Source organism: Brassica rapa, chromosome A07 (assembly GCF_000309985.2).
Source record: "Brassica rapa cultivar Chiifu-401-42 chromosome A07, CAAS_Brap_v3.01, whole genome shotgun sequence".
NCBI classification, from domain to species: Eukaryota; Viridiplantae; Streptophyta; class Magnoliopsida; order Brassicales; family Brassicaceae; genus Brassica; species Brassica rapa.
In genome coordinates, this window is record NC_024801.2 from 5,337,364 (window position 1) to 5,409,452 (window position 72,089).

Below are 72,089 nucleotides of genomic sequence, written 5' to 3' on the forward strand. Positions count from 1 at the left end.
GTGGTGGTCTGAGTGAATTGATGTAATCATCATCGATTGAGGGTAACCGCACTCGGTATGTCAGAGGTGCCTGTCGATCGATTGGAGGTGTGTTGTGACGATCGACGTCGGACTCACTCTGTCGATCGATGGTTGAGTTAACCGATCGATCGATTTTATCATAGAAAGGGGAGGGTGGGTGAGGATGCTTAGCTGCGAATTCTTCATGAGTTAGAATTCGAACCGCATTGCATTCAGTCGAATTGGCAGACGACGTCGATTGATGACTGGAGTAATCCGTCCATCGATCTTCATCATGGTCTGTCGATCGATGCGAGTTCATCGACATCGGTCAACACCATTGGGATCCGCTGAGACTCATGGAGCTTTCGATTTTGAAATCTCCTTCCTCAAGGTTTTCATTTCTCACCACTTGCCAAAATTCATCATCTATGATGGCATTTACGTGGTGTTTCCCTTTGTCGGCTCCTGCCTCTCTAGCGAAAGCTTCTTGCCTCTTAATAGTCTTGCCTGTCTGAATTACTTGGGTTTCAAGTTTTCTCACCTGAGTCCCTAAGGTCTCGATTTTGGTGTTCAAATTGTTGTAGGCAGAGTCTATCTTACCGTTGAAATCCACAGTGATTTGTTGTTGTCCCAACAGTACTCGATCAAGCATTTCTTCGATCTTGCTTTCCTGAGTCTGGGCTGGTGGATTTTGATAGTAAGAGTTCGAGTAGCATTTACTGTTGTTGAAGAGTTTTTGAAATTGTGAACTTTGGTTACTTCTTTGGCCATTTCCAAAGATGTATCTGTTTCCGCCCTGGTTTCCAAATTTCTGGAATCCGGTACCTCCGTTGTAGTTCACATCTTCTTCTCTTTCTGTATCTGCTACTTCTCCTTCAGCTGAACAGACTTGCTTCCTAAGAAGCTCGTGCACCACATCTAACTTAGCTCTTGCTTCGTCCATCTGTTCCTTCCCGATAGAGGCTATAGACTTCTTCCGTTCAGAGTCAGTGTTTTTGGTGCTGCTGCTGTTAGCAAGGTTTTCGATAAATCTCACAGCTTCCAACGGATTTCGAGTAGTGAAGTTTCCTTCACTCGCCGTATCAAGAGCCATTTGATACTGTAAGGCGAGCCCTCGGAAGAAAGTGCTTAGCAGCTGCACTTCATTAAATCCGTGGTGTGGACAGTCTCGCTGGAAAAACCTAAATCTAATCCACGCATGTTTGAAGGACTCTCCAGCCTTCTGCGAGAATGTGGAAATTTTGTTCAGAAGTTCTTCAGCGCGCGCCTCATCGAAGAAGTTTCGTAAGAAAGCATTCTTGATGTCGCTCCAGGATGTTAAAGATCCTGTGGGTTGCTGCCTAAGCCAGTGCATCGCTTCTCCATTCAGCGTGTATCTGAAGAGTTTGCACAGCAGGTAATATTCGGGACTCCTTCCATCCGAATGGTAGCGATTAGATCCTCGAACCATTCCAAATGGTCCATAGGATGCTCGTGCAGTAACCCAGAGTAGGGTATCTGCGACACGAGAGTGTAGTATTGAGGCTTCAGCTCGAAATTCTGCTTCTGGATCTCTGGAAGTCGAATCGCTGATCTGTTGGAATAGTACTCATCTGGGCGATTGTAGTCGGCCAGTGGGTTCGATCGAGCGTCCTCATCTACAGGTTGAGCAGCTCCTGTAGGATCAGCATCAGGGATTACAGTTCCCTGAGCATCTATTTTCTGACATGTTGCATTACGCAGATGACCGGCCTGGTCATACAGGTTTCCGTTCTCATCCTGAGTTAGAATAATAATGTTTACCATTTTTGACGACATGGTATCGATCGACGTACGCGGTGTAGTATCGATCGTTGTCGAACGATTGGGATCGATCGACGATGACGGTCTGGTGTCGGTCGACGGTTGGTTGTGCGTATCGATCGACGACGAAGTGGTTGCGTCGAGCGATGTGGAACGTTGACCTCTACGGATGGTGTGTTCCAAATGAGCAAGATCGTCTGAGAACAGCATGTCTTTCTCCTTGTTGCTTCTGGTACCGCTGGGCATGCACATGAAAAGACAAGAAAAAGAAAGATTATTACAAAAGGGGGTAAAGAAAAGAATAAGAATTAATAAAACTAAATCTAATGGCGATCAAAGCTTCCCGGCAACGGTACCAAATTTGATACCACTCAAATTACCCTAAGGAGTGTTACTCTCATCAAAAGAGGTTCAGATGTAGTACTTAGGGATCGAATCCACAAGGAGCTAGGGAACAATTAAATCTAGTGTTTATTAATTCTAAAGGTTGTAATGTTTTAAATAAAATAGCAATAGTAACTAGCGAGTAAATGATAAATGTAACTTAGGTTGGAAATGATATTAGATGCATAGCCACTATTCAGGTGTTGGAGATTATAATTCCTATAGATGCCTAACTGTTGCATGCATGATATATTAGAGCTCATTCGCTTAACTCAGTGATCAGCTGTCGCATGTACCACTGGTTAACAGACTAGATCTTGTGTCTCACCCGTTAGATGCAGACACAAGAGAGTGTCGATCAATAGTCTAACAGTTGAACTACTCAGACATAGCAAAGTAATTCATATCAATAGATAAATAGAAACTCATAGAATAGATGATAATAAAATGAAACAAGGAGTTCCAATCACAAGTGATCTTCTCTCCAAATGAAACTTGTAACAAAACTAGGTCTAGAAAAGAAAAAGTTCTCTCTGCCGTCAAACACTTAGGCAGTATATATTCTACTAGGTTAAAAACTCGTCAGGGCATTTTGGTAATTTGGCTTGGCCTTGGTCTGGTGTCTCGACATCGATCGACGGTACTTGTGTACATCAATCGATATTAATCTTCATCTGTCGAGGCATTTCCTGATATCGATCGTCAGCACTAATGTGCATCGATCGATTATTCTTCCTCTCGTCGACCTCAAAGTGGTCAGCTCGAATGAAATGTCTTTTATGCTCCAAAGTCATAGCTTTACTCCGAAATGCACCTGAACCTGAAAACATACCTAGAAGAGTAGAAATCATAGATATATATATATAGTAAAATAATAATATACCATGGTTAAAAATGGGTCAAATCCAAGGTATATCAATTACGTCGAGTGACGTGTTGTTGTGGTCATCCGTCACCATTGACACATTGGAATCGATCGATGGAAAGGTTGGGGTGTCGATCGATTCCGAGTACTCTGTTTCGTACTCCGATTCATACTCTGCTGCACAATAGCATGCGCCAATGAAGCCAAGTTCTTTCCCATAATCCACCGAATTAATGACCTTTCTCTTAGGTCGGATGGCGTCGTAGTGGATGTTTGGGTCTATTAGCGTTAGACACAATTTTTTTTTGTTCATGTCACATACAGCTCCTACTGTAGCTAGGAAAGATCTTCCAAGCAGAAATGAAGAGTTCCAGTTAAGCTCGATGTCTAAGACATGAAAATCTACAGGGACAAGGGCATTACCAATCTGTACCTCCAGATCTCTTATGATGCCTCCTGATCGTTTCTCTGAAAGATCCACGAAGGTGAAGGATTCTGTTGAGGGTTCGATGGTCAAACCAAGCTGGTCTGCCATGATCCTTGGGAGGATACTAACTGATGCTCCTGTGTCTCACATTGAATGGGGAAATTCAACACCCTTGACTACGCATGGTATTGCGAACTTCCCAGGATCACTCTTCTTCGTCAATGTGATCCTGTGTTTCATCTTTCCTCTGACTTGATGAAACATTCTCCTAATGTCCTCCTCAGTTACCTTTGTTTCTCTGAAGAACATCCACAACCAGTGTGTGAAGTAAGCTTCATCAAAAGGTTTTTCGATTGGGATTCTGAGGACTCGTTTAGTGAAACCATTCATCTCTTTATCGTTAGCTTCCCTCTTAAGGTTTTTAGGAATCTTCTCCTTTATTTTCCTCAACCTTCTCCCTTCAGATTCTTGTTCTTCTTGAACAGATTCTGGTGAACTATTTAAAGGGTTGGGTTTTGGTTTGGGTAGGTTTGCTAATCGTTTAGGTGGTGGTCTGAGTGCATTGATGTAATCATTATTGATTGAAGGTAACCGCACTCGGTATGTCAGAGGTGCCTGTCGATTGATGGGAGGTGTGTTGTGACGATCGACGTCGGGCTCACTCTGTCGATCGATGGTTGGCTCAACCGATCGATCGATTTTATCATAGAAAGGGGAGGGTGGGTGAGGATGCTTAGCTGCGAATTCTTCATGAGTTAGAATTCGGACCGCATTGCATTTAGTCGAATTGGCAGACGTCGTCGATCAATGACTGGAGCAATCCGTCCATCGATCTTCATCATGGTCTGTCGATCGATGCGAGTTCATTGACATCGGTCGACACCATTGGGATCCGCCGAGACTCATGGAGCTTTCGATTTCGAAATCTCCTTCTTCAAGCTTTTCATTTCTCACCACTTGCCAAAAATCATCATCTATGATGGCATTTACATGGTGTTTTCCTTTGTCGGCTCCTGCCTCTTTAGCGAAAGCTTCTTGCCTCTTTATAGTCTCGCCCGTCTGAATTATTTGAGTTTCAAGTTTTCTCACCTGAGTCCCTAAGGTCTCGATTTTGGTGTTCAGATTGTTGTAGGCAGAGTCTATCTTACTGTTGAAATCCACGGTGATTTGTTGTTGTCCCAACAGTACTCGATCAAGCATCTCTTCGATCTTGCTTTCCTGAGTCTAGGGTGGTGGTTTTTGGTAGTAAGAGTTCGAGTAGCTATTGTTGTTGTTGAAGGGTTTTTGAAATTGTTAATTTTGATTACTTCTGTTTCCGCCCTGGTTTCCAAATTTCTCGAATCCGGTACATCCGATGTAGTTCACATCTTCTTCTCCTTCTGTATCTGCTACTTCTCCTTCAGCTGAACAGACTTGCTTCTTAAGAAGCTCGTGCACCACATCTAACTTAGCTCTTACTTCGTCCATCTGTTCCTTCCCGATAGAGGCTACAGACTTCTTCCGTTCAGAGTCAGTGTTTTTGGTGGTGCTGCTGCTAGCAAGGTTTTCGATAAGTCTCACAGCTTCCAACGGATTCCGAGTAGTGAAGTTTCCTTCACTCGTCGTATCAAGAGCCATCTGATACTGTAAGTCAAGACCTCTGAAGAAAGTGCTTAGCAGCTGCATTTCATTAAATCCGTGTTGTGGACAGTTTACCTGGAAAAACCTAAATCTAATCCACGCATCTTTGAAGGACTCTCCAGCCTTCTGCGAGAATGTGGAAATTTTGTTCCGAAGTTCTTCAGCGCGCGCCTCATCGAAGAAGTTTCATAAGAAAGCATTCTTGATGTCGCTCCAGGATGTTAAAGATCTTATGGGTTGCTGTCTAAGCCAGTGCATCACTTCTCCATTCATCGTGTATCTGAAGAGCTTGCACAGCAGGTAATCTTCGGGGACTCCTTCCATCCGAATGGCAGCGATTAGATCCTCGAACCGTTCCAAATGGACCATAGGATGCTCGTGCGGTAACCCAGAGTAGGGTATCTGCGACACGAAAGTGTAGTATTGAGGCTTCAGCTCGAAATTCTGCTTCTGGATCTCCGGAAGTCGAATCGCTGATCTGTTGGAATAGTACTCATCTGGGCGATTGTAGTCGGCCAGTGGGTTCGATCGAGCGTCCTCATCTACAGGTTGAGCAGCTTCTGTAGGATCAGCATCAGGGATTACAGTTCCCTGAGCATCTATTTTCTGACCTGTTGCATTACGCAGATGACCGGCCTGGTCATACAGGTTTCCGTTCTCATCCTGAGTTAGAATAATAATGTTTACCATTTTTGACGACATGGTATCGATCGACGTACGCGGTGTAGTATCGATCGTTGTCGAACAATTGGGATCAATCGACGATGACGGTCTGGTGTCGGTCGACGGTTGGTTGTGCGTATCGATCGACGACGAAGTGGTTGCGTCGAGCGATGTGGAACGTTGACCTCTACGGATGGTGCGTTCCAAATGAGCAAGATCGTCTGAGAACAGCATGTCTTTCTCCTTGTTGCTTCTGGTACCGCTGGGCATGCACATGAAAAGACAAGAAAAAGGAAGATTATTACAAAAGGGGGTAAAGAAAAGAATAAGAATTAATAAAACTAAATCTAATGGCGATCAAAGCTTCCCGGCAACGGTACCAAATTTGATACCACTCAAATTACCCTAAGGAGTGTTACTCTCATCAAAAGAGGTTCAGATGTAGTACTTAGGGATCGAATCCACAAGGAGCTAGGGAACAATTAAATCTAGTGTTTATTAATTCTAAAGGTTGTAATGTTTTAAATAAAATAGCAATAGTAACTAGCGAGTAAATGATAAATGTAACTTAGGTTGGAAATGATATTAGATGCATGGCCACTATTCAGGTGTTGGAGATTATAATTCCTATAGATGCCTAACTGTTGCATGCATGATATATTAGAGCTCATTCGCTTAACTCAGTGATCAGCTGTCGCATGTACCACTGGTTAACAGACTAGATCTTGCGTCTCACCCGTTAGATGCAGACACAAGAGAGTGTCGATCAATAGTCTAACAGTTGAACTACTCAGACATAGCAAAGTAATTCATATCAATAGATAAATAGAAACTCATAGAATATATGATAAGAAAATGAAACAAGGAGTTCCAATCACAAGTGATCTTCTCTCCAAATGAAACTTGTAACAAAACTAGGTCTAGAAAAGAAAAAGCTCTCTCTGCCGTCAAACACTAAGGCAGTATATATTCTACTAGGTTAAAAACTCGTCAGGGCATTTTGGTAATTTGGCTTGGCCTTGGTCTGGTGTCTCGACATCGATCGACGGTACTTGTGTACATCAATCGATATTAATCTTCATCTGTCGAGGCATTTCCTGATATCGATCGTCAGCACTGATGCGCATCGATCGATTATTCTTCCTCTCGTCGACCTCAAAGTGGTCAGCTCGGGTGAAATGTCTTTTATGCTCCAAAGTCATAGCTTTACTCCGAAATGCACCTGAACCTGAAAACATACCTAGAAGAGTAGAAAACATAGATATATATATAGTAAAATAATAATATACCATGGTTAAAAATGGGTCAAATCCAAGGTATATCAATTACGTCGAGTGACGTGTTGTTGTGGTCATCCGTCACCATTGACACATTGGAATCGATCGATGGAAAGGTTGGGGTGTCGATCGATTCCGAGTACTCTGTTTCGTACTCCGATTCATACTCTGCTGCACAATAGCATGCGCCAATGAAGCCAAGTTCTTTCCCATAATCCACCGAATTAATGACCTTTCTCTTAGGTCGGATGGCGTCATAGTGGATGTTTGGGTCTATGAGCGTTAGACACAATTTTTTTTTGTTCATGTCACATACAGCTCCTACTGTAGCTAGGAAAGATCTTCCAAGCAGAAGTGAAGAGTTCCAGTTAAGCTCGATGTCTAAGACATGAAAATCTACAGGGACAAGGGCATTACCAATCTGTACCTCCAGATCTCTTATGATGCCTCCTGATCGTTTCTCTGAAAGATCCACGAAGGTGAAGGATTCTGTTGAGGGTTCAATGGTCAAACCAAGCTGGTCTGCCATGATCCTTGGGAGGATACTAACTGATGCTCATGTGTCTCACATTGAATGGGGAAATTCAACACCCTTGACTACGCATGGTATTGCGAACTTCCCAGGATCACTCTTCTTCGTCAATGTGATCCTGTGTTTCATCTTTCCTCTGACTTGATGAAACATTCTCCTAATGTCCTCCTCAGTTACCTTTGTTTCTCTGAAGAACATCCACAACCGGTGTGTGAAGTAAGCTTCATCAAAAGGTTTTTCGATTGGGATTCTGAGGACTCGTTTAGTGAAACCATTCATCTCTTTATCGTTAGCTTCCCTCTTAAGGTTTTTAGGAATCTTCTCCTTTATTTTCCTCAACCTTCTCCCTTCAGATACTTGTTCTTCTTGAACAGATTCTGGTGAACTATTTAAAGGGTTGGGTTTTGGTTTGGGTAGGTTTGCTAATGGTTTAGGTGGTGGTCTGAGTGCATTGATGTAATCATTATTGATTGAAGGTAACCGCACTCGGTATGTCAGAGGTGCCTGTCGATTGATGGGAGGTGTGTTGTGACGATCGACGTCGGGCTCACTCTGTCGATCGATGGTTGGCTCAACCGATCGATCGATATTATCATAGAAAGGGGAGGATGGGTGAGGATGCTTAGCTGCGAATTCTTCATGAGTTAGAATTCGGACCGCATTGCATTTAGTCGAATTGGCAGACGTCGTCGATCAATGACTGGAGCAATCCGTCCATCGATCTTCATCATGGTCTGTCGATCGATGCGAGTTCATCGACATCGGTCGACACCATTGGGATCCGCCGAGACTCATGGAGCTTTCGATTTCGAAATCTCCTTCCTCAAGCTTTTCATTTCTCACCACTTGCCAAAAATCATCATCTATGATGGCATTTACATGGTGTTTTCCTTTGTCGGCTCCTGCCTCTCTAGCGAAAGCTTCTTGCCTCTTTATAGTCTCGCCCGTCTGAATTATTTGAGTTTCAAGTTTTCTCACCTGAGTCCCTAAGGTCTCGATTTTGGTGTTCAGATTGTTGTAGGCAGAGTCTATCTTACCGTTGAAATCCACGGTGATTTGTTGTTGTCCCAACAGTACTCGATCAAGCATCTCTTCGATCTTGCTTTCCTGAGTCTAGGGTGGTGGTTTTTGGTATTAAGAGTTCGAGTAGCTATTGTTGTTGTTGAAGGGTTTTTGAAATTGTTAATTTTGATTACTTCTGTTTCCGCCCTGGTTTCCAAATTTCTCGAATCCGGTACATCCGATGTAGTTCACATCTTCTTCTCCTTCTGTATCTGCTACTTCTCCTTCAGCTGAACAGACTTGCTTCTTAAGAAGCTCGTGCACCACATCTAACTTAGCTCTTACTTCGTCCATCTGTTCCTTCCCGATGGAAGCTACTGACTTCTTCCGTTCAGAGCTGCTGCTGCTAGCAAGGTTTTCGATAAGTCTCACAGCTTCCAACGGATTCCGAGTAGTGAAGTTTCCTTCACTCGTCGTATCAAGAGCCATCTGATATTGTAAGGCAAGACCTCGGAAGAAAGTGCTTAGCAGCTGCATTTCATTAAATCCGTGGTGTGGACAGTTTACCTGGAAAAACCTAAATCTAATCCACGCATTTTTGAAGGACTCTCCATCCTTCTGCGAGAATGTGGAAATTTTGTTCCGAAGTTCTTCAGCGCGCGCCTCATCGAAGAAGTTTCGTAAGAAAGCATTCTTGATGTCGCTCCAGGATGTTAAAGATCTTGTGGGTTGCTGCCTAGGCCAGTGCATCGCTTCTCCATTCAGCGTGTATCTGAAGAGCTTGCACAACAGGTAATCTTCGGGGACTCCTTCCATCCGAATGGCAGCGATTAGATCCTCGAACCGTTCCAAATGGTCCATAGGATGCTCGTGCGGTAACCCAGAGTAGGGTATCTGCGACACGAAAGTGTAGTATTGAGGCTTCAGCTCGAAATTCTGCTTCTGGATCTCCGGAAGTCGAATCGCTGATCTATTGGAATAGTACTCATCTGGGCGATTGTAGTCGGCCAGTGGTTTCGATCGAGCGTCCTCATCTACAGGTTGAGCAGCTCCTGTAGCATCAGCAACAGGGATTACAGTTCCCTGAGCATCTATTTTCTGACCTGTTGCATTACGCAGATGACCGGCCTGGTCATACAGGTTTCCGTTCTCATCCTGAGTTAGAATAATAATGTTTACCATTTTTGACGACATGGTATCGATCGACGTACGCGGTGCAGTATCGATCGTTATCGAACGATTGGGATCGATCGACGATGACGGTCTGGTGTCGGTCGACGGTTGATTGTGCGTATCAATCGACGACGAAGTGGTTGCGTCGAGCGATGTGGAATGTTGACCTCTACGGATGGTGCGTTCCAAATGAGCAGGATCGTCTGAGAACAGCAAGTCTTTCTCCTTATTGCTTCTGGTACCGCTGGGCATGCACCTGAAAAGACAAGAAAAAGAAAAATTATTAGAAAAAGAGGGTAAAGAAAAGTAAAAGAATTAATAAAACTAAATCTAATGGCGATCAAAGCTCCCCGGCAACGGCGCCAAATTTGATACCACTCAAATTACCCTAAAGAGTGTTACTCTCATCAAAAGAGGTTCAGATGTAGTACTTAGGGATCGAATCCACAAGGAGCTAGGGAACAATTAAATCTAGTGTTTATTAATTTTAAAGGTTGTAATGTTTTAAATGAAATAGCAATAGTAACTAGCGAGTAAATGATAAATGTAACTTAGGTTGGAAATGATATTAGATGCAGGGCCACTATTCAAGTGTTGGATATTATAATTCCTATAGATGCCTAATTGTTGCATGCATGATATATTAGAGCTCATTCGCTTAACTCAGTGATCAGCTGTCGCATGTACCACTGGTTAACAGACTAGATCTTGTGTCTCACCTAGATGCAGACGCAAGAGAGTGTCGATCGATAGTCTATTAAGATGTCGACCGATACACCTTTGCCAACATCGATCGATTGTCAGTTGAGGGTATCGATCGACGGGTTCTAGCCAGACCTGTGCGCGAGTATGAAAAAGCTCTACTAAGATTCTAAATTGGCGGTTAGCCCTCTCTAGCAATCCTAATATGATAGATAGATGTCAGGATGGGATAACAAGGGTGCTTGAATATGCAATCCTATGATCAAGTTCTAGTTAGCTAGGCTAAAACAAGCAATGAATACAAATCTATCATGAATATCACAACAAGGCAGATCTATAGTTTGGGGCTAATCCCACAAACCTATCTGAACCCTAGATCTAACAGTTGAACTACTCAGACATAGCAAAGCAATTCATATCAATAGATAAATAGAATCTCATAGAATAGATGATAAGAAAATGAAACAAGGAGTTCCAATCACAAGTGATCTTCTCTCCAAATAAAACTTGTAACAAAACTAGGTCTAGAAAAGAAAGCTCTCTCTGCTGTTAAAACACTTGAAGTATATATTCTACTAGGTTAAAAACTCGTCAAGGCATTTTGGTAATTTGGCTTGGCCTTGGTTTTTAAGTCTGCTGAATCCAAAATGTCGCGTCTGGTGTCTTGACATCGATCGATGGTACTTGTGTACATCGATCGATATTAATCTTCATCTGTCGAGGTATTTCCTGATATCGATCGTCAGCACTGATGTGCATCGATCGATTATTCTTCCTCTCGTCGACCTCTAAGTGGTCAGCTCGGATGAAATGTCTTTTAAGCTCCAAAATGCTCTAAAGTCATAGCTTTACTCCGAAATGCATCTGAACCTGAAAACATACCTAGAAGAGTAGAAAACATAGATATATATATAGTAAAATACTAATATACCGTGGATAAAAATGGGTCAAATCCAAGGTACATCACTAACCGTTGAGACACGAGATCTAGTCTGTTAACCAGTGAAACATGCGACAGCTGATCACTGAGTTAAGCGATTGAGCTCTAATATATCATGCATGCAACAATTAGGCATCTATAGATATTATAATCTCCAACACCTGAATAGTGGCCCTGCATGTAATATCATTTCCAACCAAGTTACATTTATTATTTATTCGCTTGTTACTATTGCTATTTCATTTAAACATTTACAACCTTTAGAATTAATAAACACTAGATTTAATTGTTCCCTAGCTCCTTGTGGATTCGATCCCTAAGCACTACATCTGAACCTCTTTTGATGAGAGTAACACTCATTAGGGTAATTTGAGTGGTATCACCCACCCACCTCTCTTGGAAAACATAATTTTTTTCCATTTCTCCCAGTGTATTCATCTTTTTGGTGGATTTGAAGTCCACCAGAATTGAGCAATGGCACTTGCTAGGTATTCACATATCTCCAAAGGAAGCATGAAAGTAGACATAACGTAAGTCGGAAAAGCTAACAAAATGTATTTAATCAACACTTCCTTCTCTCCCTTTGAGAGCCATCTACCTATCAATCTATTCACTCTATGCATCAACTTATCCTTGAAAAATGCAAAGGTTTGCCCTTGGAACCACTTATATCTGGGATACCTAGCTAAGTTTTCATTCCTCCTTCGTTTTGTATTCCGAATGCATCTTTAATTTCTTGTCTAATATTTGCATTAATCCGTTTACCAAAGAGTACGAACGATTTATCAAAGTTGATACATTGACCTGATGCTTTACCATAATTCCTGACTACTTTCATTACTTCTTCAAATTCACGGGGTTCTGCCTTACAAAAGAAAAGGCTATCATCAGCAAAGAGAAGGTGGGATTCCGAAGGACACGTGCGTGTGACGCGCTTCCCCGTTATCTTCCCTTAGCTCTTTTCATGATTGAGAAGGCTAATGAGCCCTTCCGTACATAGAATAAAAAGGAAAAGAGACAAAAGATCTCCTTAGCGTATGCCTCGACCAGGAACAATATTTCCTCTTGAATGTCCATTCATGAGTACCTTATATTTCCCTGACGTAATGCATCGCATTATCTAGGTGATCCATGTCTCTGTAAAATCCATCTTACGCATGACAACTTCAATAAACGACCATTCCATCCTGCCATATGCTTTGCTAATATATGTTTTAATTGTCATATTTTTTACTGCATCCACTTGGTTTAGTTCTCAGAGCGTGGAACATTTCTATAATTTATGTAGTATATTTTTGTTTGTAATTATATGTGGATTTGATATCTACCTAATCATGGTCAAATGTTATGAATGTTCTAGGGAAAAAATAGAAAACAGTTAATATGCATATAATTTATGTATCTAAACTATTAAAAGGGAAATACAAATAGTATTTAGCCCTAAGTTTTTTACAATATTTACCAACATATACCACTAACATTAAAACTCAATATTTTGATTATTTAATATGATTTATTCAAATTAAATTTAATAATTCAAAATCAAAACTACTCATTTATCAAATAATATTTTCTTATTTCTAATCTTGCAAATCACATCAAACATTTATTATTAACCTCAAAATGATTACCTTCCATAATATATTCCTATATTTAAGAAATCCTTTAAAAATTTGATATCAATCAACAACCACAACATCCTCGTTTGTTCCTATTCTTGCAGATAACGTAAAAAATCTAATATTTAAAAACCTTTATTCGATAAGAACTAACAAACAGACCATTCTCGGAATAAGACTGTATATCATATTCGCTATTTAATACTAAAAATTCACAACTAACAAAATCTTAGTTATTAATACGCGATTGTTTCAACCCTTTACTAACAAGCTATATATACCTATTCCCCAATTGCTTCAACACCATATCATTCTACGAAAAATCACAAATAATCGAAACAAATCAGTAGATCAGTAGATTAGGAACAACCTTCGTATGCCATTATCTTCAGGCGTAATCAATAGATCTATTTTCTGTAATCCTTTTAGTGAAAAAAATCACAGGCGTTTAAGAATATCTCACCAGAACAACAGACATCGCCGCCGAAGAGATCAGTAGGAGAAACCAATTTTATATTGGAAAGTAAAAAGTCACTAAAGGCAATCATTATATGGCCTTTGATTTGTTCTTCAGGTCCACTAATTTTTGGGTTACAAATGATAGTAATTTTTGTATCATAACCAAAAGGCCAAAATCAATTCATATAATTAGGCTTTGTTAATATAATTACTACAGATACATATTTTTTTGGAGTTACTTTTCCAATTAGTTTCATAGTTTTTATCGATTTTTTTTTCTTTTTAAAGCTATATAAACAAAAGAAAAAAAATTATTTTCCAATTTTTTCATATAATTACTACAAATTTCTTTTTTTTTCTTTTTAATGCTCTATTTTTTTATTTTAATATATTTTTAAATATATTTTTTCTTATTTAATAATACTATTAAACCTCAACTACATGCTCTAATATTATATACTTTATGTTTAGTTTACCAAGCAAAATAAAAAAAAATACAATATAAGAAGAATAAAACCTCATAGTTTATAAATGTACACTAAACCGAATAATAAAGATGCACCAATGTTAGAACTCAATAACATACGAAACAATAACATGAATTTTTCAAAACCACGAAAAAACATATAATTACATAGAACATACATCCGCGCGGGCGAGCGGGTCAAAAGCTAGTTATGTTTATGTTTGTAATTATGTGTGGATTGGATATCTACCTAATCATGGTCAAATGTTTATGAATGTTCTAGGGGGAAATAGGAAAACAAGGTTCAAAACTAAGCTTGTGACTCGGTTCCGTGTAGATCCGTTCAGTTCAGGGTCTATCAGTTATAGAGAAATTGTATCTAAATAGTACTTGGTAGGATTTTGACTTGGATCCGGTTTGGTTTCACTGTTTATTAAATGAAAATATATTTGTATACTTTAACCGCACTATAGAATTAGTTAAAGTGTCTGAGCGGTCACAAACGCCTTTATAGTTAAGAATATCTCCAAAAGAAACTCTATAACTTCAAATATAGAGTTTTTTGTTCTCCAAAATAGAACTTCAAAACTTCAAATTTGGAGTTTGAGGAATGAAACTTCAAATTTAAAGTTTCACTACTCAAAACTTCAAATATGAAGTTTCATCTTTTTATTTTCATTTTGATCCAAATAATTAGTTACACATCACATTTATGATTCTTAAGTATTTTCTCATTTATCGTTTTAATCCTTAATTTTTTTATATTTCATAAATATTTCAAATTTGTTTTATAAATTCAAAATTTACACATAAAATTAAATAAAAATTTGAAATATAATTTATAATATTTTAAGACTATAATTAGACAACAAGAATATTACAAAAGAAAGTTAATACTTTTTTAAAAAATATGATAAATGAAGACATAACTATTTGACAAATTTAAATATTACAAAAACACTAATAATAAATTTACTCCAAAACCTCCAAAATTTATAAAATATTGTCCAAACAAATGTTGTGTAACCCAAGATGGAGCATTACAAAAATAATTTTGTGGAATAATGTGGTATATTATTTTTTAGTTTAATACTTAATTATTTATTTTTATTTACAATTTTATATATTTTATGTAAGATTTTATTAATTAATATTTAATGTTATATATTTAATGTAAGATTTTATTAATAAATATTACTGTAATATTTTTGTATATGTTCTAGTTATTTATAAAAGTTATATGGATTTATATTAATTAAAAAAAATATAAAGACCATAATGTAAAATACAAATAATTTTGAAATTGAGTTTGAAGTTTTGCTTTTGGAGAAGAAAATTTTGAAATTTCAAATTTAGAGGTTTGCAACTTTTTGGAGATGCTTTGGTGTTGCAGAACTAAATTCTGTTACGAGGCCCATTTGTGTGAGAGGCCATTAGACTAATGGGTTAGATTATATGGGCTAGATCACAGAGTGTCTTTAACTTAATCTAGTAATAAGAGTATATGAGGAGAAGTGAGAATGCGAGAAAGATCATCTAGAGATTAGATCACTAATGTTAATGGAGAGATGAGAGTACCTTCTTTCAATTCTCTCACGTTTGTAAACACTTTTATTATCAATATTACCAGTACTAGATCTTTTGTCCGCGCTACGCGCGGATTATATCTTTTTAAATTTTGTCTCTATATATCTAAATTGCTTAGCAAAGTTTGTAAGACATAAGTTGAGTTTTAGATTTTATAGAGAAGTATAGATTTGCTCAAAAAAAAATAGAGAAGTATAGGTTTTAAAAAAACAATGATAAAATTGTTTAAAATGTAAACAAATCTAAGTATCAAGTTGTGTGGGAAAGAGAATAGTAATCCGAATGATGCATGAACTAAAGTCATTCTTTGCTGCATGTTTTTGAATGATATCTTATTCGCCCTTTGAAATGCTTTATGTAATCAATTGATTTGTTGAAGTAGAAATTTGTTGCTGGTGATGAACTGAGTAATAGTTTGCCTGGAAAATATTGGATATTATTGTTCTGTTGATAAAAAAAAATATTTAGATATGTATTATTTCTTGATGTGTTTTAAAAAATTATGTACCTTGAAAAAGTTTAGGAATTATGCTTGTGATGATGACAACTTAAAATTTCCTATTCTTCTTGCTTTGTAAGATGCTAAAATATGTTGCTTGTTTGTCGCACAGTATGAGTTTAACCATTGTCGACCTGAGATAGAAGTTTATGTATGAAGAGGATTATGATTTCGTTTTTAGCTATTGTGTTAGACTTGCATGTTCAGCCGTAGACCAATCGTGGCATCTGTATTGATTTCTGGGTAGTACGGATTTATTTTTTGTATTATGAGTATCTGCCCGACAACATCTGCACATTGATTTTGAGTTAGAATAAACATCCATGTTTGTTTAATTAATATTGGGATGACTTACTTACCTGGTAAGTAGGTGGGTGTAGTGGCTAAGCGCAACAGATTTTTGTAATTCTGAGGAGAGAAAGTGTGAACTGGAAATATTGGACCGATGTCTACAACTTTTGATGCTATTGTCTTTTGGTCAATCTGGATGTAATACGGCAGTTGGGTGAGTTTTCGATGTCGTGAATTATGTATGACAGAAAATCCTGAAAACTCATATATGTCTCCCTCGATCATATTTTTTGGGTCATTTGGCTGAATGTTTCCGGTGAGCCGACCTTCTAATAGTTGTCCCTGAAAGTGAACAAATTATGTTGTGCCGAACCATTTAAGTAGATAGTGAGCAGTTTAAATTAAATATGTTGGATTGGGAAATACATATATATGTATATGCTAAAGTTTAAATTAAAGGCTTACGTGGTGGTCGTAGCACATGAAGCCAATGCAAATTTGAGTATTATTTGTTTGGTGTTTTCTGATGTCCAAACACTTCTTATACATACCGTGATAGGACGCACTGAAATCCCTTCCTGAAGTTGGTGGATTCGTTGAGAAATGTGTTGCATGTGAGATGTCACTATAAATTACAAAAGAAACTTGAGATTAGAAACAAATTAATTTTTCTTTTTAATAAAAAATTAAAATTAGTATATTGAGTTTTTTTGTTTCTAATAAATAGTTAGTTAACCCTATATATAAGACAAATAATAATATAAGAAAAAAATCTAATTATATCTTAATTATATAATTATTTGTTTTAAAATAATCACATTGTAACTGCATATCTTAAGAGATATAACATGTTTAAAATAAAATTTAACAACAAATATCTCTACATATGAACAAAGAAAAAATAAATTATTAATTCAATATTAAAATTTATTCATATGCTTGAGACTTTACTAAAAATTAAAAAAAAATTAATTTAATATATTATTATATTAATTTGGGTAATTTGGAATCAGACACTGTAATTGGTATTAGGATTTCTTTACTTATTAAATGAAACATTTTGGTCATTTACATTCATGTGGTTTATTTTTGTGACTAAAACTTGAGAATTATCTTTTAGAAGAATTACCCCTACTTTAATTAGAATTGCGATTTTAGATATGTTATAATATTGGGATTGAAGTTTAAAATGTTACTAATAAAAATAATATTAATAAATTGAAAATAAAAAAAATTTAAAAAGTTTCAAAAAGTATTTTCAAATTACGAACAGAAAATTTGGGGAAAAAAAATTAGAAAAAACAAATTTGGAAATTTTTCTTTAAAAATTTCGAATTAGCAAACACATAATCTAAAAATATAAAAGAATACTTATTTTTATTATATTTTTATACATTTTTATCATATATTTCTCTGAATTCAACAAAAATATTTTTATTTTAAGTATATTAAAATTATGATTAATTTTCTTACTTGCATTTACGTTAGTTGTTGTCATAGATATGTATATATATTTCAGGAAGATCAAAGAGGTAAAATGATGACCAAAATGTTTTATTAAAGAGGTAAATATACATTTATACCTTTATGGCTAACTAATACAAACCTTAGGATATAGAGATAAGGGTGGGAAATTGGGACTGAAGTTTAAAATTTTATTAAATAAAAATAACACTAATATATTAAAAATAAAAAATTTAAAAATAGTTACAAAAGTATTTTCGAAAATATACTCTTTTGCACCATAAATATATATTATAGTTCATATAGTAGAATAACGATTTGCCATATTTTGCCATATCATTCTATATACAGTTTGAATGTGTATATTGTTATCTTGAGCCTTGAACAAAAAAAAAACTGAAACCGCATAAAAAGAAAAACAAACCAATTGCTGGACCCTTGAAATTTTTATTACTTTTCTCAGAGAAACAGGCAGAAGATTATATATTTACCTGCATATTCTATGGGCTGGTCAGAGAGTGGGCTATCCATTATGTTGAGTCGGCGATCCTTGCAACCAACCTATTACAAATTAGGTATATGTATTAGGTTTACTTTGAAAACGTGTACGTTCTTCGACGTATCCAAAGAATGATGGGTTTTTTTTGAGAGATGGATTGTTTAAGTTTTTTTATTTCATACGCAAAACAATGATGAGTTTTTGGGAGAGCTTGATTAAACATAAGCTAACTATGTTTTTTTAATTTCCACAACTAAAAACACAGCAGAGCTTTATAAGATTTCATCAAAATCACTACACTCTGGTTAAACCAATCATCTCAGAAGGTTAATGAATGGCCAAAAAAGAGCAAGACCAAGCTTTTCATATTTTAAAAAGAGAGCAAAATCGAATGAAACTCAAAGCTTCACCACATAGATTAAGAGCAGAACATGGTAAATTAATCAAAAGCCATATATTACTGTGAAACCAATCAACACAAGGCTGAGTAATCTGAGACTGACCAAATAATAAGGTTAATAAAATTACTTAGGTTGATTGATTTTGTGTTAATAGCAAAAGAATATATCAGACACGTAATTGTAGCTATTTTCTAAAGTGTAAGAGGCAATATTCGTGTATAAATGTGTAAATATTAGCAATCTTAACCTCACCTTTTCAGGCAAACCAGGTTCCATTTGGGTAGTATTGCAAAGAACAAATAGAGCAGGAAATAAAGTCCACATGACCCAATTTAAATATCGAACCTAAAAGTATAAAGCATCAGATACATCAATACTAAAATGTTTAACAAAAAGAAGTAGCAAACATAAGGATAACCAAAAAAGTTTTAACAAAGATAGTTCAGATGCTGCAAAGACAAAGTTTGGATATGAAAGAAACAAAGCACAATAACTTAATAAACAAACCAGTACCTAAAACCTATTAGCCACATAAGACCATTACTTAAACTGCAGCAACACACAATCACTGCATAAGAGGATAGGCTGGGCTTTATTAGCCACTCTTGGAACGCTTTGATTCAAGTGATTCAAGACTCTCAGAGGATTTTCTAACCCTATCACCAGCAGAATGCTCAAAGCTTGTAGAAGAACCAGATTCATCACCTACACCCTTCAAAACATCATCGGACACTGCTGGAGTAGTGCCTTCTTCCAAGTGTGCTATAGCAAGTGGAGCTTCTGGTGGAAGTATCTTTGTGACAGTTATGGTTTGAGTCTTGCCTGTTAGGTTATGATCTGAGACTTTGACAATGAACTTGTGCGTGTGCCCTATCGTATCAAGTAAAGCTTGCGGAACCGGCACGGGATGGTCAGCTCCTAATCCCTCATTTGACTAACATTCAATAAATTAATTTTTAGTTAGACCAATATGAGGCTCAACATAGACAGACTTGAAATTACCTCAAAATATTTGGCAACCAATTCGGATGCATGCTTCCCAGTCAACTCTTTACCAGCATCACCAAGAATGGCAAAAACTGCTTGTTCACTCTTGTCATAAACAGCAATCTTAGTGAGATATCTGCAATGAAAGATGATTAGTTATTATTTCTTGCAAAAAGTAGATAAAATACTGTCTAAAATACTTACTGAGGAACGCCTGTAACCTCCCTTCTCACACACTTCTTATTGTTGCAAATCAGTGAAGTAGGCCCTTTGATTGCCTTACTATTACATCCACCGCAAGAAATATAATACCAAGAAGAACACTGGACAATATCATCTATAGTTGCTGTGCACTCAAACCAAGCAACCTGCAAAATTGAGAAAAATAAACTTCATAAATACCCAAGCATGTCACAATGAATGATAAAACAGATCAACTTTGTACCTTAGCAGTCTCCTGCTTGATGTAAGAGTATAGCTCCTCTAGTGTTACTGGCTCAGGCTTAGTGACAACCTCTGCCGTAATCTTATTAGCAATGTCCAAGTTAGAGCTCAGCCTGAGGAAATTGAGGAACACAAAAATATGTTAGAGAGTCACATGAAATGACAAAGCAGAAGCTGTATGAAAAATGATCTGACTACAGAAATGCCTACTATGCAAGATAATCCTTGGTAGGCTGGACATCAGTATCCATAAACACTCTAGATGATGCCATAGAAGCAAGAGCAAGGGTTCCTGATCATAACAAATAAATTGATTACCAACAAAAAAAATATAAAGGAAGAAAGCTATAGACTTGCAACGATTATTTCATTAATATTATCACATATTGTATTGAAACATTTTAAGTAAAATGATAACCTCCAAGATGTTTAGGGTTTACTGTGGTGACCAAAAGAACGGTTGGAGTCCGTCCATACGATATGAACTTCTGGCAGAACTCGGATGCAGCATTGTCCCATAGATAGAGCTTCATCACTGGTCCGCTGTGTAAGGATAAAAACCATTTGTTAAAAAAAAGTACACAGAGATTGCGTCTAAAAAATAAATAAACAAACTTACTCATGTGTTTGTACATGAACACACAGATGCCGCCTCTCTGCTATGTCAACTTCATCAAGAGCAGTGTGGTCAGTGATAGTCTGCCCATTCACCAGTTTCATGTGGCCAACATAATCTGAAATAGAATATATAAAGGTCCCAGATATCAGACTTATACAACTAATATCATTTCAAACGTGTATAGAAGTTATTCATCAGCTGTTCACAAATCACATATCTACTATAAATATGTAAAAAAACTCATTGAAATAGTAGTTACTGGATGTGATTAATTATTCTAACCAAAACATAAATATGTAACAAAATGAATTGAAATAGTAGTTACTGGAGGTGATTAATTATAACCTAAAGATCTAAGTATAAACACAAAAAAAAGTCAGCAGAGCTTACCATAAAGATCAAGTCTGCGGTCGCAGTTGGCCTGAAACTCCTCGTAGCTATGGAACCTGAACCTGTCTTCGAGAATTGGGACCGGATGGTTCACGAGAACTTTCAAATCATAGTTCCAAGAGAACGAAATGGTGGCCCTATGATCAGCAACCCGAAACTGAACTTTGCTTCTGGATCCAAAGAAGTTACTCAGTTTATAAATAGAACCTGATGTCAGTTTATACATCCCAACCCGACCTGCTGTAATAAAACCTTGGACGACAGTTCCCTATAAATCATTTGGAATTGACATATCAGAAATACCATCTCAATCAACCAATTTTAAAACAGTATAAATTAATAAAGAACAATTTTTAGAAGAACCTCTTCGTCAATAAGAAGCATCTCCTGTCCGATGAGTTCTTTCGTGTTTGGATTTCGAGCCTCCCAAAAGTGAATCAGACGAAACCTCAGCTCAGCTTCGTGTGGGCCGAATGAAACATCTCTGAAGAACATTGATCGGTCGCCATGCGCGGAGGAGAGAGAAACAGCAGATTTTTGCTTCTTCGGAATGTCAGATGAAACAACACTCTTGCCGTTAGGTTTCGCCGCAATCGCCGAGGCAGCAGTAGACTTCCCGTGTGGCTTCATAGTCACGGAGGAAGCGAACTTCTTCTCGTTGGTCTTCTGATCGCTGGAGACTGCAGAATTGTCTTTGGATTCCATCGAGATAGTTACTTGAGAGAATCTTATGGATTTTAATGGAAACATAAACTATGGAAAGAGATTTATAAATAGAGAAACAAAGAGGAAGATGAAAGGAATTCATTGATTAAGTTCAATAAGATGATTGATTAGATCAGATAGTGGTGAAACGGATCTGGAGAAGAGTAACGAAAGAGGTGGAAGGGGAAAGGCAAGAGAAGAAGAAGATACGACAGTCGGCTGAGAAGAAAGAAACGATACTTTGGAGAGTTGTTGGTGATGACCTGGGCTTAAAATATTTTTAAAAGCTCACTAAATCAGATTGGTTTTTATGACCCAAACACATATTCAAAAACTCGTATTTCTCTAATGAAAATACACAAAAACATTGGTGACGTGGAGTAACCAAGCTGTGGGATTGGCTATAATTAACTGTCTTACGTGGACACCTTAGAATGCCATGATATCTGGCTTTTAGTAGTGTTAGATTTCTTGTGTATCTCTATGTTACCAGTTCTGATACCAAAAAGTATCAAATTCATCATTTTAATTCATGGTTTTTTCCATTTACACATAAAACATCAAGATTTAACATATAATCACTGGTTATAAATTTGAAAAGCAAAAAAAAATCATCTATTGGTTGTGTAGTTACATAGGAATTTTGGATTAATGCGGTTATCCAAAAGGTTCTAGGTATAAACCGCATAACTATGTGATCTATATCCATCAATTAAGGGTATGACTGGTTTCCCCGCTACCACCTGCAAACACATTTTTTGCGGTTGGTAGCGGTTGTTGGCGTTTTGCAACAATCACTCAAACCAATCTAAACCATTCTAAACCGCTTCAAACCGTTATTAACCTCAAAAATTCAAAAGTTGGTTCCAGTTATCGTTTGAGGTTACGTGATGATAATTTTTTTTCTTCTTAAAAACAATATAAATACAAAAAATAAAATATACAACAAAAATTTAAATTTTGAATTATATAAATACTAAAATATATCTAGTATATTTTAATTAATATTATAAATTTTTTAAATAACAATATTTTCTATAACTTTTAAACATTTAAAGGGGCAATCTCATAAATAGATAATTTTCAAGTTTTGGTCACAAAAGTAGACCACAAGGAGGAAAGTGACCAAAATGTTTATTTTTGATAGGTAAAAAGATCCTAATACCCTAGATATATAAAAAAAATAAAGAAATAACAAAAGAAAAAAAATTTTTTAATAGTTTTAGATTATATGTTTTCAAATTCAAACTTTTTTATAATTTTTTTTTTGAAATTTTTTTTTCGATATTTGTTTTTAAATTTTTTTTTCATATTTCTTTTTGTAATTCGAAAATACTTTTGGAAACTATTTTTAAAATTTTTATTTTCAAAATTTTAACATTTATTTTTTATTTTATAAAATTTTAAACCTCAATCCCAAATCCCCACCCCTTAACTCTAAACCCTAAGGTTTGGATAAGTTAACCGAGTCGCTTGTGACATAGGGTCACTTCAAGTTTTTAATTGGCCAAGTGGGTCGCTGGAAGTTTTTATTGTCGAAACGGGCCGCTAGGGGGGAGAGAAATAAATCGGTGACGAATTTGGCCTTATGACCCGTAATGTTCTGGGCCGTGACCCATAAAACTCTTGAAAGTGACCCAGACCAAACGACCCTAAGACTTAGCGACCCAAGCGGCCCAGAAGTTTTCGCACGTGTGAGTTCGAGATTTATTATTATTTTTTTTTGTTGGGTGACCGGTAGCAAAGGTTAAAGGTAATATTAACCATTCCTTTTCCCGCCGTTCACTGTTTTCTGATATTTGTGGTAATATTAATTATACTAATATGTTATAAAACGCTAACTAGGTAATGGTGAGAAGCAGCTAAGAACTGGTGTACAACTAAAAGAAGCAACCCTACGATAAGAAGATATTCCCATCCTCTGAGGCCGTCGATGCTTATCGACCGTAACTGAAAAGGACGGAAACAATTAGCGGTGGTCGGAACGTCGGGTCAAGTAGTGGTGGCACAGGCAGTAAGGAAATCAGGACCAACACCGGCGAAGGTACAGAGTTTGAGCTCTAAGTTTTTGTATTTGTTTTTACAATTGTGTGCTTCCTCTATTTGGCAAATGACACTAACGGGTGCTCATGCTTGGACCGTAGGTCTGTGTAATTCTTGCATTGTGGTTATGGCTGGGAGGTGGATAATGTTTGACAATGGAGCTTGGGATTTCAAGATAGACAATGATAGAATGGGTAGAGCAGTCGATTCGTCCAGAATTATAGGTGCTGAGGAGTTAAAAACGTGTATTCTAGCTGCGTATGGGCTTTTGGGAAGGGAAGTGTTAGCCGAGATGTCGTATTGGCTAAATGATGGAGAGAGTGAAATGGTGGGCCTAGTGGCTTCTCCCGTCGAGATAGCAACGGACAAAGATTTCAGGATTTTCAAGGCGCTTCACCGGGCAGACAAATCCGCCAATCTCTTCGTAACATTAAGAGAAAGTGTTGGAGGAGAAATAATATTTCTAAGGTCGGAACGAGTAATACGGGTCCAAATGAATGCACCCGTTCGACCTGCTGATGAACATGTTGCTTTTTTGATGGAAGTTCAGCAAATCGAAGAACGCTACAAACGCAACTCTCAGTCTGGCGGCATGGTTGCGACGTCAAAGGACCAAGACAAAAGCGGAGAAACTCTTGACGACTGGAGTGGGGCTAATTCAGAGAATTGCGAGCAAGAAAAGGGGAATGTTTGTGGAGATGACTTGGCAGTGGATAATAGAGAGAATAAGGAAGGCAAAGTCGAAGAAGGAGACGCAGTAAAAACGGCGTCAGATAAGCTGCCTCAACAAATATGTGTCATAGAAGATACGAGAACGCTAAGTGTTGAACAGGTTTCAGTGGAGAATGGAAATAATGGAGGAGCTCACGAAGATGTTGCTGCAGAAGATGAAGGCGATGATAGTGATTACGACTACAATGGCTGGCATGATTATTGTAGAAACGATTGCGTGACGGACGACGACGACGATTTTGTAGAAGGTCCAGGCAGAGGAAGAAGTGGTGGACAGTCTGGTGGGAAGGGTATTCGGCGTCCTGGCGGTATGGTGGCACAGGGGCTGCAAAATCGGCGTGTGGTAAGAAGCAACGATCACGTGGAGGTGGATATATATCCAAAAATAACGATTCTTCTGTGGAAATCACCAATCTAGCAAGAGATCTTGGATCACCCTCCAGATTGGACACAGAAGTAACAGAGACCGAGGTAGGTGTTGATGTTGTTCTTGTGACGCCCCCTCAATCTAAAAACAAACACACCCGGGTGACTGAAGATAATGATGATGATGCTGTTTTTGACACTCCTATTCCCCAGCCGGCCGCATTTCAGGGTGAAGAAGTATTGACGAAAGCCGGAGATAATGTGAGTGGTACTCCTACAGACGTTGGTTGTGCGCCCAATCAAGCAACAGAGGCCGTTGAAAGTTGTGACATATGTCTCGAAACTCCCCCAAAACAATATAACACGCACAACCGTGAGCTCGAAGATGAGGACGATGTTGATCCTCCTGTCACCGCAACTAGACAAGTTCAGGGTGGAGAAGCATTCATGAAAGGCATACAAGTACCAGATATGTATGGATATAATGATGTAGATGGTGTGTATAATGAAATGGATGGAAGCAGCTGCAACCCTCTTGACATTGACTTCAGCAAGGAGGACTCTGACATATACGTGGGAAGGACGTTCAAGCACAAAGCGGAGTGCAAGTTGACGTTGGCTATCTACGCAATTGCGAAGGTGTGCACGTTTAAGCTCAGGCATTGCAAACGCCGACTGACGGCGAAATGCTACGAAAAAGAATGCAAGTGGAGAGTAGTGGCTGTTCAACTCGGTGATTCTCCAACTTATCTGATTAAAAAGGCAATTCTGAATCATGTATTCGTAGCCGACGTTAGAGGGAAGTATAAAAAACATGGTAAAGCCAAAGTGCTTGCAGCTCTATTGCGTTTGAAATACGAGAGGCTCTACTCTGGGCCGCGTGCTATGGAACTTCTGGAAATGTTGCGACCGGAATTCAACTATACATGCTCATACTGGAAAGCTTGGAAAGCGAAAGAACTAGCGATTGCAGACAGAGGAGGATTCATACAAGATGCTACCACAGTACTTCCATGTACTCAAGCTAGCAAATCCTGGAACAATCACCGATATTAAAACAGAAAAAGACAAAGAAGGAAAAACAAGGTTTAAGTATGCGTTCATGTCCCTGAAAGCATGCATCGATGGATGGAAGTACCTGAGGAAGGTGCTAGTGGTGGACGGCACCCACATGTTTGGAAAGTACAAAGGTGTTTTGCTAAGTGCCAGCGGACAAGATGCTAACAGCCACGTATTCCCGATTGCTTTCGCAGTTGTGGAAAGCGAGAACACTACTGCGCAGCAATTTTCGCAGCGAAAGATAAATGGTACCCACGTGCACACCATGGTATTTGTTTCGTACACCTCCAGCGTAACGTTAATGATAAGTATAAGGGGCTGCAACAGAAAGCAATGGTTGGCAGAGCTGGGGAAGCGCTCAGAGTTTCGGAGTTTAAGGAGATAATGGAGCTTATTAAACTGACGGATTGGAGATGCTGGGATTATTTGGAGAAGATCGACAAGAAGGTATGGACACGTTCACATTTCGAAGGGGAGAGATTTAACGTGATGACTTCTAACGCTGCTGAATTGTTGAATAATGCTCTTCTACCCGCTCGTGATAGTCCTATAATGGCATTGTTCGAGTTTATTCGCCGGAAGCTGTGTACATGGTATGTGAGCAGACGCACCGAGATCAGTAAGATGAAGGGAAATGTTCCAGATAATATTCAAAAGATACTGGTCGAACAGCTGGTGCTGTCAACGGGCCTTCTAGTTATGCCATGTTCGACTTGGTTATTCGAAGTTACGCACAGGCCAACTAATTTTGGTTTCACTGTTGATCTGGATAAACGAACTTGCACTTGCCTCGAATTCCAAAAGCTTGGTTTGCCATGCCGACATGCCATTGCTGCTGCTTCTTGCCGTAATATGCAGTACACCATGTTTGTTTGCAAACACCATCTCAAAGAGACATGGGCTGAAACAGTTAGGGCTATCATACTTCCGGTTCCGGATCCAAAGGATGTTGAAATGCCAGCCGAAATACTAACGGTTGATCTTTATCCACCAACGACCAAACGAACGAAGGGAAGACCAGGAATCAAACGTAAACTGTCCGCAGGAGAGATACCGGTAAGACTGTTGTGTTGACTTTGAACAATATTTTCAGTAACGTATAGTAAATTCTCCAATTATAGCAACTTTATTGTTTACATCAGGGGGGGAGCAAAAAACATAAGCCGAACAAGTGCTCAAACTGTTTTAAGGAAGGTCACAAGAAGACCACTTGCAAGGAAGTTAAGCCCTGAATAGAGGATGTAGAAAGTTTGTATTTTGATAAAAACGACCAACCTCATTTTGGAATGTATTTCATTGTAGATCACCGATGAACCTGTGTTTGTTTGGATATGGTGTACGGAACTAGTGTTGAGGTGTATGGGCTTTTCGTACTAAATATATTATGGTTGTAGCACATATTTGTTGTACACCTATAGTTGATCAATAGATGCATAACATTAATAAGAAAAGTAGATATTATATCCGAATAAAGTAACAACACAGAGGAAAAAAAAAGTACATAGTGTACTAGCCGAAAACAGAACTTGGAGTAGCATAGAGTTTGTCAAAAAACTGCAGACAGAAACCGAAGCTATTACATGTAATTATAGTTATCAATCATCGGAATGGATACGACCTCTTCTCCCCCTACGTAGTGAAAGATCCGCCTCGAGTCCGCTAAAATTTTGAGGCTGACCAATTAGGGGTTCATCACCTGGAAGAGCCAAAATGTCCCTTTGAAGATTGAGAGTCTGATAGATCAAGTTGGGGAGAACAATTTTCTTGTCCGCATCAGACTGACGAGACATTTCGATGATCTGGTCATAAGCCAATCGACCAAAGTCTATCGTCTTTTCTCTTACAAACGTGAAGAGAAAACGAAGTTGCTTTTTTAGCATTGCATCTACATGGAATCCAGGTAGCCAGTTTAACTCACACAGTTTGTAGAGGCAAAGATACTGTGGGAGGAGCTGTGTTAGGGAGAAAGGCTCCCAGTGAGTACAGCAACCACCGGTGAGGAACGCAATTGCCTGCGACAGATCACCATCCTCCCATGTGTGAGGTTGTTCCACAATTGGAGTCATAAATAGTTGATTAATCACAACGGGGTTGAAATCGAAACGGCATCCCTTGATATAAACGCCTGCGTCCGAACCGTATAGGTTAGAGATGCATTCTCTAACCACCCTTGGACAGAAAGGGCGCACATGCAATACAGTGTACATCCACCCAAAATTTTCTACTATTGAGCGAGCCTCAGCAAATCCCGGATCATCTAACACTAACATCCCCTGGACTAAAAACCCTCGTAAGCAAAGTTGTTGATACTTACGGAAGCTCACTTCAGTTAAATGACGATTAGACCATGGGTTTGGCACCGGTGTGCCGGCGATAAAGAACCCCTGACTGGCTTGTAGCCGCGCTTCAAATGTCATAAAACGAAGTTCTTCCTCGGCCGGCTCAGATGAGGAACTTGAGCGGTAATCTGAACTTGTGGTGCTGTATTCACGACGACTGAGATGGGTGGAGGCAGATGACGAAGTCGACATTTTTAGGGTTTCAATTTTTTTTTCTCAAATTGGATCTAGAAGATGAGTACGAAGGAGAAACAAATACTGTTTCCGAGAGGAGATAGTGGATTTCGAGCAGCGCACCCGTCAAGTCGGTCTGTCTTCCTCATTAATGAAAAAGGTTGATGAAGGGACCACCAACGCAGCGAAAACATAATCTTTGGGCCATACGTGTTTAACTCCTAAATTAAGTTAGGCCCAAAACTGAATCCAACAACCGGGGTTGATTAAAGCACCGGTGTACAATGATAAATGGAAAGTAAGATTTTTAGCGTATATAATGATTAAATGTATTTTCATTGGAAAGATGCCGTTGTAACTAAATTGTAAAAGTCAATATACTTGTCAATATAGCCGTTGTTAGTCATTGGGTCAGGGGTGTACACTCCAGAAATCTTGATGGATCTCATGCGATGCCGTTTACCACCACTGCCCACATCTTCAGAGTCTGCATCCGTTTCACCACACAGATCAAGTGGGTTGTCTTGTATCTGGCTATCAGTGGACATGTCGTCTTTACAACTGTCATATCTCTCTTCGTCCTCCGTCCCCTGTAATTCAGCGTTGATCTCCTTAACACTTGCCTCAACACCCGCCTTGGGAGGAGCAACTTTTCCAACCGCCTCCACAGGCTTTGGAAACTCCATATTTGATGTTTCAACGGAGTCAACAGATTGGGGCTGTTTGTCTGCCGTCCTCGCTTCTTCACCACCGTCAGGATCCTCCTCAACGAACTCACCACCGTTGTCGGCACCCGTTTTCTAGATGGAGTCAGTAACCTATGTCAACAGGTGTACACCAAAAATAAATGGTGGATGTGTACACCAATAATAAAATGCACACCACCTGCACAAAGTCAATCCCGGCCGTTGGTGTCATGCGGGCAGCCACCGACTCGTTTTCTTTTGGCTGTGCACCCTCCCCACCCCTCGTTGCCCTTACTTTCTGAAATTTCAAATCAGTTAATTACGCTCTCTGAGAATTGTCGAACAACAACCCTAAACCATTGCCTAAGATATAACTACCTCGTCCGCCCCCGGGATTTCAGAGTTGATATCCTTCAAAAGTGGCTCAACAAACCCCATAGGAGCAGAGACTTGTTCAAGCCTCTCTCCATCATTCTGATTTGATGTTTGACCGGACTCACCACCGTTGTCGGCACCCATTTTCTAGATGGAGTCAGTAACCTATGTCAACAGGTGTACACCAAAAATAAAATGTGGATGTGTACACCAATAATAAAATGCACATCACCTGCGCAAAGTCAATCCCGGCCGTTGGTGTCATGCGGGCAGCCACCGACTCGTTTTCTTTTGGCTGTGCACCCTCCCCACCCCTCGTTGCCCTTATTTCCTGAAATTTCAAATCAGTTAATTACACTCTCTGAGAATTGTGGAACAACAACAGACCTAAACCATTGCCTAAGATATAACTACCTCGTCCGCCCCCGGGATTTCAGAGTTGATCTCTTTCACAAGTGCCTCAACAAACCCCATAGGAGCAGAGACTTGTTCAAGCCTCTCTCCATCATTCTGATTTGATGTTTGACCGGACTCATAGCCCACCGGTGGAGCCCCTACCCATTTTTGATGGCCCTCCCCACCTTCTGGAGCACTTCTTTCCTGCATCAAATCCGTTAATAACGCACTTCAAGTAATGTACAACAATAACAGACCAAACTTAATGTGACAGATATAACTACTGTCTATGATATAATCAGTAGCGGACACGTTTCAATTCCGGTGGATGCAACCTTAGATTTCGAGGAGGGGTTTCCATCCCATGAAGGATGAAAGGAGCGTGCACTACCAACCGAACTGTAACAGTTCGGCTTTGTTTTCTCCCATGCGACTGGGGAGCCTTGCTCATACCGGTACGTTGGGTTTCTTTTCTGCCATGCCCCCGGGGAGGTTACCGCATGTTGGAAGGTAGAAGAAATCTGCAAGTTTTCACAACTATTGTTATTACCACTACTTAGCCAAACACTACACAACTAATTAAGATGCAAACGAACCTCTGCTGGTAACACATAGGACTCAGGCTCAACATCTAATACATCTCCAAACAGGACGAGGGCATTCGATTGCGTTTCTTGCTGCTGACCATCCCCCCCAGCGCTGGGTTAGAAGTCTAAGCAATAACACAATAAAACTATCTATCACATTACCTGATCGCCTTTGTTTCCGCCGGATGGTGGAAAACCAGCATTGTCAGACTCGTTTTCTTTTGCATGATCATCATCATTCTGGTGACCACTTTCTCTCTCTGATGAGGGTGGGTTCTTTCTTCTCACTTCCTGGAAAACGACAAAGGTGTCAGGACAGTAAATGACCACGAATTTGTATATTATGCGAAAAAATAACTTCGGCGTACAACCTTTGTCACCTCCTTTCTACCTCCAGATCGACGCCGAGGCAACCTTTTTTTCACACCAAGCCGAGTGCCAACCGTTTTCCTTTTTTTCCCCTTACTGTTTTACCCCTCGGTTTCACTCACAATACTATCATCAGGAGACAGAGTGCGACGCACCTGCGGATCATCCATCGCTTTCCTCTTCCTAGCGTTGCGTTAGCTCTCCTCGGGCAGACCCAAACTCTTGCAAATCAGTGTCCGCAACTCTTCAATATTGTTCTCCATCTCCTCAAACCGCTGGGATATCCAATGTTTTAAATTTTCATGCGTACACCTCTCTGAGCATTGACGATTCCCTTCTCCGCTGTTTCCAGAAGAAGAAATATCTTCAACTTCAATGGGCACTGTATTACGCGGTCGCAAATTTCTCTGGCGTACGGGAGTGGGACAAGCTCCCTCCTCCTGCGCAGCGTCTGGAACCTTAAACTTGGGGGAAAACGACTGGTCACCACCTGGAAAGTCCTCAGGTTTGAATGTTTCCCCACAAAGCAACTTCTGCACCAAAGAAGTTACTTGCCTATCTTCATTCTGGTCCACCAACATCAGCCGTTCCTCATCAGGAATCACGGTGAAGTGGACAGAGAGCTGCAGACAGGCAAAAAGCAATGGAAGACACGTTAACACCAAAAGCCGTAACCGTTTTACTTCACTGTATTTTTGCATCCGCTGTATTTACAATAAAGGGAAAACAAACTTACGTCTGGGTCTTCCTCGACAGCGACTATGTTGTTGACTGTGAGAATAGTCAACGGCGAAGAGCAAGCTCCGGGGGAATCAATGAAAGTGGCGGTGTTCCCTGCGTCGGGAATTTTATCCAATAGCAGAGGCACAACATCAAATAAGAACAACTGCAGAGCAAGTGGAAACCCATAGCAAACTGTTGTCTTTTGCGATAGCCGATAACGCATCACTTGCAGTGGGTTCTCACCTGGTGCGACAAAAAGGGGAGGCAGGAAACGCGGCACGGTCGTCAAGAACGACTCTCGACCCCACGGATACGCCAAAAAGCTCTCAACGTCTGACAGCATCTCAACGTACCTGGGCGTTAGTTTAAGATCTTTGCTACTGGGGCAGAGGACACCATCAATCAACGCGATCAGAGCCAAAGGGAGCCGTTTCTCCACAGCTAGATATTCATTTCCCAACATGTGCAGTACACTCAGGACTGTTATCTTACCGACAGCCGTATCAAAGAGCTTGTTCCACATCGTCGGAGGAACAGATTCAGATGCTTCCGAATCCGGAACATCGAAAGCTCCGCAGTTCAAACCTGTAACGTCTCGGAATTCATCCAGTGAGAAACGTAGTGGATCGGGCCCGAAGGTGAACCAGAACTCGTGTCTGCGAGCCGTAACTAGCTGTCGCCGATGAGCTTCGTAGAGTTCTGGCAGCGTACAACGGGAAGCTCAAACAGCCCCCGAAACTGGGAAGCCATCAAAGTGTCCATCGCATCCGTCCCCCTTAGAGCAGCAGCAACAGAACCGATGACGTGTGATTTTGAGTAGATGTTTACTCGCAACTTTGTCGGGTACGCACCATATGCGAACAGTCTCCGGGGCAACACAGATGAGGGCACCCCATCAGAGAATTGCCCCCCTGAGGAATCACCACCACCTGGGCCGTCCTCAGATCCAGAATCTACAAATAGAACAAAATCGATAACTCAAATAAATGGCTTCGAACACAAAACGGTGTCGACTAATCATTACTAAAGAATCTGTCCGATGACATGCAATGACGGAATCCACATGAACGGAGGTGGACGAAACACATACCCGGATAGCGCTGCTGTTTCGCAGGAGGGCGCTCCGGGAGCTCCTCGCCAGAAGATCTGGTCCGACGACGAACGGTTGTCTGACTTAGCTTGGACTTCGTCATCACTGCAGGCGTCGTCTGGGGTCTAATTATCGCCGGGGAAGATTCTCCAACGGCTGCGACAGGCTAGGGAATACAGGTGGATCTAGGTCGAAAGTCGAACAGTCCTCTCAGACTTTCACAGTAAATGAATTTACCAGAAGGTCGTTTACCGCCCAGTGTAGGTAAGACGACGAAGTTAATGACCCGGGTTTTTTAGGAACCGGGAAAGTCGCCGAAATTCTCACGTGCGAGAGGGGAGTGGCACTTCCGATATTCCTCAGCTGGAGAAAGGATCGTTTTGTCTTTTGCTTTCAAGTTGCATAGGGTCACAAATACACGCGACCCATTTGCCGAATAAAAACTTCGCGCGGCCCAAAGCCGGAATTATAAACTCGAAAGTGACCCACTTTGCCAATATTTTCTTTGTTAACCCTAGGGGTATAAATGTATATTTACCTCTTTAATGAAACATTTTGGTGATTTTGATTCTTAGAGTTTATATTTGTGACTAAAACTTTTTTAGTGATATCCTTGGGTATTTCCCAATTTAAAACTATAACTTTCTAATATAATTTTTATATTTATTATAGTATTATGATTTTGATATTTTTATAATTTTATAAAATGTAAATATTGTTAATTTATTATTTAACCGCTGCTGCATTTTGTAGTTAACCAGTCATAAATATCCCGCAAACACACCAATTTATAACCGTAAAACTAGTCTTACAAATCTCTTAAAACTGCTAGAAACCGCAACCACCCGCATCCGTAAACTCCCGCAACCATAACCGTAGCCGCTGCATTTGAACCAATCAGGCCCTAAGTCTTTCAGATTCGAAACTGAGCTAAACCAATCTATTTGGACCTGATCATGAGAGAGAGAGAGAGAGAGAGAGAGAGAGAGAGAGAGAGAGAGAGAGAGAGAGAGAGAGAGAGAGAGAGAGAGAGAGAGAGAGAGGTATTCGATTCAGGTTAAAAGTCGCGTGCCTAGCAAAACAACAAATGGGGTAAACTACCTATTTCCACACCAGAAGTATCATAAAGTAGCAGTTCCACACAATCTTTCAACCTCGACCTAGTTCCACATATTAGAAGTACTAAAACTTATTTCTCCCCAGTCAGAAAGATCAAAACTCATATCCAAATGAAGGTTTGACTTGGTTTAAATGGTTTGAACGTAAACCGATACCAAGTTAGTATGTTTTGGATCGAATTTAAAACCCATGCCAACCTGAGATCCAAATGCAAACCTGACCTACCTTCCCAATCAGACTTTGGTAAATTTTTAAAATCAGATTGTATCGATTCAATTAGGTTAGCCATTGGTTAAGTTTAAAATTTTTGAATAGTACCCCGATCTAAGTCGGATTGTGTGGATTTTAGTTCATACTTAATATATTATGAAGATACGGGTTTTGATCTTTTGGATTGGAGAGAAATAGGTTTTAATACTTTTAATATGTCGAATTAGGCCGGGTTGAAAAATTATGTAGAACTCTTACTGTATGATACTTCCGGTGTGGAAATATGTTGTTCACCTCAACAAATGAAAAATAACATTTTGCCAGTCACATCTTTTTAAATTTTTGATAAATTTTTTTAGGGAATTGTACTGACAAGATTTCTCATCATACGAATATGAAAAATAAGAAAAGTAGAAACAAAATATGTTAAAAATAAAACAAAAACAAAAACAGAAATAGAAATATAAAACAATCAGTTTACTTTACTTACAGCGCCTCACTCACTTCTCTCTCTCTCTCTCTCTCTCTCTCTCTCTCTCTCTCTCTCTCTCTCTCTCTCTATCTATCTCTCTCTCTCTCTCTCTCTCTCTCTCTATCTATCTCTCTCTCTCTCTCTCTCTCTTATGATGCCAATTGGCGATTTCGACCGACGTAAACCTACATATTCTGGCACCGGACCTCTTTGTTGGCGACGATTATGGTGCTGTGCTTTCGCCGTTTCGTCGGCGAGTCCTGATATTTGTTCAATTTCAGCTCGTAACCACATTCAAGCCAAGACCCAGCCGCAGCAGCATCAGAGGACAACTAAATCTGCTTTTATAGGTCAAAACGACCATCGCTACGGTGAGTCTGAATGGGAGAAACGGCGGAGTTTTGGTGCTGGAGCTGAGCTCGGAGGTTCTGTCAGCTAACTCGGATGTGTTCGCGGGTTTGATTGCTGAGAAGTCTCCAGGTTTGACATGCAGGATGGAAATCTCTGATGTGGAAAATCTTGGCGTTTTTAAGGAAACTGTGGAACTCATGTTTGAGGAAGGTAATGGGTGTTTACAGAGCCATTGATGTACTCGAGGTTGGAAAACTGTTTTTCTTTCTTTCTTTTGGCTCATGGAGTTTGATGGATTTTGTTGTTGTTATTACATTTGCTTGACCTGCCTTATCTTAGTTATCTACATTTGCTTGCCTGTAGAAAAACACTGCCTTTTCGCCTTGGATTCAAACCTCACACATCTTTGGCTAAACCCTTGAGCCTCAAATTGCTCCTCAAAGCATATATTTGAAGGAATCTACAATTTGTTAGGATGTAGTAGACTACATTGCTGACAAAAGTTTTTTTTATTGCTGGGTTGGGATACTGGGTACTTAATACTCTGGCTTTTAGTTATAAACCACTCTCATGATTCGTACTTCATACTGCCATTTCGGTGAATGTTTTTGGGACTCTTTGATGGGTGTGTGGAGGCCCACTGCTAAAGTTTTTTTTCTGTGAACATATCGTTGTGCCTGGTGGAGCAAACAAAGCATCTTGACCACAAACATGTAGCGGCTGGACTCAAATTTTCTAAAGCCATCTTGTCCTATCTGAAATATTTTGAAGTTGTTCCCTGGAATGAGGACGAAGAGGAAAGATTGAGGAGAGTTCTTGCACTTTATAACTTGGATGATGCTGCAACTGAAGAAATTTTAGCGAGGTTTAATTCAAACGAGACAGAGAACACACAAGAAAACTTATCAAAGCAGCTGGTTTGGTCAATAACCTCTTGCAGTGATACAAATCCTAGAAACCAGCTCAAATCTCTGGTGAACGGTATTCTTTGCAAAAGTTCAGTGTACGAGAAAGAACAGCCTGATATCAATAAGGAAGACATATACAAAGCAGGCAAGTACTGTGTCGATTCAATTGTTAAGCTGTTCGAAGAGGGAAGTAGTAGCAAGAGCGGAAAGCCATTGATTGAAGGTATATCGAGGGAAGGGGAGAACATAATTTGGCTGTTGAAAATCATGATAGACTGGGAAATAGCTGAGGAATTTGTGGAGATATGGGGGAAGGAAAGAAAGCTAGTGGAGATGCATGAGGAAGCGTCGCCAATGGTGAGGCATGAATTAAGCATAGTAACAGGGTTGATGTTTATTGAAATAGGGAAATGGAGACTGCAATGTGGAGGAGAAGCAAGAGCGGGGCTAGTAGATATGTGGTTCAAGCCAATGTTGCTAGATTTCGGGTGGCTGCAAATGGGCAAGAAGGGATTAGACATGAGGGTAGTGGAAGAAGGGATGGGGCAGACGCTTTTAACACCTATTGAAGAAGCATTATCCAGTGTTCATGGAATGTTTCAGGTGGTGCTCTAAGCATGGGACTGAGTGTCCTAATCTGGGCAAAGCATTTCAGATTCGGTGGCGTAGGCCTTTCCTTAGAGGTGCAGATTCTTCTTCTACTTGTAGGTGAAACAAAAGTGTTGAGAGACACTACTAGGGTGTTAGCTTCAATGACTGTTATCTCCTCTTGTATGTTTTCCACTTTGCTATGTTTATATAGGATGTTTCATCAAAGCTTAGTTTAATCGTATGGTTACTTTCTTCTGTCAGTTATGTGTTTCTCACAATATAATTTATATTCACTTATAAAAAAGAGGGGATACAAACACACAAACCAATTGAATCTAGGAAACCAATACAAAAAGAGATTTAAGAGGAAAATAAGCAAACTAGTGATTAAGAAAACCAATCAATTAGCTCATTTCTGCTTCTTACCACCAGCAAGAATACGCTGGATCTGAAGACCAAGGCTAAATGCTTGGTTGAAAAGAAGTCTGGTCTGAAATTCAGAGACGAACGGGAACCACTCGACAACAGTCACTGGCATGAAGATCAAAACCCCCATTATATACTCATATCCTCTTGCTAAAGCCTTGACCGAACCCCACATTCCTACAGCCTTCATTGGTGTTCTTCCCACTTGCAAGATCTGGCGGAGGAGAATGCGGGGTGCAGAGAGTAGCTATGAATTATCAGTGCATTGATTGTTTTGTGTTGTGTAGTAGACACTGTGTTTCATGTTAGAGCTAGACCTAGATGGTTGTAGTGCTATGTACTGAGTCAGTTGTTTTTGATAGTCACCCCTCTTTTTCTATTTCTGGTGAGACTGACGAGCATGAGTGATTTATATTCGATTGGTGATTTTGGGCGTTTCTACTTCTTTCTTTTTCAAATTTCAGGATTTATGTTTTATCGATATTTTTATATTTAATTCTATCTATTAGATTTATCGTTCTGGAGATGAATTTTGAGAAATAGTAAACGAAGATTTCAGAATTTTTATTTGTTTTAAGTTATTTTAAAAAATACGGGTATTACACAAACTTACAAAAATCAAAAACACCATGAAATAGACACAAACACCTATACCAAAATTTTGGGAAAATTAATGAAAACGATCAAAATGAAAAAGAATAATATAACAAAAACCTAAGATTAATACTAGATATCTAAAAAAAGAAGAAGTCGATATCTGTAAGGAAAGTCAATTGAGCTCCGAGCTTGTGAGGGGTATGATCCTAAAATTAATCAGTTTTTGGTAAACACCCAAATTAGGGTGTCAGCCAATAAAGTTGTACTATAATACATTTGTTAGATATAAAAGAATATACAAATGAACAAGAATACGAAAAAAATATGTATGTTGGCTAACTTGGATCCTCTAGACCATATATGGCATTTGGTTGATCATGGGAGTGCACCGGACTATCAGGCAAATCCATGTCATCATCTTGTGCCCATGGCCCAACATACTGCTGAACCACAAGGACCGAGACAGTGGCTGCAAAATCTGAAGATGCAAGCAAATCTCCAATGGCACCAAGCTCAGGACATTCACTCCAATCAGTTAAACCAGCGGTGAGAGGAGACGACATTTCTTCTCCTCTTCCAACTATAAAGAGATCATGAGAACTATCCATTGATCTCACAGCTGCAACCGTCTCTTCTCCATTGCTAACCACTTTGTCGATATAAACAATTGTCTCGTACTCCGCATTTGCTGCTCTGAAGGTATTGACGTACTCATCATCAAGCTGTCTTTGCTTCTTCATGTCCACATTCATATTTCTGTCCGTCTCGTTGGTTGCACGTGTCGAAGCGGCATCTGTTACATCTTCATCAGGAATAAAGCGTAACACGGTTAAAGAAATCCCTGGATGTTCAGCCATTCTCCAAGCATAAGCTAAAGCTTCTCTATCGTCTGGTCCACCGAAAAACAGAACAGCAACTTGGAGAGAGATAGTGTTCGAGGTCAATCTTGTGGCACCATTTAGTCCTCTGTCAACGAGTATTCCAACGGAACAAGGTGAGTTTCCGAGAAGGTTTTGGTTAACTAAACGGTAAGCTGGGTTGGTTGCTTCCATTCCTCCATCCACCGTTTGTTGTTTGTGAAATGGTATAATTATAAAGGAAACACGTTTGTCCTCTGCTAAGCTACATACATCTTCGTGCATTGTTGAATAAGGAGAAATAGCTGTCAACGGTTGAACAGCAACAAAGGCAGCATGTTGTTCATAATTCTCAAAGGCATTGATGATGTGATCTGATTGAGCTTGTGTCCTGTTAAGCGCTGGTTTTCCCGATTTCCGAGTGTTGTGGACAATCAGCATAGCAGATGCTCTACCAGTGAGCTCAACAAGATGGAGAACGTAGATGCATATGGGAGATCTCTTTGTAGGATGTGAAGCTTCAAGAAGGTTGATTATAGTGGGAACGTTACGTGGTGTGTGGATGCATACCAGTACTCGAAGCTCACTGTCTGGCTTTGTTTGTTGAATTGTCCGTCTCTTGTACGAAACAGAACGTTTTACTGGTTTGTAAAGGATAGTTACAATAGGAGTTATAACTCCAGTCATAACCAAGGCTATAAGCACCATTGTAGCAAATGTCTCATCATCTAAAACCTTTTGGTCTTTGCCAACATTAAGGACTATCATTTCAACAAGACCTTTAGTGTTTAATAGCAATCCAAGAGTTATACCTTCGCGAACCGGCATTCCATGGAAAAAGGCAACAACGACAGTACCGATGACTTTTCCAGTACATGCGAGGAATATAACAAGAAAGAGAGTTACCCAAGTGGCAGGCCCTTGGATGGCAGCTACATTAGTCTTAAGACCACTTATGGCAAAGAAGAGAGGTAAGAGAAGTCCAGAGACAAAATCTTCAAGTTTCTCGATGAGGGTAAGACCAAGAGGTCCATTGGGGATCACAAGACCAAACACAAAAGCACCAAAGACTGAATGTGTTCCTATTGAATCGGTAATGAAACCACATATCATAACTCCTGTCAAGATGAGACAAATGTAGAACTCACTAAAGTTCTCGCCTTCAGGGGTTTTCCGTATAATCCAAGAAATGCCTGGTCTCACAACAAAGACGCAAATGGCAATAAAAGCTGCACTAGAGATCATGACCCAAAGAGAGGCAAATGAAGATTTTTCACTCTCTGCCAATGCGATTGCCAAAGCTAGGAGAATCCAAGCAAACATGTCATTTACCAAGGCCGCAGACATGGATATCCGACCAATCTCGGTATTGATGAGCTTGAGCTCAGCAAGAATCCTTGCAAGGACCGGAAATGCTGTTACCGAGAGAGCTACACCAAGGAAGAGTATATATGTGCCTTGCCCCAAATGGTCCTCTGTTCTTTGCATTGAGAAAGAGAAAGCAGCACCAATGACGAATGGTAAGACCATACCACCAAGTGCGATTGTTAGTGCTCGCTTCCCTGTCTTGCGTACCACCATAATGTCCATCTCAACACCCACCAGGAACAAAAAGTAAAGTAAACCAACATTTGCCATTGTTTCAAGGACCATCACACTTCTTTGTGGGAATATGGTGTTTGCGAATTTATCATAACGCCCAAGCACCGATGGCCCCAACACAATTCCTCCCTGTAAAATTAAGATCAATGATATTGTTTTAGGCTAATCTTGTAAGACTAATTGGCAATAAGGCAAAAAAAAAATTATCTACACGTCTGATATGGGATATTCTAACAAATGTGTGGCGGCCTACTCACAAGGATCTCAGAGATAACACGAGGTTGGCGAAAGGGTTTGAGTACAAAGACAAAAAATCGAGTGACAACAACGACCAATGTAAGCTGAAGAACAAAGAGGGGCAGGGAGAAATCGAGAGGATTATCTCCTTGCCAAACTCCATTGGTGGTGATCATGCTTGGCGCGTAACATATTATTGAAGTTTCTGTGCTGTTTTCTTCAGCCATTTTTTTCTGCAAATTAAATTGTTTGGAAGGTCTGTTCTGTTACATATGCAAGAGCACATACATAGGCATATGTTTGAAAGTAAATGGATTCAATGTTGGTGGTATTCCGTATCATCCTCTCAGCTCAACGAGTCAAACATTAGTATTTCCATCTCTATTTTTGGTCTTCTCTCTTTATTAGATGAACCTCAATTTTTTTTCAAGATTTTAGTTTTTCAAAATGAATTAATATTTTATTTATTTAGTTATATGTTTTTCCTCTCTCAGATAGAGACGTCAGACGGGCCAATCCGCATCCAAGTAGCCCAACCCGTAGGGGTTCAACTTTCATGCGGTTACGCGGATCGGCCCACTGCGAGTTGTGGTTTGTATATATACGTCAAAGCCCGCCCACCCTAGCTAAGCGGTTTTGTGGGCCAATCCGCAAGTTTAAAATATGTTAAGTAGCTCCCATCTTATGAATGTCATTTTAAAATATGTTATGTAGTTTATGCTATGAATGTCATTTTAGAATGAATGTGACTTATAAAAGAGAATTCATTAATTTTTTTTTGTAAATGATATACATTAGGGCATTAAATTGAAAAACATTCATTTAAAAAAAAAGAAACCATAAGAAAATTGTTGAGAAATGAGAGAGTATAAAAAATATATATTTTACATATAATATGTTAATTTTTCGTTATCATCTAACACTTGCGATTAGAAATTAACAAGGTTAAGAATAACCAATTCATTAATATATAATGAATTGAGATACAAAAGCCAAATATCCTCCTAAGCCTATATCAGCTGATATAAAGCAAGTGAAAGTTAAAGTGTTTGGATATTTGATTACAGGATTCACTTCTTTGTGTTTGTTTGTAATAATTAGACTCTAAAGTTACTAAGAGAAACATAAAACCTAATTTATGTTGTACAAATATGAAATGTGATTCTACTGCTCCCCTGTTTCATTCTCGGACAGCTCTGAAGAAACTGCAGGATAAATTAAAGATGTTGAAATCAGAGCTCCGGCGGCTGAATAGAGAGTCTTTTGGAGACTTGCCAGCGAGAGTTAAAGTGGCTTTGGAGGTTCTCTGTGATAAGCAGAATAATGCAATGAGGAACCATTGTACCGCTACATTTGAGGAAGCTTCTGATGCGTGGGAGCACTGGCATCACCTGTCTGGAATTGAAGAGCAATTTTTCTATCAAAAATCCCGAGTAAAATGGCTGGATCTTGGCGATAGAAATACAAATTTCTATCACAAAACGTGTCAAACCCGTACCTCTCGTATCACTATCCGTAGGCTGATCACTTCAGATGGAAGGGTTCTAACTGAGCTGGCTGATATTAAAAAAGAGGCGGTTGATTACTATGAGGGGTTCCTTCAAGAGCCAGGGCACTCGGGGTTGGAGGATATTACTGAGGACAGGTTAAGTGATCTGCTAGACTATCCTTGCAGTGAAGCAGAAGCAGCTTCTTTAGTTGGCCCTGTTCAAGCTCAGGAAGTTAAAGAAGCTTTATTTTCGATGCTAGAAAACAAGGCGCCGGGGCCTGATGGTTAACCTATGGAGTTCTACAAAGCAGCGTGGCCAGTTGTGGGTAAAGATTTAGTGATTGCTGTCCAGTCTTTCTTTTTATATGGCTTCATGCCTCGGAGCACAAATGCTACTCTCCTGTCCCTTGTACCGAAAACGACAAGTGCAGAGAAGATGAGTGATTTCAGACCAATATCGTGCTGTAATGTGATATATAAGCTCATCTCCAAAATCATGGCTCACCGGGTCAAAGGTATTCTCCCAGTGGCTATTGTGCAGAATCAATGTGCATTTGTTCAAGGCAGGTTGCTGCTAGAAAACGTTCTCTTGGCCACGGAATTGGTGAAGGATTATCACAAACCTCAAGTATCCTCTCGCTCAGCAATCAAGTTGGATATTTCAAAAGCTTTTGACACCGTCAAGTGGACATTCATTGAAGCAGTTCTCCGAGCGATGCGCTTGCCAGATATGTTCGTAACCTGGATAATGAAGTGTATCAGTACTGCGATGTTCTCTGTCTCTATCAATGGTGAGTTGGAAGGATTCTTTCCGAGCTCTAGAGGAATTCGCCAAGGTTGTTCCTTATCACGGTATCTGTACGTCATCGTCAGTAACGTTCTCTCAAAGCTTCTCAACAAAGCTATCATGGAGGGAAATATAGGATACCACCCCATGTGTAGAGTGGTTAATCTCTCGCATCTTAGCTTTGCCGACGACATTATGGTCTTCACTGATGGTTCTCCCACATCCTAAGCAATAAGTATAGATCTATCATGAATATCACAACAAGGCAGATCTAAAGTTTGGGGCTAATCCCACAAACCTATCTGAACCCTGGATCTAACAGGTGGATCTACTCAGACATGAAAACAGAAATCATAGATGAATAGATATAAAACTGAAATAGAATAGATAAGAAAACCAATGGAGTTCCAGGAGGACTCTGATAGGAGTTCCTACCTTCTCTCCTCTAGAGAAACAATGAAAATTGAAAGCGTAAAGAAGTCTAGAAATGTGTAAAATGCGTAGCCGTCAACAATGGCTTAGAAATAACATAAATAGGATTTCTGGTCGTCCAAAGGTATTCTGGTAATTTGTGGTTACTTCTGGGCTTCACGCTGTCATAAAATATACAAGGCCCACGATCTGGGATCTCCATCGATCGGCGTGCAGAGTGCTGCATCGATCGACGTGGCTTCCTCTTCTCGGCAGCTTCCTCTCGCGAGGCAGACTGACCACTCTTCAGTAAAACGGGCATAACTTCTGTTACAGGATACTGATTGACCTGAGAACGGTGGCATTGGAAAGCTAACTCAAAGCTCTATCTTGTGTCAAAATATGGGCTCAATAAAACGGTCGGAAGGTCTTCATCCATAGCTAAATATCTGACGCGTCTGTGCAACTCTACACCTCCAAAGGCTCCAAAAGACTCCAAAATCACCATATTTCTCCTAAACGTCCCTCAACCTGTAAATACTCTAAATAGACTCCAAAACATAATAATTGTATCTTAAAACACTTTAAAACACTTATAGACCATGATTAAAAATGGGTAAAATATATGGTCTATCAATTATATTGTTATATTTTGCAACAAATGATGGGAACAAGAAGTTTCGGAGATAATATTTTGCAATCTTCATTTGACATGACATGAATTTATCATTACACTTGCATTTATAGTAATTTTAATGAAAATGGTAATATTTAGTAATTTTAATTTCTGTTATTTAATGATTTATTACCGCAACTATACATGTTGTAACTCTTCCATTTAAGAGTGACCCGATTTGATAGATGGTTCCAGATTTGATAGACGGCTTTGATTTATCACCCCAACTATACAAATTTGCATGATTTTTACGGCAACAGTCGCATGCCTTGGATTTGAAACTGTGTATAACTTTAATTGATAAAATTATATAACTTTGTATAAGTAACTGAAATTAAAACTTTACATTGTCTAATATATGAAATAAAACAAAATTTTAACCATTTAGATAGTCTAAATATATGAAACAATGTAAAATTTTAAGAAATTTAGATATTTTTTGTTTATATTTTGCAAGAAATGATAGCAACAAGCAGTATCAGAGATAATATTCTACAATCTTCATTTGGCGTGACACGAGTTCATCATTACACTTGCATTTAAACCGCCACAACACTAAACGTCTACAATCATCCTTACATTTGCTTTTAAACTCCACCGCGAAAGTTAAAACGACTCCTTCACTATGGATAGAACATTTCTCTGTAAAATTCACCAAAAAATATTCATCATCTCTCAACAAACAATATGACACACTACAATAGTTATTCTGAAGTTTCTTATAACGAGGAGATCACGTATTGGCATTTCAGAGTCAAAATAAACAGGATCTGCCCTTTCTATTCCTATGTTACCGGCAACGGACCACACTAGACTTATATCCTAGCAGATGAGATGTAAGCGTTAAATCATAATCTCTAATGGTCTAATATCATGCAACAATGAAAAATAAAAACTTGATCCGTGAACTTTATCTATGCAGGGAACCAAGATGGAAATGACCATTTATGGAGGATATGAAGATAGGTTTAGAGGCCAAAATGGGTGGAAATCTTTTGGGTAGATGTTCACTGTGCCTATCCAGGTTTCCAGGCAACAAACTCTCGGTTCACACTAAATTCTACGCGCCATACGCAAGTCCACATCATCGATCCTCTGAACAATCGGCTTTACATGGACTTCAAAAACATCCATGAAATCCCTCACATGAACCACATGGACCGAAACTGTCCCATAGGTATGAATGCTAACTACCAAAATTAAAATATATTTCAGATATTTAGATGTAAGTAAGAGAAGCGAAAAAACTTGTCTCATAGATATAATAAGAGTGGTCTTCAACACGAAATCCCATTTCGATGACCTTGCAAGGCCAAAGATGGTGTTTTACATAAGGGACAACATGTAAGTAGAAAGTAACATATGATCAAAGCAAAATTTATACATTAGTGTAACTGACACACTTTGTTTTATTCATCATAGTGAGAGTCAGATAAAGTGTGTGACAACTGGCGATCATGCTTATGCGTATGAATGGGAGAGCAGATCAATGACAGGATAATGGCAGATGTACTGCTTCTGCCTTTTTCTCGTAATCTGTCACCATTCACGTTTTTTTATTTAAAGTTAAAACAATAGCATGACAACTGCACTAAAAACTAAAAACTAAAAACTTTTTGTCAAAACAAAAAAAAACTGCACTAAAAACTGTTTTTTTTTGTCTTTTTGTGCCCAAAAGCAGTCCTCCTGCTTTTAATTATGTACACCCGGATTTTGAAGCTGTTCAAGCTACTGTCTCTTTTTTAATCCAATAAATGATTTTATATAAATAAAATTAATTTTAAAACTATGTACTTGTTTTCTATAAATAATGCATACCATCAGATTCTTCTCGTTCTTGCTCATTGCTACGTAAGTTTTACATATTTTTATTATACTTATATAATAGTATATACTAATTAAGTTAAAATATATAAGATTTACTTTTTTGGTCTTTATATCCTATAGTTTTTCTTATAATACATGCACGCAAATATTAATATAATATATATATATATATATATATGTATGTATTAACTGAAAATAGAAAATGTGTAACATTTTAATTTCATACATAGTATAAACAAAGAGTCTGTATATATAAATATTTTCAAAAATTTTAATTTTAGTGTATAAATTATTTACATAATTAAATTAGAATGAAGAGAAAAAAAATAATATATATATATATATATATATATATATATATATGAGCATGCTTATTTTAGAAAAACAATATACTATAAGTATTAGAAAAAATAATGGAAAGATATAATTTTATTAGAATTACAAATTATTTTGATGAAGATTTTGTTGAAGTAATGAGACACACAAATATCAGCAAAAAGGGTTTCAAAAGTGATCTAAATAACATGGAGACTGTAAACATGGCTAATGGAGATCATATGACGAACATTAAAGATAATATTGTATAAATGGTATGAGAAAATCAAAATACTTTGCATTCAATTATTTTATTTTTGTTATGCATTGTTTATATATTATGTGTTTTGATATTTTGGTGTAATTATTATTATTTAAATATATGATCTGCATTTTTGAACTCCTTTTACCATTCATAACTAAAATAAATTACTTAATCTGCTTGATTTGCATCTCTCCTGCATGATCTATATGATCTGCTTGATCTGCACTTGTTCTGCTTGATCTGCATGATCTGCTTGATATGCACCGCTTGAACTGTTTTTACCATTCGGAACCTATGCCTTCCGGGATGGTCTTGAAAAAATGTCGGGTCGTGGTCCTTAAGATGTGGAGGGTCTAGAGATTTTTCCAGTAAGTGTAGTTTATATGTTTAGTTTTAAATGTGATAGTTGAGTAAAACGTTTACTAAACTCATTTATGCAGGTTATTTTGGTCTTCCTGAACTATGGCTTGAGACCGATGGTAGATTATCTGACTTCAGGTTCAATCCGCTTTTGCCGGAGGTTGAGGAATTCAGCCAATCGGTCAATAACAGTGACCCTTATTTTTGGTTTTATCTTATGTATTAACGTTTCTGATACTTGTTAGGGTGTGCTGAAACTTGGTTTGTGATGTTGAATGCTCATATTTTATGTTGGGCTTGTGCTTATGTGTCATAAAACTGGTTTTGTTAGCTTTTGTAATTATCCAACTGCGTAAAATCTTGAAAAATTTGAAGTTACCATGAAGTTCGTGTTCGTATAAGCAGGTCAAATTTTATGTTAGTTTCACATTCTTAGTTGTCCAACATCGTAAACATTAGAGAAACTTTTTCAATTCACCAAACTTCATAGTAGTAGTCCAACCTCTGAAGTTACCATGAAGTTCGTGTTCGTATAAGCATGTCAAATTTTGTGTTAGTTTCACTTTCCCAGTTGTCCAACATCGTAAACATTAGAGAAGCTTTTTCAATTGACCAAACTTCGTAGTAGTCCAACTTCGCATAACTTAGGAGAAACTAACGAAAAACTTAGAAAAAACAAAAAGTTTAATTTTGTCACTAATCCCAATTACTTGTACATCAGAATTCCTAGAACTACGACGACATTGATGATAATAAGACAACCTCTTGATATAATTATCTTAGGCTTTATTTTGGGACCTGCACTTCTTATTGTTGCTTTGAGCAATTAAACTTCTTCTTCAAGGGTTTGAACTTGATAGTCCAACTGTTGAATCTCATCGGTGAAAGCTTCACCAACCCATTTGGAGACGTGATCGTCGTTTTCGAGCTACATCATTTTGTTCAAAAAATTTAAACGTGTAGCTTAATAAGAACAATCATTCAATAACTAAAGCTATACGGGACGTACCCTCCTTTTATACGCAAAGAAACACCAATAATACCAGCGATATGGATTTGGACCGGATTTGGAGATGAACTCGATGATGCTCTCCCTGCACCAACACATGTTAGGTATTCCCAGAGTTCTTACTCATCGCTGACCACCGGTAATACCCCTAGTCGTGGAAGATGATCGGACGTTACTAGGTTGAATAGGGTTGTTCGACATTATTTCTCTTTCAATTGGGGGATTCGGTTGAGAGAGATAGATAGAGACATACATGGAAATGGGGAAGAGCGAGAAAGTGGAAGATAGAGAGAATGAGAAAAACACAAAAATAAGGGTTTTAAGTCTTAGCCCATTCGGAAGAGGGGGAAGAGTGAAATTAGAAATTCAAAAATCTGGTGGGCGGGAAATTTATAGCCTAGTTTTTTCGTCATTGAAGGTGCATCAAAGTTGTATTTTATAATTTTTTCCATTTATATTAGTTTTACTCTACTTGAATGACTCATTTTATGGTTATACCAGTTATTTTATGTATACTAGATTCATTTCTCATTTGATCATGTAAACATAAACTCGATTTCATTCCCTAGTAAGTTTTCAAATGAGACAAGGTGAATATTAAAGAAAAAGCTAAAAGAAGACAATGTAATTCCGACTACATGATGACTAGTAAACAATGAGATGGATTTTTTTTTTGTTCTGATTAAATCATAATAAACACAAAATAACTCATAACAATATAATCTTACTACTTTCCTGACTTATTAAGAAGTTTAAAATTTTGCAATCCTATTACTCATGTTACCTATCGTACTTATACCAGTAAAGAAATTTTTTTTACTTAGTTACACAATCACAAAATACAAATCCCATACAATAAAAACATTCAAAATGAAAATGAAAGGTTTACAACCTACTCCTCTTGTGTTTCTTGTAGGGATCTTCATTTTGTTCCTTCTGTTCCAAACCAGTGCCCACATTCTCTTCTTCTCTATATCCACTCTCACACTCACTGATATCACTAAAATTACTCTAAAGAGTGTTACTCTCATCAAAAGAGGTTCAGATGTAGTACTTAGGGATCAAATCCACATAGACTCTAGGATTACTCAACAGACTTAAATAATTAGAAATGATAGACTAAGATAGACTAAAATTTTTTAATAGTTTTAAAAGCAATAAATGATAAATCGAAAACAATAGTGATTCAATAGATTGAATTGAAGTGGTTTCAAGATTGGGAAAGCAGCTAGATTCAGGCAATTCTCAGGTATAAAACGTATGCACTTAGTTTAGACTAAAGGGTTTGATGGTTTTTGAACTAAACAATGATTTAACCGGATAGGTTATCTTCGCTAGATCTCGGATCTCAACTGTCGTATTTTGATCTCGAGAGAGTGTCGATCGGTGTGACTTAATGTACATCTACCGATACACCTTTGTAACGATCGACCGACAGAACGATAGTTGCGTCGATCGATGGTTATTCTAGCGAGCTCTGCGAACGGGTTTAACTTGTTCTCTAACCTTCTCAGACCAACTGTCGTTGCACCTGAGTTAGTTAGATCAGGCAAATGGGTTCAGGTATTGAGGGGAAACGGTTAGTTGGACTCAATTAATCCTAAGATCTAAAATGAAGGTGATCAATCTCAATTTTAGCATTAAGTCCATAAGCAATGAAAGAACAATCAAAACACCTTTTTGATAGTCATATTAGAAGTACATAATTTCAACCATGGTGAGAAACCTAAATCTAACAATTGGTTTACTCAAACATATTCATGAGAGACAAAGTCATGATGGTGTGAAATAAACTCAAATGAAACATAGAACACAAATAGATAGAGTAATAGAAATAAAGGAGTTCAAGATCTTCTCTGTTTTGCAGTCTCAGATCGATCTCTCCATTCCTAAGCTCTCCTAATGGTAGCCAAAATGCTCCTCTCCAAAACTAGGTTTTTTGCAAGTGTCTCCTAGAAATGATACAAAACCCTAGTACATATAGCCTAACAGGCGGCTAGGGACTTAAGTTGTAAATAATAGATCTTCTGGAAAATGAAATCTTTTAATTTGCTATTTCATCCGTGTAACTGGGTATTGATCGATGCACATATATGTATGTCGATCGATGGTAAGTGATTATGATCGACCGATATTGCTTTTCAAGCGTCGATCGATTTTCCTTGCGTAAAAGCATTCCAAAATGTCCCAAAAGTATCATTTCCTTCCATCAGGTGAATAAACCTGTATTTTCTTTGAAAAGACTCTAAAACATGATTAATACATCTTAAAACCTTTATATACCATGTATAAAAACGGGTGAAAATCATGGTATATCAACTCCCCCAGACTTATCTTTTGACTTGTCCTCAAGTTAAACCAAAGGACAATCTCTCTGGAAGAGGGTTGAAAACATCAGGGACTCACATATTTGAAACATTGAAATTATCACCTCTATAATATTGCATTCCACATCTAAGGTTCCTTCTTACATATATACATTATGCAATATCCTAGCTTAGCAACTAAAATCATCTAGCCAACAATCTTAACTAATCTTATTATCAATCTCCTCAGCCAACCTCATTTCTTAATGTAAAAAGTGTAGGCTTTACCTTGGGAGTATCGATCACATGATGCAAGGATTTCAGACAAGTATCTGGAACTGCAGGTAAAAGTTAGTTCCTAATTTCTCTCTCTCTAATTTCTCTCTTGAGTCAAAGTCTGCTTCCATTGCAGTATCAGTGACCAAGATTGGACAGGCTTCCATGAATCAAAACTTAATGGTGGTTGCCACCAAGCTCTGTTCACTTCTTTTTGACCTATATCCAAGAGTTCTTTGCGAAAGCGAGCCTTGAAGATTGCCGCCTCCAAGTCCCGTTTCGAACTCTTTTATTGGAGTCTTTTATGAATCAAGCCTTAATGGTTTTAGCCACCAAGTCCTGTTCAGACTCATCCTACTTACAAAATAGATCTTATATATGTATTTTTATTTATTTATTATTATTATTATTTTTTTTTTGGTGTAACATACTAAATAATCTAGGGTCGAAATTAGAGAGAGGAATGTGATATATAATTCTACACAAGGTTTTACCTTCCAGGTTTTTCTGAAAAATCTGATCCTATGTATACCAAGCCCCAAGACAAGCAGTGAAGTCAGGTTAGTGTTGGAGGTTAGCTTCGGTTCTTTCTAACAAGCTAGCAAGTGTGTATAGTTGACTGGTTGATCCACTTTAGGATCTATAGTATTATCTGCAGTCAGTAAATCTAGAATGGTGCTAGAAAGTGGTTAGACATTCAAGTAGAAATCATTAGTTCATAATCTCCTTCTTGACTCAATAAAATTATTTTTGAAAATATTTTTGACAGAAACTCAAGAAAGTGGTGTTAGTAACTACCTCCCCCAGACTTAAATTGCACCGACTCGGTGCAAAGTGCCCAAGAGTAGATTAAAATCAAGTTAGATGTTTGAGAATGTTAGAGTGAGAATGAAGTACCTATCCGTACGACACATCGATCGATGTAATACTCTCCATATCGATCGATGTTACCCGCCCAGAATCGATCGATGTAATCCTCTCCATATCGATCGATGGCGAAGCACATACATTTTTGCATGTGCTTGGAGTCAAACTCGAAGTTCCTTGCCTAATGTTAGCTCTGTTAGACAACCAAGCATAAGAAATAATAAGCATCCTCAAACATAAAATATAAGTTTAAAAACATAAATCCTACAAGTTCGGAAAATAAATAAACAAGTTCATAATAAGAGGAGAAGAGATAGAGATGGGAGGACTAGTCGGTGTCCTCATCAGTCGCCTCATCGTCCTTTGGGGAAGGGTCCCTGCGTGCTGCTGGTGCTGGTGCCGGCGCTCCTGTGGCTCTCCTGCTCCGACAAGACACTCTAGCCCAGATGGCCTGAAGAGCATCCACCACGAACCTCTGAAAGTCTCCCTGGTCATGCATAGGGATGTCCGGGATGTTCGGGAAGTCGGGAAGAGGAGGTGCCTGTGCGTCCCGAGCTCTGGTACGGCGAATGCTGGGAGGTCGGCGTGACATGTTCCGCGGGTTGCAGAGGAATGCCTCGTCTGGCATGCATCGAAGCTGCTCCACGTTATTGCCAAAGTCAGTGATCCTCCTATCTGGTAGGGGTAGAAGGCGATGCTCGTCGTGGATCCTGAAACGCCAGAGCTTCCCTTCCTTGAGCCATAGCGAGTGCACCAAGTGCTGCTCGTCGAGGAAGGAATGGTCACGGTCGGCAGAGTGAGAGTCGAGGCGGATGCCGAGATACTGTAAAACCGGGGACAGAAGACTCCCAACTGTCTCCTTCTTGTTCTTACCCTTGCTGGTGAAGGGCTTCTTCTTCAGCTCAACTAAGTGCGCGGCAAAGACAGCTCCGAGGTTCGGCGGGCTTACCTCGCCGTCCTGGTTCAACTCAACCAAATCCACCAGGCCGTTCACTGCGCAGAAAAGTAATGTGAGCTCCTTTATCCTGACCTTGTTGGGCTCCATCTTGCAAACCAGTGTGTTTGCAAGGAGCCGTAGGAAGTAGCGAAGTGCAGGATGGCAGCTGTCTGATAGCACGGCCCTATTCGTGTCCCAAACTCCTGTGCCGACGATGTCCCAGAATCTGTCGAAGTGTGAGAAGGGTGGGACCGTGTAGGAGGCGATGCTCTCATCGAAACCGTAGATGCGGCAGAGCTCGGAGATAGTGATCCTGTAGCGTGTCCCTCTGGCAAAGAAGGTCAAAGTGCCATCTCCCGCTACTCTCGCAGCTGAAGTCCTGTAGGTGACCTCGACAGTGGCCATGAACTGGCGGACAAGATCGGGGTAGAGGTCGTAAGTGCGAGAGGGCATGGTACCAAGGCCTAACTGTGTGATCATGTCCTTAACATCTCCCTCGATCCCGAGTTTCTTCAGGATGGGTCAGTCGAGGAATTTGGTGGGCTCGATAGAGACTCCCAGCCAGGCATTGTAGAAGAGGCTGTCGTAGTCGTCCCAGTTATCGGACAGAGGACGCTGACGGCACTCGTTGCTGTTGATCGCTGCCTTAGGATCATCATAGCCTGGGACATCGAATGGTGTGTCTTCGGCGCGAGGCCATGGGTGACGCTGTGGGTTGGAGGAGCTGCTAGTCTCGTCGAACCTCCTTTTCGACCTGAGTTCTCTGTTTCGCGCGTTTGTCTCTGAGCTGCTCATCTGAAACCAAGAAGAAAAGAGGATTAGTATTGTCGATAAAATGTAATATCGATCGATAGGTTGTACTGAACATCGATCGATATCATCGTGTCGGAACAATCAGACAAGAGAGCATCGGTCGATGCGAACAAGTTCATATCGACCGATGTCGAATCGCAAAACCTGCAAAATCACTCAACTCCAAATCGCGTTTATACGAATCGAAAGGAATGGAAATCACAAACCGAACTCTATATAAGCAATATGAACTACAAAAACATCTCTCAATCACACTAAATCAAGCGTTCTAATCCAACTTAAAACGAAAACCCTAATTTTTTGAAAAATTGAAAATTTCGAGTGCATACCTTGAACGTTGATTTCAGGAGTGGATTTAACAGTTACAGAGTGAAAAACCGAGTGAATTTAGGCGAAGAACGGACGAAATCCGTCAAGAATCGAGAGAGAAAATGGGTGTTTTTGTTTTCGGTTTCGATTGTGAGTGTGGAAGAGGAAGTGGGCTGATATCGAGTGAAATAAGTGTTAAAACTGTCGATATGCCCGCATCGATTGATGGCAGTAATGCCTCGTCGATCGATGTCCTCTTTAAAGACAAATTCTAATTTCTAAATTTTCTAAATAATGCTAATATTAAGAAATACGGAATTTACTATTAATGCTAGTAAATATAATTTATTAATTTTAATTAATGATTTTTAATTATTATATTTATTATTTATTATATTTTTTTTATAAAAATGGGTTGCCTCCCATTCAGCGCTTAATTTTTTAGTCTTTAACTCGACTTCCTGATTAAACTAATTATCAGGTTCATACAGCACCATGGGCACCTTCGCTGGTGGTTTTGCCCAATAATGCTTAACTCGTTGGTCATTCACCGTAAATTCCTGGCCTTTATCGTTTTGTAAGGTGATAGCTCTGGAGGGTTGAACGTTCGTTACGGTTAAGGGTCCAGACCAACGAGATTTTAGCTTTCCAGGGAATAAAGTTAATCGAGAGTTATAAAGGAGGACTTGATCATCCGGTTCGAAGTGCCGGGATATGATCTTTTTATCGTGATAAGCTTTAGTCCTTTCTTTATAGATTTTTGAATTTTCGAAAGCTAAATGTCTGATTTCATCAAGCTCGTTAAGCTGGATGAGTCTCATTTCTGCAGCTGGTTTGATATCAAAGTTCAAAAGTTTGGTAGTCCAAACTGCTTTATGTTCCAGTTCGACTGGTAGATGACATGATTTGCCATAAAGGAGGTGGAATGGTGTTGTTCCTAACGGCGTTTTGTAGGCGGTCCTGTAGGCCCAAAGTGCGTTATCTAGTTTTCTAGACCAATCTTTTCTGGAGGTGCCTACGGTTTTCTCTAAGATTTCCTTAATTTGCCGGTTAGAGACTTCTACTTGTCCTCTAGTTTGTGGGTGGTAAGGTGTAGCTACTCTATGATGAACACCATTCTTTTTAAGCAATCTATCAAAGATTTTGTTAATGAAATGAGTTCCACCGTCACTAATGACTACTCTTGGAACTCCAAATCTTGGAAAGATTACACTCTTGAAGAGTTTAATAACCACAGATGCGTCATTGGTAGGAGAAGCTACTGCGTCGACCCATTTGGATATGTAGTCTACAGCGACTAGTATATATTTGTTTCCATATGAAGACGGGAAAGGTCCCATAAAATCGATACCCCAGCAATCAAAGACTTCAACTTCAAGAATGAACTTCTGTTTCATTTAGTGTCTTTTGCTGATTTTTCCACGTCTTTGGTGTTGGGGTCAAAAACGGTTACGACAAATTTAACATCCAAAACATCCGAGGAAGAAAATAAGAATTTCTCCGAAGAGTACTTTTTGAAATAGACTCTTTCTTATGAAAAAGCTTTACGGAAGAAAGAATCGAGATGTCCGACGAAAGCTCGAAACAGGTCGTTACGTAGCGACCGAGCGATCATCCCGCTCGGTCGCTACGTAGCGACCGAGCGTTCGTCCCGCGCGGTCGCTACGAAGCGACCGGGCTCGAGCCAAAGTTCGGTCGCTGTGCAGCGATTGAACCTTTCCGAACATCGATACGACACCAGTTCTTGCATTCTCGTCAAAACCTTCGAATGCTATCTCCCGAACACCGTAGCAAGCTCAGTCCATGTTTCCCGCCATTCTAATTCATCGATCAAACTTCGCGGATTAGAAACCGCGGAAAACTCGTAGTAAACGTGTCAAGTCGGAAGACGGCCCAAAGGGACCTAAAACACGACTCGAGGCCCATCCTACGAGTTTCCTAACCGAAAGCCCGTAAACCACAGCGTGGTTCACGCTTGGCCCACAAGGAAGGATAAAAGTCAAGTTTCCGCAGATAAATACGGAAGTTTTGAAGATAATTGTGAAGATCGGGAAAAATGGAATATCTCCATTTTTATGCTATGACGGCTTAAGGGCAGAAGAGTAAAAGCGTAAACCGACCTTGGAGCTAGTATATAAGGAGTCCTAGGCGAGAAGCAAGTGGAGAGAACTTTTTCAGAGCAAACTTAGCACTTAGAGCAATTTAGGCAATTTTCCGTTTTTGTTATTTCGAGCTGCGACTCAATTAGGTTTAGCCGTCTTAGGGTTACTAGAACTAGGAATCTCGCCGACAGCTCCCGAGCCCAGGCTTATACCTTGTTGTAAACGCTCATACGCAGAATAAGATCTTCTTTGCTCTCTTTCTCGATTTATTATACTTTGTCGTTGTTATTCTCGTGTTCTGATTGCTTGACGTGTGGTAATTAGCAGATATCCGGGTCCTCTGGGAAATTAGGGTTTTCCTAGTTTCCTTATTTAAACGGAAATCGACAGTGCAAATTTCGGTTCCCACAGTTTGGCGCTAGAAGGAGGGGGACTTACGGATCAATCTAACCCGCAAAAACCACTCAACGATCAGGAGCGACATGCAAGATTCGACGTGTGCGAACGTCATCTCATTCAAGGGGGGAGAAACGATAGATCGAGCCAAACCTCGAAACGATCTCCTTGTTATCAAGTTGACGATTCGAGATATCGACGTCGCTAGAGTGCTAATCGATACCGGAAGCTCGGCCGATATCAACTTCAAAGACACTCTTGAAAAGATGGGGATCAATCAATCCGAAGTCGCGAAATGTCCAAGCCCACTGCTAGGACTTTCGGGGGAAACGACCATGGCCTATGGATCGATTAGACTCGCTGTCAAAGCCAGAACCGTGATAAACGTCACAGAGTTTCTAGTCGTTGACCGCCCCGCATCTTACAACGTTATCATGGGAACGCCATGGCTGAACACCATGCGCGCAATCCCATCAACCTATCATCTTTGCCTCAAGTTCCCGACCCCTAACGGAGTGGAGGTAATTTGGGGAAATCCGAGAGTTTCACAGGTTTGTTTCGCCGCGGAACTAAAACGAAAGAGACCGATCCTCGAAATCATTCCTAAGAGAGCGGAGAAAAAGACCCCCAGCAAAGATACGCGAAGTCAGGATTCAGCGGAATTCTTCTGGCAGTCTCGCAGCATCGCAGCTCTAGATGAAAAACGCGAGCCAACATGCGAACCCGTGGTAACGATCTGTCTCGACGAAGCCTTCCTAGAACGCTGCGTCGAGATTGGAGCCAATCTCCATGAGCCTTTAAGGACAGAACTCATAACATGTCTTAAAAAGAACCTTTATACTTTCGCATGGGCTGCGGAAGATATGCCGGGAATCGACATTAACATAACATGTCACGAGCTGAATACCGACCCAACATTCAAACCCGTCAAACAGAAAAGACGGAAGCTAGGACCCGAACGTGCTGCCACAGTAAACGATGAGGTCGAAAAACTGCTTAAAGTTGGATCGATAACGGAAGTAAGATACCCGGACTGGCTCGCCAACCCCGTAGTAGTCAAAAAGAAAAACGGACAGTGGCGAGTTTGCGTAGATTTTACCGACCTAAACAAGGCGTGTCCAAAAGATAGCTTCCCTCTACCACATATCGATCGATTGGTAGAAGCAACAGCGGGCAACGAACTCTTATCTTTCATGGATGCCTTCTCAGGTTATAATCAAATTAGGATGAATCCCGATGACCGTGAAAAGACTGCGTTCATTACCGATCGTGGAACTTATTGCTACAAGGTAATGCCCTTCGGCCTCAAAAACGCTGGTGCGACTTACCAACGACTCGTGAACCGAATGTTCTCCAAACAACTCGGAAAAACGATGGAGGTTTATATCGACGACATGCTCGTCAAATCCCTCAAAGCAAGAGATCACGTGTCACATCTCGAAGAATGCTTTGCACAACTAAACTCCCATAACATGAAGCTCAACCCGACAAAATGTAGATTCGCCGTGGCATCAGGGGAATTCCTCGGCTACTTGGTCACATACCGCGGCATCGAAGCAAATCCAAAACAGATCAACGCTCTAATCGAGATGGCTTCACCGAAGAATAAACGGGAAGTCCAAAGACTGACCGGCAGAATCGCAGCACTTAACCGATTTATTTCACGATCAACAGATAAGTGCCTGCCCTTCTACGACGTCCTGCGAGGAAATAAAAAATTCGAATGGACGGAAGAGTGCGAAAACGCCTTCCAACAGCTGAAGCGTTATTTAGCTACTCCTCCAGTCCTCGCAAAACCCGTGGAAGGGGAGCCTTTATTCTTGTACATCGCGGTGTCGGCAACAGCCGTAAGCGGAGTCCTGATCAGGGAAGAACGCGGGGAGCAGAAACCTATTTTTTACATAAGCAAAACCTTGATGGATGCCGAATCTAGGTATCCGTTGATGGAAAAATTGGCATGCGCGGTCGTAACATCGGCCCGAAAACTAAGACCATATTTCCAATCCCACACGATTGTCATCCTCACGACTTTTCCCTTACGGACAATTTTGCATAGCCCAAGTCAATCAGGCCGATTGGCTAAGTGGGCGGTCGAGTTGAGCGAGTATGACATCGAATACCGACCAAGGACGAACGCAAAACCACAAGTGCTCGCAGACTTTTTGGTCGAACTTCCAACGGGAGCAATAACCAATGAGGAACCAAATTCCACCTGGCTCCTCCACGTCGACGGATCCTCATCCAAGCAAGGATCGGGTATCGGGATCCGTCTCACATCTCCAACGAGCGAGATCTTGGAACAATCGTTCAGGCTGGAATTCCATGCCTCAAACAACGAGGCCGAATACGAAGCATTAATCGCAGGTCTACGTTTGGCTCACGGCTTAAAAATACGTAATCTCCACGCTTACTGCGACTCCCAGTTAGTGGCCAGTCAATTCAGCGGAGAGTATGAAGCCAGAGACGAACGGATGGACGCGTACCTCAAACTGGTCCAAGGTCTAGCTCAAGATTTCGACTGTTTCGCCCTTACCCGGATCCCCCGTTCCGAGAATGTCCAGGCGGACGCCCTCGCGGCCTTAGCATCAAGTTCCGATCCAGGACTCAAAAGGGTAATTCCGGTCGAATTCATCGAACATCCGAGTATCGGACCGCCAGTCGTCGTCAATGTCATAGTGGGTCAAGACGACGAGGAAGAAGAAATTACGATACCACCACCATCGGAGCAATCTGATTACGGCTGTGATACCCCATGGCTTCAGACGATTCGAGACTACATTGTCGACGGGCAACTGCTCGCCGAAAAATGGGCAGCTCGTAAGATCCGAACACAGGCCGCACGCTACGTAACAGTGGACGGCGAAATCTACAAATGGAGATTCTCCGGACCACTCCTGACGTGCCTGGAAGGAGAAAAGGCGAAGAAAGTAATGGAGGAAATACATTCCGGCTCCTGCGGCAATCATTCCGGCGGAAGATCACTAGCCGTGAAAATCAAACGCCACGGATACTATTGGCCAACAATGATCGGAGACTGCGAGAAATTCGCACGAAAATGCGAAAAATGCCAAAGGCATGCGCCAACTATCCGACAACCGGCCGAAGTTCTTTCCTCCATTACATCGCCCTATCCCTTTATGCGCTGGGCCATGGATATTGTCGGACCTCTGCATAATTCAAAGCAAAAACGTTTCCTTCTAGTCCTTACCGATTTTTTCTCAAAATGGGTAGAGGCGGACTCGTACGCAAGTATAAAAGACGTCCAAGTCGAGAATTTCGTATGGAAAAACATCATCTGTAGGCATGGAGTTCCTTACGAAATCGTAACCGATAACGGGTCTCAGTTCATTTCCACCCGATTCGAGGCATTCTGCGAAAAATGGAAGATACGACTCAACAAGTCAACTCCCAGATATCCGCAGTGCAACGGACAGGCTGAAACAATCAACAAGACCATTCTCGACGGACTGAAGAAACGTTTAGAAGCCAAAAAAGGTAGATGGGCCGACGAACTCGAGGGAGTCCTCTGGTCTCACCGTACCACCCCAAGGCGAGCAACGGGAGAGACTCCCTTCGCCCTGGTATACGGCACGGAATGCATGATTCCCGCAGAAGTAGAATTTCCCGGTGTTCGAAGAAGGTTCTTACCCGAACGAGAGGAACTCAACGATGCTATGCTCTTGGATGATCTCGACCTCATTAACGAGCGCCGAGATCGAGCGCTCATCCGAATTCAAAACTACCAGCACGCCGCTGCGAGATACTATAATTCCAACGTACGAAATCGTAGGTTCAATCAGGGAGATCTGGTCCTTCGCAAAGTCTTCCAAAACACCACTGAACGAAACGCGGGAAAACTCGGAGCAAACTGGGAAGGTCCCTATAAAATCGAAAAAGTCAACATGCAGGGCATAAAAATCCCTAGAACCTGGAACGCGATGCATCTAAAAAAATACTATCACTAAACAAACCAACTCGCAATCACTGAACTACGAGACGGCTTGATCTCCGCAAGGAGTACGTAGGCAGTTTGTCGAAAGGCAAATTCAGCTGTCCCCCCTCATTAAAAAAGGGGGGGGAGTGGGTACGTATACTCGTATACTCCCAAAAAAAATCGAAAAACTTCTTACCACGCTTTGGCGTTTTCGACTTATCAAAACATCCTCACTCGTAAAATCAAAACGAGGTCTTCGGAAATTAGTCGGCGGCTTAAGAGAAGAAACCTTTAGCATCGCGAGACGTCGCAAAAGATGCCTCAAAAGTTTGTTTCTTTCGAGCGAACGAAACCTCCGTCACAAAAAAGGCATATATATATGCACACTAACACGTATTTTGCGCAAAATATTCAAAACAACGGCAAGCGCCACCAAGTCCGATGCTGATCACATCGAACTCACAAACGTCCTAAACAGACATAGCCATCTCACGGAGATGCCTCTCTTACATCCGACACAAGGATAATATCGCTATAAAAGAAATCCAAAATTTTGGTCTAGCACTTCCGGTCTCCGGAGAGATGCTCGGTTCGTATCAAACAAGTCATATAAGCCGAGAACCTATCGCGGACTTTACATCGATACGAATCAGGAAGAAATCGCGACAGGAAAAACGATAGCCGGTTAGTCACCGCACAATCCTTAAACCGAAAGTAAACCTAGGTCTTGCCCTAAACCCAGCGCACTGGTCTCTAACATCTCAAAGACATGATATCAAAAGATAAGAGATTCTTAAACCATGCCTCTATGTTTATGTTCGACACCTTCAGCACCCCCGCAGAGTTCACATCTCGCGGAAGAACTCTCGAAACAGATCTCGAATGAAACATTTCACAATCGAAGAAGGATATGAGACGACAACTCATTACCTTCCTCCCCACTATTCACAAACTCATAAAAAAGCGTTATCCGATTATCGTACCATAAAAGAAAGCCGCGGAGCGGCAGGGATTCAAAGCCACACACGGCCAGTCCCGAAATACAAACAAGGCCATTCAAGGCCGAAACATAAAAACATAAAAAAAATCTCTCGCAAGAGATCTAACCCAAGTCACCCTCAGAACTTACACCCCCTCTTCACCCGCTGCCTCGTCCGAGCCTGGAGCCGCGTCGCTTCCGTTCTCTCCGACCATCGGTCTTTCCCCTCTGGGTCTTCTGAACACGTCGGAAGGAAGCAAGCGGATTTCAGGTCAGCCAGGATGAGATCGAAATCTCCATCCTCGGCCGCCATATCTCCCTTGCAGCCGGACAGTCGGGCCTCTTCGGCCTCCAAGGTCGGGGGAGTCTCACTTTGGAACGACCGAACCACGGCCATCCCGCCCTCAATCGTCGCCAAAGCGAAATCCCTGCTCCGGATACACTCGAGGGAACCCAAGGAAGCAGAAATCTTCGCCAAGCGAGCATGAAACTCCGCACGAAGGGCATCCGTAGCCTCTTGGATCCTGCGGCGCGCTAGTCCCGCGTCACTCGATCTGACGCTGGAGTCGACGCACCTCCGAGGATTTGGCCTTCCTGGCCTTCTTTTCCTTAAGCAAGGAACTCGCCGTCTTCCCAAGGTCCCTCTCAAGCTCTCCTATCGCAACCTCGAGCTTCGCCACTTTCGCAGAGTGAGAGTCCTCGACAGCCATCAACATAGCCTCGGTTTCGGACCATCTGCCCTGAAGCTCCACCAACTCCCCGGACAGGCGACTGGTCTCAGAACCACATTCACTGATCATCCCATCGATCAACGATATGAACTGCAAACGGTAAAATTCTTAAGACTAAAAGAATGCACGAAAGACGATCGAGAATTCAAACAAGAAACAAACCTTTCCGCGAAGTCCTGATGCTAGGCTCGACCCACCTCGCTGTGAAGTCTCCCCGTCACCGCTCTCGGCAAGTTTCCTCTTCCGACTCTTAGGCTGAGTAGCCAGGATAGCGCTAGGAGCACGCAATGCGAGAACGATTTCTTTTCTGGCTGGAGGAGGAGGCATAGAGTCAGCGGCCTTCTCTTTGTCCTCGACGAGGATCGGAGTCGTGGAAGATCTCACAGGTAAGGCTTGCGGGAGAGGAGCCGCGACGTCGGTCCCACACGGGGCAACGACCTGCGCGGAAGAAGACGGAAACTCGGAGCCAGTTTGAGCTAGTTCTTTCTCGGCTTGGCGACGAACTAGTTTCTCTCGGAAAGAAAGATGACCGGCAACACAAGCCGGCACTTCCGCCGGAGAAGTTGGAATCGGAGCCGGAGAAGTGGCCTCACCCATCTCGACGTCATAATCTTTCTTATCACCTTGGGAGGAAGACATGTTGAAAGGAAAGTTATGAAACTAGAGAGGTTTTTGAAGGAATGAAGAAGGGAAGGTGTGAAGAAAATGAATCACAAGAGCTCACTACTTATAGAAGTATGGGTTCGGAATGTCGTCTCGACAACTTTTTTCCGCGGAATTTTAAAATGTAAATTTCGTCCAATACACTTAACCTTGTCAAAGTCACCTATCCGCCCGCTAGAGTCACAACTCTAACGGGCTGGGGGGCTAACTGTTGGGGTCAAAAACGGTTACGACAAATTTAACATCCAAAACATCCGAGAAAGAAAATAAGAATATCTCCGAAGAGTACTTTTCGAAATAGACTCTTTCTTACGAAAAAGCTTTACGGAAGAAAGAATCGAGATATCCGTTGAAAGATGGAAACAGGTCGCTACGTAGCGACCGAGCACGAGCCAAAGCTCGGTCGCTACGTAGCGACCGAGCGATCGTCCCGCTCGGTCGCTACGTAGCGACCGAGCGATCGTCCCGCTCGATCGCTACGTAGCGACCGAGCGCTCGTCCCGCGCGGTCGCTACGAAGGGACCGGGCTCGAGCCAAAGTTCGGTCGCTGTGTAGCGATTGAACCTTTCGAACGTCGATACGACACCAGTTCTTGCATTCTCGTCAAAACCTTCGAATGCTATCTCCCGAAGACCGTAGCAAGCTCAGTCCATGTTTCCCGCCATTCTAATTCATCGATCAAACTTCGCGGATTAGAAACCGCGGAAAACTCGTAGTAAACGTGTCGAGTCGGAAGACGGCCCAAAGGGACCTAAAACACGACTCGAGGCCCATCCTACGAGTTTCCTAACCGAAAGCCCGTAAACCACAGCGTGGTTCACGCTTGGCCCACAAGGAAGGATAAAAGTCAAGTTTCCGCGGATAAATACGGAAGTTTTGAAGATAATTGTGAAGATCGGGAAAAATGGAATATCTCCATTTTTATGCTATGACAGCTTAAGGGCAGAAGAGTAAAAGCGTAAACCGACCTTGGAGCTAGTATATAAGGAGTCCTAGGCGAGAAGCAAGTGGAGAGAACTTTTTCAGAATAAACTTAGCACTTAGAGCAATTTAGGCAATTTTCCGTTTTTGTTATTTCGAGCTGCGACTCAATTAGGTTTAGCCGTCTTAGGGTTACTAGAACTAGGAATCTCGCCGACAGCTCTCGAGCCCAGGCTTATACCTTGTTGTAAACGCTCATACGCGAATTCGGAATAAGATCTTCTTTGCTCTCTTTCTCGATTTATTATACTTTGTCGTTGTTATTCTCGTGTTCTGATTGCTTGACGTGTGGTAATTAACAGATATCCGGGTCCTCTGGGAAATTAGGGTTTTCCTAGTTTCCTTATTTAAACGGAAATCGACAGTGCGAATTTCGGTTCCCACATTTGGCATCTGTCACATTGGGTTATAAATGCATGGACATCGCGAAAAATGGTTGGCCACCAAAATCCTGCTTGGAGAATTTTTGAAACCGTTTTAAAGGTAGCGAAATGTCCTGCATAATCAGCTCCTTGACATTGGTAAATAATGTCTGGAATTTCAGCTTCGGATACGCATCGTCTGTATATGCCATCAGAACAATGCTTATAGAGGTAAGGTTCATCCCAATGATAGCGTCTTAGTTCTCTGAAAAATTTCTTCCTCATATATCCCTTGAGTTCGTCTGGCTCAACCTCAGCTGCCAAATAGTTAACTATATCGGCATACCAGGGTCGGTTATTTGGGTTTCTACCAATCGCGTTTACCTCCCGTGGTGATAATTCCTCAGGTGTGAGATTAAACTCATCACCGGAAACATTAACTTGTAAACCGAAGTTGATCTTAATAGACGGGGGTTCGTGATTTTGGTTATCAGGGAGATGAGAAATTACATCAATCTCGTCATCGATCGATGTATCACAAAGTGAATAGACCGATATGCCATCTCTCTCATCGATCGATAGATCTTCAGATGTGATAGATATTTGACCGACGAAAGATGTATCTATGTGTGCAACATTCTGTGGGAAAGAAATCGTCTATAGGGACATCATCCTCTATCCTTATCCTAGAAAGATGGTCAGCGACTCCATTATCTACTCCTCTCTTATCCTTAATCTCAATGTCAAACTCTTGGAGTAGTAGAATCCAGCGTATGAGTCGAGGTTTAGCATCTTTCTTTTGCATTAAATATTTAATGGCAGCGTGATCAGTGTGAACTATCACTCGTGAGCCAATCAAGTATTGACGGAATTTTTCAAAAGCGTAAACTACAGCCAATAGTTCCTTTTCTGTTGTTGCGTAATTATGTTGTGCTTCATCAAGCGTGCGGCTGGCGTAGTAAATGGCATGTAGCTTTTTATCTTTCCTTTGGCCTAGAACTGCTCCAATTGCGAAATCACTCGCATCGCACATAATTTCGAAAGGAAGATTCCAGTCGGGGGCTTGTACGACGGGGGCAGTGATAAGGGATTTCTTTAAATTTTCAAAAGCTTTCATGCATTCGGGGGTAAAATCGATTTTAATATCCTTGCATAGTAGGTTATTTAAAGGTCTAGCGATTTTGCTGAAGTCCAGTATAAATCTCCTGTAAAATCCGGCGTGTCCGAGAAAACTGTTGGGGCAAAAAACGGTTACGACGGAATTACCACCCGAAAATCCTCGGAGATCGTATTTCCGAAAGAGATAGTAAAAAGAAGGATACAACTTTCGTAAAATATAACCAATACGAAGTTTTTACGAAGAAGTATCCTTGAAGATTCAAACCAAACAAACCAGGCTCGGTCGTTGCGTAATTACTGCGCATACACGCCGTCCGGTCGCTACGTAGCAACCAAGCTCGGGCCGATATCAGCCACTGCATAGCGATCGAACGTCCGACCCACTTGGTCGCTATGTAGCGACCAAGCTCGAGCCAAAGCTTGGTCGCTATGTAGCGACTGAGCGATCGTCCCGCTCGGTCGCTATGTAGCGACCGAGCTCAGCCAAGCTCGGTCTCCACGTAGCAACCGAGAGTTCATCTCTCTCGGTCGCTACGTAGCGACCGACCGCTCGTCCCGCTCGGTCGCTACGTAGCAACCGGGCTCAAGCTGAAGTTCGGTCGTTGTGTAGCGATTGAACTCTTCCGAACATCGACAGACATCAATCCGTGCATTCTCGTTAAACCTTCGAATGCTATCTCCCGAAGACCGTAGCAAGCTCAGTCCATGTTTTCCGCTATCGAAATTCATCGATCAAACTTCGCGGATTAGAAACCGCGGAAAGTTTGTTTCTTTATCAAAAAGATATCGTAGTAAACGTGTCGAGTCGGAACACGGCCCAAAGGGACCTAAAACACGACTCGAGGCCCATCCTACGATTTCTTAAACCAAAAGCCCGTAAACCGCAGCATGGTTTACGCTTGGCCCACAAGGAAGGATAAATGTCAAGTTTCCGCGGATAAATACGGAAATTTTGAAGATAATTGTGAAGGTCGGGAAAAATAGAATATCTCTATTTTTATGCTATGACGGCTTAAAGGCAGAAGAGTAAAAGCGTAAACTGACCTTGGAGCTAGTATATAAGGAGTCCTAGGCGAGGAGCATGGGAGAGAACTTTTTCAGAGCAAACTTAGCACTTAGAGCAATTTAGGCAATTTTCCGTTTTTGTTATTTCGAGCTGCGACTCAATTAGGTTTAGCTGTCTTAGGGTTACTAGAACTAGGAATCTCGCCGACAGCTCTCGAGCCCAGGCTTATACCTTGTTGTAAACGCTCATACGCAAATTCGGAATAAGATCTTCTTTGCTCTCTTTTTCGATTTCTTATACTTTATATTTGTTATTCTCGTGTTCTGATTGGTTGACGTGTGGTAATTAGCAGATATCTGGATCCTCTGGGAAATTAGGGTTTTCCTAGTTTCCTTATTAAACGGAAATCGACAGTGCGAATTTCGGTTCCCACAGTCTGGCGCTAGAAGGAGGGGGTGTACGGATCAATCTAACCCGCAAAAGCCACATCACTCTCAATCAGACATGTCAACTAACGACGCGGATAACGTGCAACCTCCTCTTAACGGAGGCAGCAGCACCGATCTCCACACTCCAGTAGCGGACGTAGCCGCAGCCAACGCACAAGCCAACGCCGCGACGCTCGAGGAGTTTAAAAAGATGTTCGCCATCTATGAGAAAAGGTCGGAAGAACAGGATAAGCTCGTGAATACCTTGACCAAACAGGTTGAAACCTTAACGGCAAGGACCCAAGCAATCCGTCCCCGCGGAACCACCAAAATCTGCGGGAAGAGGCTCGACTTCGCTACCCCACTTGACAGATCAGGAGTCGCGCGGGAACGAACTTTCGGTCAAAACCCTAGCGAGAAATCTCCCATCGAAAAGGGGAACCTGAAAGTCTTCCGCCCCCTGCAAAGGACTCGGAGGATAACAAAGCCGAACACATCGACCTGGATCCTAGCGATGTCTCCAACGACACCGACGAGGACGTCGATAGACATCCAAGATGGTCCAGAAGCCGATCTGCTCGGGAAGGCTCCCCGTTCGAAAAACCAATGACGGAAGAGGAAGAAGTCGCCTATTGGAACGAACAGGAGGAGCTGGCTGAAAGGCAAACCGAGCTCACTCGCAGTAAACACCGACAGACTTGGAAATCTACTGACGAGACATCGGATATCCGCGATCTTCGCGACTACATCACCAAGACTGCGGCAGAAGTGAGGGCCGTAAAGTCTCAAATCCATCATGCTACTAGTGCTGCCCCCGAAATCGATCGACTGTTGGAAGGAGCTCGGAAGACCCCTTTTACCAGTCGCATTTCGGACATGAGGGTGTCCGATCCGGGAAAAATCAAAGTACCGAAGTACGATGGTACGGCCGATCCAAAAGCGCACCTTCAGGCTTTCCACATCGCGATGGGAAGAGCTAGACTGAAGGACGGCGAAAAAGATGCCGGCTACTGCCGTCTGTTCGTTGAAAACCTGGAAGGAGCAGCACTTGAATGGTTCGCACGCCTTCGTCGTAACACCATCGGGAGTTTCCGACAGCTCGCATCGGAATTTCTCAAACAATAATCTGTATTCATAGACAGAGAAACTTCCGATGTTGACCTCTGGAGTCTCTCCCAGAGGGAAGACAAACCCCTCCGCGAGTTTATCAGTCGGTTCAAGCTGGTAATGTCAAGGGTCAGTGGGATAAGCGACAAAGTGGCCATCGACGCGCTGAGAAAGACGCTCTGGTACAAGTCAAAATTAAGAAAGTGGATAACTCTCGACAAACCACGAACGATCCAGGACGCCCTCCACAAAGCAACAGACTATATCATAGTCGAGGAAGAAACTAAAGTATTATCGCAAAAACATAAGGCGGCAAGACCATCCTCAAAAGACGCGGATCCGAAAGGGAAAAAGAAGAACTCTCGTAACGACAAGTACGTCCATCACGAGGGGGAAGATTTCCAAGGGGCACATAAATATGCGATCAATTCGGATCAAGGTCGGACCACGGGCAACACATGGACTCGCAATCAAGGGTATGACGAAAACACTTTCTGTGAGTTCCACTAATCCCGAGGACATTCCACAACCAACTGCAAAGTCTTGGGAGCAAGACTGGCCGCGAAGCTACTCGCTGGAGAGCTCTCGGAAGTAACTAGCGTCAAGGATCTAATCCTCGATTCTGATCGCCCTCCAAAGACGGACAGAAATCCGTCCGCTGAAAAATCCCCTCAACAACACCAGCCTGGGGATAAACGCGGTAGGAGGCCGGACGACAAGGGGAACGATAACAATCGTCGCAGAGTCAATATGATCATCGGAGGATCACAATACTTAGGCGATACTGTGTCGGCCATCAAGGCCTACCAACGGAAGGCAGAGTCGAGTGCAAATTGGCCTACATGGTCCCCTCCCCGAGTTGGCAAAATTGCTCAATCATCTTCACAAAGGAAGAGGCCGGCGGCATCGATCAACCTCACTGCGACCCACTCGTCATAAATCTCGTTATACGAGACTTAGAAGTCGAAAGGGTACTCGTCGACACGGGAAGCACGGTCAACGTAATCTTCCGCGACACTCTCAAACGGATGAGCATCGAACTCAGAGAAGTAATTCCGACGCCAAAACCACTCACGGGTTTTTCAGGCGAAGTATCGATGACTCTTGGATCGATCCAATTGCCAGTCATGGCCAAGGAGATCACGAAAATCGTCGAGTTCCCGGTGGTCGATCATCCCGCTATCTACAACGTGATCATGGGGACCCCATGGCTCAACGCCATGCAGGCAGTTCCGTCAACCTACCACCTGGGTCTCAAATTCCCAACCCCAAGCGGAGTCGCGGCCATCTGGGGATGTCAAAAACAGTTGCGGCTATGTTTCCTCGCATAGCACAAGTTAAGGCAAATCACGGCTTCTGCAACGGCAAACGGCAAACGCACGAAGATAGATCGATCTTCGGCCAAAAGCGCCCCGAGAAAAGACGAATTAAAATCGTCTACCGACGCAAACGCATCGGACGTCGAAACTCGACACAAGTCCGAAGCCCACGCTACAACTGAACCGGAACATCCAGAAAATAGCGTTGACCCAGCCACGATCGACACGGTCAAGGCGGACATCGCGACATCTACCGCCGAGTAAGAACACTCGCAGCATGAAACAGAAGTACGAGATGGCTTGATCCTCGAAAGGGGTACGTAGGCAGCTCATCAAAAGACGAGTTCAGCTATCCCCCTCTCTAAAAAAAGGGGGGGGAGTGGGTGCGTATACTCGTATACTCCCACTTAGAAAAATCGCCATTATTGTAATCGAGTTTTTAGAAACTTCAAAAACTTTTACAATATACATTGTCCTTTTTATCGAAAACGCTTACGCTTCAGTAAAACACAAAAGAAACTTTCAGGACACGCCTGGAAACATTAAGACTCTTGTCTGCGGCCTCATCCGGCCCAAAAATCGTAAAAATCATCATCTTTCAAACATTCAAAAATACACGTACAATCCTCGAAATAACTGCGAGACGTCGCAAAAGTTAAAATTCGAGGATAATACTAACAAATTGTCCGAACGCGACCACCAAAACCTTACACCCCGTTTGTCGATTGGCCCCGACAAACACGCTAGCCGTCTTAAACAAACGCAATTCGATCACTCTTTTGATCTTCAAAACGTCCAGCACAAGGACAAAAGCGCGCTACAACAAAAATCCGAAATTTTGGTTTAGCACTTCCAGTTGACTCTGAGAAGATGCTCGATTCGTACCATACAAGTCATATAAGCCGAGAACCTATCGCGGACTTTAAATCGGTACGAGTCAGGAAGAAATCGCAACAGGAAAAACGATAGCCGGCTAGTCACCGCACAAACCTTAACCGAAAATAAACCTAGGTCTTGCCCTAAACCCAACGCTCTTGTCTCAAACATCTCAAGGCATGATATCTAAAAGATACGAAATCCTAAACCATGTCTCTCCGTTCATTTCTCAATGTTCTCGAAAATCGTAAAGATGGATAATTCTTACGAAAATCACGAACGAACCAACAGATTGGACGTCTCATCGGAATTGAATATGAGACGACAACTCATATTTACTTCGAACCTACTCAGGAAAAACTCAAAAAACGAAATATTCATCATATAAATAACCGCGTAAAGCGGCAAGGGGATTCGAAGCCACCAACGGCCAGTCCTGATAAGCAATAAAAACGGCCAAAACAGGCCCATACAAATCTCTCGGCCACACTCGGCTATAAACATAAAACAGAAAGACGAACATCTTTCTTTCGATAACTACTCCACCGCTCATAATCCAAAGTCAAAGTCCCCGGACAACGAAGCACCGAACGCATCTGCGGGACGATCCACTTCCTCGCCACCATCGGGAAACCCGGTCGAAACCTCCTCGGTATCAGGGGAAACCGGGATAGAATCCTAGAACCCTTGAATCCGCTCGTCGATCGGAGGGATAAGCGCCTCAGCGTGGGCACGTTCATTCATCCCACTCTTCATCAAGCTCATTTCGTCCTCAAACACGTAGTCATCGGCTTGCGTCCTCCAAAACTTCCGACCAAACCGCGGCACTCACGGAAATCACCCACCGAGGTAAAGGCGTTCTTGAGGTTCCCATACTCAACCTGGAATTGAGAGGCACGAGTCTTCATCACCTCGACGATTTCTCTTTTGCCTTTCATTTCCGCCTTATGAACAGCCCGCGCATGATCACGAGTAAGTTGCGCTTCTCGCTCCAAGATCTTGCCTTGCACACGAGCGACATCTCGTTCCGCTTTCTCCGCTTTGAAATGATAGATCATAGCCTCCCTATGACTCGCTTCAATGGCCGAGCCAAGCAAGTTAAGGCCCTGAGAAATCAAGTAACGCATTGTAAGCAGAAAAGGAAAAACATAGGCAATCATGAATATTTTCGAAAAAAATCATACTCCGTTGATGATTCGGGACCCTTCCGCGATGATTTTCGGCCTCGTCGACTCTTTCGCAGGTGGGGGAGCATCAAAACCCGGGGGTAGACCGGCAAAGAAATCATCAAAGTCCGGGATAGGGGCCTCGCTCGAGCCACTCCCATCACCATAAGCTAGGTTCGGATCCCATCCTGGAAGCATAGAGTCATCCATCAAAAATTCTATATCGCCAAGGTCGACATTTTTTCCCTTCAAAGAGCTCGACTCCGGCACGGCTGGTGGGGCTACAGCGGGACTCTGGTCATCAGGTTCAGAGTCACTTCCCGTGTCCGCAACCGAGGCAGGACCAGGGTGCACGAACCTCAGTGCCCTCCGAACCCTCTTCGGCGTAAACGAAGTCCAAAAGAAGGGACCATTCCTGAGAAGATCCCTCACCTCAATAGTGTCCTCAGGGAACGGAGCAAGAGGATTGATGAAAGGACGATCGTTCGGTAACCTCCGGAACAGTGGAATGCAACTCTCTTCCACGAGTTGAAGTTCGAAATGAACTTCTTAACCACTGACATAAACTTCCGAGGGACCAGCCTATGCTTGTCCGTATCTTTGACGAGTTGAAGCCTCAAAAGCGCTTCAAAATGGTCGACGGAAAGGGAAAGGCCATGCTCGTAGCTCAGGATCAGGATCCCAATAAAGTGCTGAATGGCAAGGGAAGTCAACTGGCTTATCGCAACCTCGAAACGGTCCAATACTCGAACGAGGATTTCGGGGATTGGGAACCATAAGCGACAACGCACTACGAACGCCACGTAGCAAGTGAAGTAACCCTCTGGGGGGCTGTTAGCACACTCTCCGGGATAGGGAACTCGGAACTCCACAGCATCTGGGATATGGTAGAACGATCGCATGGTCGCAAGAAACTCGTCGGTTTTCCTGCTTGCATCCTCTTTCTGGACTCCGCGATGTGTCAGAACCGGGAACGACTTCTCTTTGGGAGGAGTCATCGAACCGTAATGAGCAACCCACCATGCCTCGTTCTCGGCGGGATGTACCGAGTGAGGCACGAACTCCATCTTCGGAACGATGAGCTCTTCATAAGCACTCGCAGACGAAGACCCTTTTTTCGCAACCTTTTTCTTGCTCGACATCTTTACACTTCTCTTGGGAAAATAGAGGAAAAGGGTGGAGAGAACAGAAGGAAAGTTTTTCTTAAGACAAGAAAGTGAAAAAAATTGTGAAACAAGTTACCTCCCTTCTTATAGGCATGAGGATTTACTATTCAAGCTCGGACTTTCGGATATTAATTCCATCCATCACGCCTAACTTGCCAAACATGCCTAACCGCACGCTAGGATCCTACGATGCATGATCTTAACGGGCTGGGGGGCTAACTGTTAGGGCCAAAAACGGTTACGACGGAATTACCACCCGAAAATCCTCGGAGATCGTATTTCCGAAAGAGATAGTAAAAAGAAGGATACAACTTTCGTAAAAGATAACCAATACGAAGTTTTTACGAAGAAGTATCCTTGAAGATTCAAACCAAACAAACCAGGCTCGGTCGTTGCGTAATTACTGCGCATACACGCCGTCCGGTTGCTACGTAGCAACCAAGTTCCGGCCGATATCAGCCACTGCATAGCGATCGAACGTCCGACCCACTCGGTCGCTATGTAGTGACCAAGCTCGAGCCAAATCTCGGTCGCTACATAGCGACTGAGCGCTCGTCCCGCTCTGTCGCTACGTAGCGACCGAGTGCTTGTCCCGCTCGGTCGCTACATAGCGACCGGGCTCGCGCTGAAGTTCGGTCGCTGTGTAGCGATTGAACTCTTCCGAACATCGACAGACATCAATCCGTGCATTCTCGTTAAACCTTCGAATGCTATCTCCCGAATACCGTAGCAAGCTCAGTTCATGTTTTCCGCTATCGAAATTCATCGATCAAACTTCGCAGATTAGAAACCGCGGAAAGTTTGTTTCTTTATCAAAAAGATATCGTAGTAAACGTGTCGAGTCAGAAGACGGCCCAAAGGGACCTAAAACACGACTCGAGGCCCATCCTACGACTTCTTAAACCAAAAGCCCGTAAACCGCAGCATGGATTACGCTTGGCCCACAAGGAAGGATAAATGTCAAGTTTGTGCGGATAAATATGGAAGTTTTGAAGATA

General features: G+C 41.3%; 5 protein-coding genes and 2 non-coding genes across 7 annotated transcripts; 5 read left to right on the plus strand and 2 right to left on the minus strand.

Moving 5' to 3' along the window:
• The first annotated feature begins 5,133 nt into the window (after positions 1-5,133).
• On the plus strand, positions 5,134-5,239 carry LOC117126960. Its single transcript, XR_004449721.1, has one exon. It is a non-coding gene; the product is annotated as a small nucleolar RNA R71 (small nucleolar RNA).
• Positions 5,240-9,099: 3,860 nt separating this feature from the next.
• Positions 9,100-9,205, plus strand: LOC117126975. The gene has a single exon (XR_004449736.1). It is a non-coding gene; the product is annotated as a small nucleolar RNA R71 (small nucleolar RNA).
• Positions 9,206-20,005: 10,800 nt separating this feature from the next.
• LOC108870598 lies at positions 20,006-22,057 on the minus strand. The gene is made up of 6 exons (XM_033274877.1): positions 21,459-22,057; positions 21,096-21,363; positions 20,706-20,820; positions 20,505-20,629; positions 20,297-20,378; positions 20,006-20,199 (listed from the first exon to the last, which is right to left on the minus strand). Coding segments are annotated over exons 1-6 (978 nt in total). The 5' UTR covers positions 21,846-22,057; the 3' UTR covers positions 20,006-20,198.
• Positions 22,058-23,424: 1,367 nt separating this feature from the next.
• On the plus strand, positions 23,425-25,047 carry LOC117126542. The gene is made up of 2 exons (XM_033274874.1): positions 23,425-23,844; positions 23,945-25,047. Exon 2 carries the CDS (start codon positions 23,971-23,973, stop codon positions 24,991-24,993), a length of 1,023 nt encoding a protein of 340 aa, XP_033130765.1. The 5' UTR covers positions 23,425-23,844; positions 23,945-23,970; the 3' UTR covers positions 24,994-25,047.
• A 365-nt stretch (positions 25,048-25,412) lies between these two features.
• On the plus strand, positions 25,413-27,074 carry LOC117126796. The gene is made up of 3 exons (XM_033275908.1): positions 25,413-25,956; positions 26,057-26,268; positions 26,328-27,074. Exons 1-3 carry the CDS (start codon positions 25,413-25,415, stop codon positions 27,072-27,074), a joined length of 1,503 nt encoding a protein of 500 aa, XP_033131799.1.
• A 2,407-nt stretch (positions 27,075-29,481) lies between these two features.
• Positions 29,482-36,650, plus strand: LOC103849827 (BTB/POZ domain-containing protein At2g13690). The gene is given in 5 exon segments (XM_033274895.1): positions 29,482-34,899; positions 34,901-35,105; positions 35,107-35,137; positions 35,587-36,366; positions 36,368-36,650. Coding segments are annotated over 5 exon segments (1,365 nt in total). The 5' UTR covers positions 29,482-34,694; the 3' UTR covers positions 36,512-36,650.
• LOC103849826 (cation/H(+) antiporter 15) lies at positions 36,157-48,876 on the minus strand. The gene is made up of 2 exons (XM_009126552.3): positions 40,130-48,876; positions 36,157-40,001 (listed from the first exon to the last, which is right to left on the minus strand). Exons 1-2 carry the CDS (start codon positions 40,334-40,336, stop codon positions 37,749-37,751), a joined length of 2,460 nt encoding a protein of 819 aa, XP_009124800.1. The 5' UTR covers positions 40,337-48,876; the 3' UTR covers positions 36,157-37,748.
• Positions 48,877-72,089: the final 23,213 nt, after the last annotated feature.

Excerpts from the sequence above, each read along its gene's own strand:
- LOC108870598 (XM_033274877.1), bottom strand. The coding sequence starts at position 21,845 with ATGTTTCCATTAAAATCCATAAGATTCTCTCAAGTAACTATCTCGATG. Across the intron at positions 21,364-21,458 it reads TGCTTCTTATTGACGAAGAG|GGAACTGTCGTCCAAGGTTT; the intron begins GTTCTTCTAAAA and ends AATGATTTATAG. Across the intron at positions 20,379-20,504 it reads AAACCCTAAACATCTTGGAG|GAACCCTTGCTCTTGCTTCT; the intron begins GTTATCATTTTA and ends TGTTATGATCAG.
- LOC117126542 (XM_033274874.1), top strand. The coding sequence starts at position 23,971 with ATGGCTGGGAGGTGGATAATGTTTGACAATGGAGCTTGGGATTTCAAG.
- LOC117126796 (XM_033275908.1), top strand. The coding sequence starts at position 25,413 with ATGTATGGATATAATGATGTAGATGGTGTGTATAATGAAATGGATGGA. Across the intron at positions 25,957-26,056 it reads TGCTACCACAGTACTTCCAT|CATGCATCGATGGATGGAAG; the intron begins GTACTCAAGCTA and ends TGTCCCTGAAAG. Across the intron at positions 26,269-26,327 it reads GTACCCACGTGCACACCATG|AAAGCAATGGTTGGCAGAGC; the intron begins GTATTTGTTTCG and ends GGGCTGCAACAG.
- LOC103849826 (XM_009126552.3), bottom strand. The coding sequence starts at position 40,336 with ATGGCTGAAGAAAACAGCACAGAAACTTCAATAATATGTTACGCGCCA. Across the intron at positions 40,002-40,129 it reads GTGTTATCTCTGAGATCCTT|GGAGGAATTGTGTTGGGGCC; the intron begins GTGAGTAGGCCG and ends TTAATTTTACAG.